Genomic DNA, 72089 nt, shown 5'->3' on the forward strand with positions numbered 1-72089 from the left:
GACCATATAAGCATGGGTTTATTTCTGGGCTGTCTATTTTGTTCCTTTCATCTATGTGTCTGTTTTTGTGCCAGTACCACACAAATTTTTTTTGATGACTGAGTTGTAGAATAGTTTGAAATCAGGGAATGTGATGCTTCCAACTTTGTTTTCTTTCCCAAGATTTTTTTGCTACTCAAAGTCTTTTGTGATTCCATACAAATTTTAGAGTTATCTGTTCTGGTTCTGTGAAAGATGCCTTGCTATTTTGATAGGGATTTCTGTATACTACCTTGTACAGTATGGTCATTTAAACAATATTCATTTTTCAAATCCAGGAGCATGGGTTATCTTTCCATTTGTTTGTGTCATTTCATTTCCAATTTCTTTCATTATTGAAATACATTCTCAAGTACAAGCCTTCTAACATCTTGGTTACATTGTTTCCTAGCTATTTTATTCTTTTTGATGCAATTGTAAATGAGATAGTTTTCTTAATTTCTCTTTCTGATTGTTTGCTGTTAGTGTATAAAAATGCAACCAATTTCTTTATATTTATTTTGTATCTTGCAACATTGATAAATTCATTTATTAGTTAGAATAGTATTTTGGTAGCATCTTTAAGGTTTTCTATATATAGTATCATGTAATCATGTAACTATTTGCTTTTCCTTTGTTGCTTGTAAGATTCTCTTCTTTTATTTTGCCACTTAAATTGTAAGGGGTCTTGGTGTGGATCCCTTTGAGTCCATTTTGTTTGGAACTCTTCGTGCTTCCTGGACATTAATGTCTGTTTTCTCTCTCAGGTTAGGGAAATTTTCAGCTATTATCTCCTCAGATAAGTTCTCTGCTCCATTTTCTCCCTCTTTTCCTTCTAAGATCCCTATTATGTGAATGTTAGTACACTTACATTGTCTCAGAGGTCTCAAAGGATCCTCATTAAAAAAAAAAAAAAAGCTTTTTCTTTTACCTTGCTTGAAAGAAAAATTTCCACAACTCTCTTTTCCTGTTTATTGATCTGTTCCTCTGAATCTTTTAATCTACTTTTAATTCCTTTTAGTGTCTTTTAAATATTTTAGTTATTATATTTTCAGCCCTCTTTGGTTCTTTATATTTTCTAACTCTTCTTTAAACTTCTCACTCTGTTCATCCATTCTTCTCCCAAGTTTGATGAGCATCTTTATGATCATTACCTTGAACTCTTCATCCAATAGATTGCTTATCTCTACTTTGCTTAGTTCTTCTACTGGAGTTTTATCTTTTTCTTGCATTTTGAATATACTCCTCTGACTCCTCATTTTGCCTAATTCCCTGTTATTATGTCTATGCACTATGTAGGTTTGTTATGCTTCCTAATCTTGGGAGAATGGCCTTACATCTATGGGGTCCAGCAGCATAATCTCTTTGGTCACTAGAACTATGGGCACCCCCTATGTGGGCTGTGTGGGCCTCTTGTGTTGGGGCCAACTACTGTGCCTGAGCTGGTAAGCAGAGATAGCGTCTGGCCTTGTTGCCTGGCAGGTCTTTCCTCATGTAGGGGCTGCCAGCTTTCTAGTGGTGGGTCTGGGCAACAGGGAAGCTGGCTTTATGTCCTGACAAATCTCAGAGCTGGTGTTGGCCCACTGTGTTTGGGGCTAATCCCCACATGGCTGGCTGCTTAGCCTGGAGAGTCCTGGGTCTGGTGCTGCTGGGCTGTTTGGAGGTAAGTCCCAGGCACTAATAGGCTAGAGGGAGGACCATAAAATGGTTCTTGCCAACACTAGCGTTCTCCTGGTAAAATAAGCTGCAAAAAATGGCCACTGCCAGCATCTATATCCCCAGGGGAAGTTCCAGTTGCCTCCTGCCTCTCAGGGATATTCTCAAAAATCAGCAAATGGAATTGACCTAGGCTCCTTTCAAATTATTGTCCCTGCATTGGGAGTCAGAGTACATGAAATTTTGTTTAGCCCTTTAAGAGAGGAGTCTCTGTTTTCTACAGCCCTCTCACTCTCCTGTACAAAAGTCCTGCTGGCTTTCAAAGGTAGATTTTCTGGGGGCTCGTCTTCCTGGCACATAACCCCCAGGATTGAGAGCTCAATGTGGGGCTTGTATCCCTTGCTCCTCACAGAGAACCTCTACATTTGTGGTTATTCTCCCATTTGTAGTTCACCTACCCAAGGGTGTAGGTCTTGACTATACTACTTCTCCACCCCTCCTACCCATCTCATCATGGTTACTTCTTTATATCTTTAGTTTGGAAAATATTTTCTGCTAGTTTTCAGATCATTCTCATCAATAGTTGCTTTGTAAATAATTGTAATTTTGGTGTACCCATGAGAGAAGGTGAGTTCAGGGTCTTCCTACTTTGCCATCTTGACCACCTCCTTGAAATGTTCTGTGTGTCTTTCTTTGTCTCTTATTACAATCCTTGTTTTAAAGTATAGATTGTCTGATATAAGTATTGCTACCCCAGCTTACCTTTCATTTCCATTTGCATGGGATATCTTTTCCATCCCTTCACTTTCTACCTGTGTGTCTTTAAATCTGTAATAATCATATATATGGGTGAGAACGTTATTAACTTTTGAGTATCTACATAAGGAGGTCATTAACTCTACTAAAAGTTAGTAATAAGCCCTAATACTGATAAGGAATCCACAGCAAGGGAGTACTTTGCCTATTTTTCCTGAAACATCACTAGGAGAAATCACAAGGAAGTATGGTTCAAAGGATTTGAACATTGCCTCCTCACAATTTGCCCTCTAAAAATAATTTAATAATCCAATTCTGAAAGGACTGAACAAATTGGCTTCCCAACAGTAAAGGGTACTTCATTTATTGTACATTGTGCCTCAAAAACAAACCTGGTGCATTTATTTAGTTAGACCCAAGTATTTTCCATTGTATGTAGAAAATTAAGAAATAAATTGTACATTTCAAGCAGCATGAGTTTTTCTTTTACCCTCACCTTGGGTTAATGTGCCCAATTTGTGTCTTGGAATCTATTATCATTTATCTTTCTCAGATTTTAGTTTTAACTACAGAGTTATTGAAGATCATGCAAAAGAAATAAGGAAAATTACTTTCATCCTTGTTTTCTTGAATGATCTCTTGTCTTTAAGATCCATCTGAGGTTTTTCTAGTTGCTTGATGACTTCAAAATATCCTGGCATAGAGAAAAAGTATATGCTCTAATAACAGAAAAAAATTATGTGAAAAATTCATTCAGGGAATTACTAAGACAGGGTAAATTCCTACAAAAGCTTTGTTGTATGTAGTGTACCCACTACGACACTTAAAAGTTTTTCCATCTTTTCCTTACAAAGCTCATGTTGCTTACTTCTTTAGATGGTTTTGCAAATAGTGTAGCTATTAAATTATTTATAGTTCCTGCAGGGAATAAGTAAAGAAAGTCAATATGACACAGTACTGAATTGAATCTAATCAATCAGATAAGCAAGATCAGGAAAAATCCCAAGAAAGTTAAAATAAAGGTGAGAAAAGTGAAGGGAAAGTAAAGTTTGGGTTGTGCATAAATTCTGTACTCAATGTCGGATGCTGTATGGCAAATATTGAGAGCTCTGAATGCTTGAAAGATGAAGAAGAAGAAAAAAAGAGAAAATGTAGAAAGTAAATAGACATATATTGAAGACAATTTTGTTTTTAAAAGTTTTTATACCAAAGACAACTCTTGAGTACAATTGCTGTCTTACACTGGTTATCTGGCAGAGAGATGTTGCTACAAAAACAGGGACCAGAGATAGAATTATCCCCAACACCCTTCTTCTCTTTGTCCTTCATTTTTAAAGAAATAAAAGGGGAAATTTTAAGAAAAGGTTTAGTAGAAAATAATATTATTAAAGTATCAAAATGCAAAACCAGTAGGAGAAGCTTACAGAATTAGATCCCTTCCTTCTCTGAGTCCAGATAGCACTTTTAGTCTAGAACAGGATAATAAAACTTGTTTATCCAATAGAGTATGAGTTTTTCAAGGACAAGGACCATCATTATGCTTCTGTTTTCTAAAATATACCTATGTCTATGTATATGCTCAATAGACACTGTTGATTATGTTTGTTAACTCCATAAACAGAGAAAAGAGGAGTCTAACAAGGGTTTACAATTTTAGAGATGAACTTGGATGATAAATTCATATGGGATGAATAGTCTGGCAAATAACCTAACCCAAACTAGAGATAGCCCCAATTGCTGCTACTAAAATCCTGAAGACCAGTTGGTGTAGTTTCATAATCTCTGGGCAGGGAAGGCATAATTCATGAATGACTGGGTTTGGAAGAGTGTTGGGAATAGCCTGAAATAAAATTCATGTACTCTTGTGAAGGATTTAGAGTAATATAAAGCTATTTTAGACTTCTTACTCTTTCACAGCATAAAATATTTTCAAATAATCAATAGGATAGACTGAGTAAATGAGCATGTCCTTTTATAGCACTTATCACACATTATTGTGATTCTTTGACGGTGTTTATAAGCTTATCTTCCTCACTGGAATGTACACTTCTGTAGTATAACTAAGATATTCTAATTCATCCTACAGTCTCTACAATGGTCCATTGGTAGAGATACTCAGTAAATCCTTATTGAATGTACAACTCAAACAAGTAAAAATATCCTGTTGGTGTTTAAGTTGTACCACAAAATTTCCAACGTTTTAACCATTACTATCCTATACAAACAGTAATAAACTCTAACTTCTGTACTCAATGAACCTATTTAAATCCTTTCTTTAGGGAAAGTATTTGTTGATACAGATTATATATATATATATATATATATATATATATATATATATATATATATACATACATACATATATATATGATCTGTACTGATACTTTTCTTTTGCTTTATCATGGCTAAACCAGAACAGTGATGAAAATTTACATTTGGTACTAATATTCTAAAATGACCTTTTTTTTCCTATAAGATAACCCATAAATTGGTGTCTTGTATTGGTTTATGTACCTCCTATGAAAAAATAATTAATAAACTTTTATTTTGGAATAACTTTAGATTTATATGCAGGTTGAAAATATAATACAGATGACATAAAATTTTATGCAGAAAATCCCAGAGAATAATAATATAAAACCCTCCTAGAACTAATAAGTGAGGTTTGTAAGGTTGTAGGATACAGGGTCAACACAGAAAACGTAATTGTATATTTGTCCATACAAATGATGGACAATTGGAAAACAAGATTTAAAACCACAACGTCATTTACAATAGCTCCAAAAAATGAAATACCTATACATAAATCTAAAAAAATATACACAGGATCTGTATGCTGAACACTAATATGTTGATAAAAGATGTCAAAGATGACTTAAGTAAATGGAGAGACTTACAAAGATCATGGTTTGCAAGACGCAACATAGTAAATATATCAGTTCTTCTCAAAGTGATCTATGAGTCTGATATAATGTCAGCCCAAATCCCAGCTAGAACTTTATAGATATACACAAGCTGATTCTAAAATTTATATGAAAGGGTAAAGAAACTACAACAGGTAAAGTAATTTGGAAAAAAGAACAGTGTTGGGAGAACTACACTACTAGAATTTAAAATTTAATATAAATTTACAGTAATAATGTGATATTGCCAAATATAGACATATATATATATATATTTCAATGGAACAGAATACAATCCAGCAATAGACCCATGCAAATATGATCATTTTATCTTGACAAAAATTGCAAAGCAATTCAAGGGAAAAATGAAGTCTTTTTTTTTTTTTTTAACAAATGGTGTTCATAAACTGTATGTAAACAAATGTGAAATTCAAACTAAACTTCATATCTTATTCAAAAATTAACTATAAGTGGATTATAGATCTCAATGAAAGCATAAAATTATAAAAAGCTTTTAAAAGAAACATTTCCTGACTGGGTTTGGAACAAGAGTTCTTAGAACTAACACCAATAACATGATCCATTAAAGAAACAAATGATAAATCATAGTTTTTCAAAATAAAAAAAAATGCTTTACCAGAGGCACTGGTTAGAGAAATCCAAAGACAAGCTGCAGATTGGTAGAAAATATTTGTAAATCACACAGGATATTCCACCAGAGTATACAAAGAAACCTCAAAACTCAGGAGTAACAAAATGAACAACACAGTTTTTAAAAACTGTAAAGTACTTGGACAGTGTTAATGTAATTAAATAAGGAGGCAAGACTGGGGCTCAAATTATTGGTAGCCTACATAAGCAAACTGAAACCTAAGGCAGAGCAAATGCACTAGAATTGGAGAAAGTAAAACTTAAGAACAACCAATCAAATAGCCAACTCAGCTATTGAGCTATAAGGCAACCACTTTTGTTATAACTAATCAAAAAAATTTCTCTGCTTTGCTTCCAAGTCTTTTCTATAAAAAACTTGCCACAGTTCCTGTTCGTGCAGCACTCCTAACTACTTTCATTTCAGTGATGCCCAATTAGAAATAATGTATGTCAAATAAGCTTAAAAAATTTTATTGTTCTGTAGTCTATCTTTTAACAACAGACATTCTACCAAAAAGGATATACAGATGTAAGCACATGAAAAAATATTCAGTGTTATTTATTAGCCACTAAAGAAATGCAAATTAAAACCAAAATGTATTATCTCTATACACACCTTGCACACCTGGTAGAAAGACTAAAATAGAAAATGCTGACAATACCAACTGTTGGTGAAGATGTAGAGCAATTAGAACACTCATGAATTACTGACAGAAATGCAAGACCCCTTTGGAAAATGGTTTTGCAGTTGTTGCTTTTTATTTTTAATAACTGGGTGAGGTTTTCTTTAATGTTTATTTATTTATTTGGTTTGCTGGGTCTTATTTGTGGCACACAGGATCTTTGTTGTCACAGGTGAAATCTTCATTGTGGCACACAGGACTTTTAGTTGTGGTATGTGGGATCTTCAGTTGCAGTATGCAGAATCTTCATTGCAGCATGCCTTTAGTTGCAGCATGCAGACTCTTAGTTGAGGCATGCAGGATCTGACCAGGGATCGAACCTGGGCCCTCTGCATTGGGAGCATGGACTCTTAACCACTGAACTACCAGGGAGGTTCCATGCAGTTTCTTATTAAATGAAACATAAACGTGCCACTAGACCCATTCAAGCAAATGGGTATTTACTCTAGAAAAATAATAACATATGTACACAAAATTCTGAACATGATTGTTTCTAGCAGTGTTCTTCATAATAGATAAAAACTGGAAACAGCCCAAATTTCCTTCATTGGGTTAATGATAAACGGTGGTTTATTCACAAAATTTAATACCACTTAGCAATAAAAAAATGAAACTAATAATACATGCAACAGCTTGAATAATTCTGAAAAGAAGTTATGCTGAGTACAAGAAAGTCATCATTCATACTGTATTATTCCATTTACATGGTTACAAAGTATCAATACATATGGTATGATTACATTTATATGATATTCTCAAAAAGACAAAACTATAGTGATGTAGAATATATTAGTTGCTAGAGTTTATACTTGATAGGTGGTAGAAAAATAAAGATATGCCACAAGGAAGTTTTGAGGGGTAATGGAAAAGTACCTTAGTTTTTGTAGTGGTTATACGAATCTATACATGTGTTAAAATTCATAGAACCATAGGAAAGAATCAATTTCTTGTATTACAATTTAAAATGTTGAATTAAAAAATAGCCATAAAGAAAACAAAGCTCAGCAGGTGGATCAAGATGACAGAGTAGAAAGACCCTGAGTTCACCTCCTCCCATGGGCACACAAAAATTACAACTATTTACAGAGCAACTAACTCTGAGAATTACATGAAGTTCAGCAGAAAATATTTTCCATAAATAAATATACAAAGAAAGAGCCACCATAAGATGGGTAAGAGAGGTGGAGACACTTTCTAGTAAGGACCACACCCTGGGTTGGTAATTCACAGCAGGAAGAATATCACAACTGCAGAGGTCATCCCTGAGAAGTGAGGGGTCTGAGCCCCACATCAGGCTCCCAGCCTAGGGTCCTGCACCAGGAAGTTGATATCCCCAAAAGGCTGGCTTTCCAAAACATCAGGACTGGGCTTCCCTCGTGGCACAGTGGTTGAGAGTCCACCTGCCGATGCAGGGGGCACGGGTTCGTGCCCTGGTCCGGGAAGATCCCACATGCCATGGAGTGGCTGGGCCCGTGAGCCATGGCTGCTGAGCCTGCACATCTGGAGTCTGTGCTCCGCAACAGGAGAGGCCACAACAGTGAGAGGCCCATGTACCACAAAAAAACCCAAAAAAACAAAAAACAAAAAAAACAGCAGGACTTATGTTTGGGAGAACTGGAGAGCTGTAGAAAACTGACATTCCACTCTTAAATGGTGTGAGCAAAATCTCTCATGCTTGTGAATCCCAGCACAGAAGCATCAGTGTAAACTTTGCCTGGGTCAGATCTCCTTTCTGAACTTAGAGAGCCTCCATGAGAGGAAGGGGGAAACTGGGGCTCCCCTGGGGAATGAGACAATGGAAGTGGCAATTTTTGTAATTTTGTTCTACTATACTGACACCAGTGCTGGCAAGAACTATTTGGAATCCTTCTTCTAGCCTATTACCACTAGAAGCCTGCCCTGCCCACCAGCATGCTTGCAGCACTTAGATGCTGCTAGGCCCCACAACACAGCTGTGCAGGAAAACTGCTTTGTTCACCTGCCCACCTGCAGGAGTCATGTGCTGTTGGGCCTTGCAACAAGCTGGTCAGCATCAGCCTTGCCTACCAGTCCATCAAAACTTTACTTCCCCCCACAAAAATAGAGTGTATGCACCACATATAGGGGACAGCTCTGGAGAATATAGTTCCTGTGGCCAAAGAGAAGCATGCTGCTAGGCCATAGAATGACTTACCTAAAGCCACTTCTCCAAAATTAGGAGAGATAACAGACCTACCTAATAAATGGAAATAATCACAGAGAATTAAGCAAAATGAGAAGAGAGAGGAATGTGTTCCAAACAAAGAATTCTTTTGTTTTAACAAAACCTTAGGAAAAAACTAAACAAAACGGAGATAAACAATCTACCCAAGGCAATGATTATAAAGAAGTTCATGGACCTAGGGAGGAGGATGGGTGAAACAACTGAGAGCTTCAACAAAGATTTAGAAAAAAATCAGAGCTTAAGAATATATCTAAAATGAAAAATACAGAAGAAATTCACCATAGGTTAGATGATGTAGAAGAATGGATCAGTGATTTGGGATGACAAAGTAGTGGAAATCACCCAAGCTGAAGAGAAAAAAGAAAAAAAAAGAATTTAAAAATTTTAGGGTAATTTTATGAACCTCTGGCACAACATCAAGGGTACTAACATTCACATTATAGGGGTCCCAGAGGGAGGAGAGAGAAAGGAGCATTGAAATTATTTGAGAAAAAAAAAAAAAACTTGCTGAAAACTTCTCTAAGCTAAGAAAGGAAAAAAATAGAAAATTTTTTATCCAGGTCCAAGAAGTACAGAGAGTCCTGAACAGATCCTCGTAGAGGTCTGCACCAAGACACATAAATAAAATGTCAAAAATTAATTATAAAGAGAAAATCTTAAAAGTAGCAAGAGTAAAGCAACAATTACCTTGTTATGTACAAGGAAACACACATAAGCTGACCTTTTAGCAGAAATTTTGCAAGCCAGAAAGGATTGACAAATGGATGAATAGATGATATATTCAAAGTGTTGAGAGGAAAAATACAACCAAGAATACACCACCTGGCAAGGTTATTATTCAGAATTTAAGGAGAGATAAAAAGTTTTACAGACAAGAAAAAGCTAAAAGTTGAGCATCACTAAATCAAGTTTACAAGAAATGTTAAAGGAAATTATCTAAATGGAAAAAAAAAGTCACAATTGAAATATGAAAATTATAAAAGAAAAAATATCTCACTGCTAAAGGAAACTATAGTAAAGGGAGTAAATCAACCACTTACACAGCTAGTAGAAAGGTTTTGGGACCCCTGAACCTAACTCTACTCACTAGTGGACAGGCACCAGCCCTTGGAATCCTTGGCCTGACTACCAGCAGTTGGAAACCAGATACAAGACCACAGCAGTATGACATGTCAGGACCCAGCTGACTCACCAACAGGCTGGCACCAGGCCTGAAATGCCCTGGATCCTGGCCCTGCCAGCTAGCAGGTCAATGCCAGTTCTAGGACACATTGTAAACCTCAGCCAGCCACTTCAGGATTGAGTCCCACCCACCAGCAAGCTGACAACAGCTTCAGGACCTCCAGGGACCTGCAGCCAGAGACTCCAGGATCTGGTTCCACACATCAGTATGCTGGCACTAGCCCAGGGAAATCCTGAGCCCTGGCAATGCCAACCAGCAGGCAAACACCAGCTCCAAGAACCACAAAGCCACAAAGCCAACCACCCTGGGATCCAGTTCCACTCACCAGTGGGCTTTGGGAACCCAAGACACTGCAGCCAGCTGTGTCAGCAGCAGTCCCATGCATCAACAGGCTGACACTAGATCCAAGGGCCCAGGCAACAACCACCCACCCTCGGACTCCGCTCTGCCTACCAGTGGGCCAGCACTAGTCCTGGAACCTCCAGGGATTCTGCAGCCAATTGCCTCCTGACCCTGTCCTACTCACCAGTGGATGGTGGCTTCTGTACAAGGTATGGCCTGGTAACAACTGAATCAGTAGACAACCACTACTACCTGACTGCTTACAGTAGTCAGCCTGCAAAATAGAAGAACCTCCACAGCCCACATAAGAATATAGCTTTGGTGACCAGAGAGGAGTGTACTGTTGGTATGCATAGGACATCTACAAAAATGTAAGTATAAGTTTGGGAAAAGTAGCCAATCTATGAAATACATATAAATAAAAACAACAAATTAGGCAAAATGAGGTGACAGAGAAATATGTTCCAAAAGAAGCAAAAAGATAAAACTCCAGAAGAAGAACTAAGTGAACTGGAGATAAGCAATCTATGTGATCATGGTCAAGAGATAGAGGTAATAATCATAAAGATACTCAAAGGACCAGAAAAATTGGATGAACAGTTAGAAGTTAAAAGTTTTAACAAAGAGTTAGAAAACATGAAGAAGAACCAAACAGGAAGAATACAGTAACTAAAATTAAAAATGCACTAGATGGAATCAAAAGTAGATTAGATGATACAGAGGGATGGTTCAGCAGGCTGGAAAACAGAATAGTGGAAATCACTGAAACTGAAAAGAAAAAGAAAAAAATAATTTAAAAAGTGAGGACTGTTTAAGAGAACTTGGTGACAACATCAAGCATAATAGTAGTCACATTAAAGGGGTTCAGAAGGAGAAGAGCTAGAGAAAGGAGAAGGGGACACATTTGAAGACAAGATATCTGAAAAGCTCCCTAAACTGGGAAAGGAAACAGACATCTAGGTCCAGTATATAAAATATTTATATAAATATAATTATATACTTAAATGATAATAATTGCCATATAAACTTCTCACCATGTTCAGAACAAGACACTCTTCCAAGAGCTTTATGTATTTTAACTCAATTTTTGCATCAACTATGTAAATTAGATACATTTTTAATGCTCCATTTTTTTCCAGTTGAGGAAACTGAGAAAGAGAGGTACCACAAAATTTCCATGAATACTTAGCAAGTAAGTGGCAGGCAGGATATAAAACCAGAGTGTCTCTGGAGACCATGCTCTATCCACTGCTATGTTGAACTCTCTCTGTGAATTACAAAGGTCTTTCAATTCAATTCAGCTCTCCCAGATGGCTTATGATCCATACTCAGAAATATGTTTTTTCTTCTAGACATACCCACAGAAAAATAGCCAGATGAATTTAGCACTCCATTATTTTACTCCATCAGCACTGTGTTTGATGTTTGGGGAGGAATAGGAAGCAAAACTGAGTACAATATAACCTCTGCCCTTAACAGACTTACAGTATCAGTGGATTCATACTAAATGAGCACATAAAATTTACATTAAATAGGTCTTTATTTTTCACAAATTGAAACATGCTCTTCAAAATAAATGTCATGCAAAAATGCACTATATATAAAATAAAAGTACAATAATTAAAAAAAAACATAATTTATGGGAAGCAGAATAAACAGTTCCAGAGGAAGGTTTATGGCTATGCAGGTGTACCTTGGGAAACAAGAAAAATCTCAAATAAACAATCTAACCTTACACCTAAAAGAACTAGTAAAACAAGCACAAACAAAACACAAAGTTAAGAGAAGAAAAGAAATAATAAATGATCAGGGCAGAAACAAATGGAATAGTGACAAAAAGATGATAGAAATAATCAATAAAACTAAGAGCTGGTTCTTTCAAAAGATAAATTAAATTAATTAACCTTTACACAAACTCATCAAGAAAAAAAAGGAGGGAGGGCTCAAATCAATAAAATCAGAAATGAAAGAGGAGAAATTACAACAAACACACAGAAATACAAGGAATCATAAGAGATTACTATGAGCAATTATATGCCAATAAAATGGACAGACAAGAAGAAATGGATGCATATCTAGAAACATACAATCTCTCAAGACTAAATCAGGTAGAAATAGAATATATGAATAGACTGATTACCAGTAAAAATTGAATTAGTAATTTTAAAAATCTCCTAGGGGCTTCCCCAGTTGCACAGTTGTTGAGAGTCCGCCTGCCGATGCAGGGGACACGGGTTCGTGCCTTGGTGCAGGAAGATCCCACATGCCATGGAGCAGCTAGGCCCGTGAGCCATGGCTGCTGAGCCTGCGTGTCTGGAGCCTGTGCTCCACAACGGGAGAGGACACAACAGTGAGAGGCCTGCGTACCACCAAAAAAAAAAAAAAAAAAAGAAAAGAAAAAAATCTCCCTAAAAACTAAAGTCCAGATGGCTTCACAGGGGAATTATAGTAAATATTTAAAGAGTTAATGTTTATCCTTATTAAACTATTCCAAAAAGTCGAATAGGGAAAAGTGCTTCTGAATTCATTCTTTGGGGCCATCACCCTGATACAAAAACCAGACAAAGACACTCTCTCCCCCAAAAAATTACAGGCTGGTATCCCTAATGAGCATAGATGCAAAAATCCTCAACAAAATATTAGCAAACCAAATCTAATAATACATTAAAAGGATCATATACCATGATCAAGTGTAAACACCTCAGGGATGCAAGGATGGCTCAGAAACACTAAATTAAACAAGGTAATAGAGTGCATCAAGGAGCTGAAGAATAAAAATCATAAGATCATCTCAATAGGTACAGAAAATAAAGTTATTAACAAAATTCAACATCAATTTATGATAAAAACTCTCCAGAAACTTGGTGTAGAAGGTAAACACCTGAACTTAATAAAGCGATATATGACAAACCCACAGCCAACCACATATCAAGAGTGAAAAGCTGAAAGCATTTCCTCCAAGATCAGAAACATGACAACGATGCACACTCTTGCCTCATTTATTTAACATTGTATAGGAAGTCCTAGCCATAGCAATCAGACAGTAAAAGGAAATAGAAAAAATCCAAATTTGGAAAGAAAGAAGTTAAACTGTCACTCTGCCAATGACATAATACTATATATAGAAAATATACATATTCCAATAAAAATATTATCAGAATTAATAAATGAATCTGCTAAAGTTGCAGGATACAAAATTAACATACAGAAATCTGTTCTTTCCTGTCTGGAAAATCTGTGTATAAGAATCTGCATTTCTATACATAACAGAAATTAAGAAAATCCTATTTACAATTGCATCAAAGAAAATAAAGTACCTAGGTATAAATTTAATTAAGGAAGTGAAATCTCTGTACTCTGGAAACTATAAGACATTGATGAAAGAAATTGTAAGTGACAAAAATAAGTGGAAAGATACCCTGTCTTCATAATTTGCAAGATTTAATACTGCTATAATATTCATACTACTCAAGGTAATCTACAGTTTCAATATTATCAAAATACCAATGACATTTTTCATAGAACTGAAACAAATAATCCCCAAAATTGTATGGAATCACAGAAGACCCCCCAAAATGAAAGCTATCTTGATAAAGAAGAAGAAACCTAGAGGTACCACTCTACCTGATTTCAAACCACACTAAAAAGCTATAATATTCAAATCAGTCTGGCACAAAAGCAGACACATAGATCAATGACACATAAGATCCTGAACATAGAATGCCTGGGAATAAAGCTATACATATATGGTCATTTAATTTACAAGAGGATGGGTAAGAATATTCAGTGGGGGAAAAGACAGACTCTTCAATAAATGGTATTGGGAAAACTGGACAGTTACATGCAAAAGAATCAAACTGGACTACTTTCTTACACCATATATAAAAATAAAGTCAAAATGGATTAAAGACTTAAATGTAAGACTTGAAACCATAAATATCCTAAAAGGAAACATATTCAGTATGCACCTTTACATTGATCTTAGCAATAATTTGGGAGATCTGTCTCCTCAGGCAATAGCAACAAAAACAAAACTAGACAAATGAGACTACATCAAATTAAAAAGCGTTTGCACAGAGAAGGAAACCATAAACAAAATATAAAGTAATCTACTAAATACAAGAAGATGTTAGCAAATTATATATCTAATAAAGGATTAATATCCAAAATTTATGAAGAACTTATAGAATTCAATATCTGAAAAAATAACCTGATTAAAAAAATGAGCAGAGAACCTGAACAGCCATTTTTCCAAAAAAAAAAAAACATACAGATGGACAAAAGATGCATGAAAAGATGATCAACATCACTAATCATCAGGGAAATGCAAATCAAAACCTCAGTGAGATAATACCTCACACCTGTCAGAGTGGCTATCATCAAAGGACAAAAATAACAAGTGTTGGTGAAGATGCAGAGAAAAAGGAACTTTCCTGCCCTGTTGGGCAGATTGTAAATTGGTGCAACCACTATGGAAAACAGTATGCCACTGCTTCAAGAAATTAAAAATAGAACTGTCATTTGATCCAGAAATTCCACTTCTGGGTGTTTACCCTATGAAAATAAAAGTATTAATTCAAAGATATATCAACCTTTTGTTCATTGCAGCATTATTTACAGTAGCCAAAATTTGGTCCCTGTATGTGTCCAAAGATAGATGAATGAATAAAGAAGATGTGGTATATATACAAAAGATTATGACTCAGCCATACAAAAATGAACTTGTCATTTGATACAACATAGACGGATCTAGATGGTATTATGCTAATTGAAATAAGTCAGACAGGGAAAGAAAAATATCCTATGATCTTACTTATATGTGGAATACAAAACCCAAAATAAACAACAAAGCAAAGCAAAAACAGACTCGTAGACATGGAGAGCTGACTGATGGTTTCCAGAGGGGAGTTATGTGGAGGATTGGGGAAAATAGGTGAAAGGGATTAAGTGGTACAAACCTCTAGTTATAAAATAAATAATTCATGGTTATACAGCATATATAATATGGTCAATAATACTTTAATAACATTGTATATGTTACTAGATATACCATAGTAATCATTTTGTAAAGTATTTAAATGTTGAATTGCTATGTTGTATATCTGAACCTAACCTAAAATTGTATGTTAACTATACTTCAACATAAAGAGAGAGAGAGTGAAATGAAAACAGAGCCCTCATTGCAGCTCTATTTACAATAGCCAGCACTTGGAAGTAACCTAAATGTCCATCATCACATGAATGGATAAAGAATATGTGGCACATATATACAATGGAATATTAGCCATAAAAAGAAAGGAAACTGAGTTATTTGTAGTGAGGTGGATGGACCTAGAGTCTGTCATACAGAGTGAAGTAAGTCAGGAAGAGAAAAAAAATACTGTATGCTAACACATATATATGGAATCTGAAAAAAAAAAAGGTTCTGAAGAACCTAGGGGAAGGACACAAATAAAGATGCAGACGTAGAGAATTGACGTGAGGACAAGGGGAGGGGGAAGGGTGAGCTGGGATGAAGTGAGAGAGTGTCATGGACTTATATATATTATCAAATGTAAAATAGATAGTTAGTGGGAAGCAGCTGCATAGCACAGGGAGATCAGCTCAGTGCTTTGTGACCACCTAGAGGGGTGGGTTAGGGAGGGTGGGAGGAAGATGCAAGAGGGAGGAGATATGGAGATATATGTATATGTATAGGGGATTCACTTTCTTATAAAGCAGAAATTAATGCACCATTGTAAAGCAATTATACTCCAATAAAGATGCTAAAAAAAAAAAGGAAAACAAAAAAGAAAACAAGGCCCAGGATAAGAAAAGTTCACAGACAAAAGGAGGAGATAGAGGGATAATATAATAGTAATAACAGCAAAAAGGGTCAAAAGGAAGCAAATTTCTGTGACTACTAACCTGCAATTTGCTAATAGACTACTAAATTATGTTTTAAAATTTTTCTATTCAAAAGAATTTATTTTTGCTTTCTCCTGTTCTCTGTCACCTCTCTTCTTTCCCTCCTTTCTCACTCATCTCTTCCTAACTTATTCCTTTCTCTATAGTCTTGTTATTCTTTTCCCAATTTTTCACCTCTTCACTCTGTTTTTTCATCTATGTTGTTTTCTTTTTTTCTTCTCTTATACTTTGGCTCTTTGGACATTAAACAAATATTTTGATAAAGTTCATAATTTTCTAGAACATCAGTTGGGCTCATCAGCAATTCTGGGAGCCATGACTATACATCAAATGGACTAAATGTGGTTTGGTGCCCAAAGTTAATTAGTAGGTTATATTGATACTTAAATTAAAAAAAAAATGATTCCTGTGAAAGATGGGGAGAAGGAAAATATGCAAACCAGACTAAATTAATTTCTAACTAATCTGTGTTATTGTGAACTGTTACCTAAAAAGATAACATTTTAATAGTGATGATTTGATGTAATAAACTACCATTGACTTTTTCTTTCTCCAGATTATGGATACCTTCTCAGGTATCAAATGGTAGTTATTAAGTTAAACTTTATAATTTCTTCTCTTTTTTCTTCCTTGCCACTATTAAATCAATACCATCAAAATCTGATCTTAATTTCCCCAATATTTCTCATCAGTATGTGTCTTGCTTTCCAAGGTGAGATACTGAGAAGAGAGACAAAACAGCATAGTCATTACATGATTTTAGAGGCTTAGGTAGGCAAACAGATGATTTTTCACTCTTTTATTAATTTCCTGTAGTAGATAAGGATCTTTGGTTATATTCACACATATAAGTATTTTAAAAAGCTATCTCCTCAAGAGAAGTCACAAAAGGATTTTATTTAAAAGTATGCTATGAGAAATTGTTATTAGTTTTTCACCCGAGAGAAAGTATGTGTTTGTGAAAGGGAGAGGGGAAAACAGATAAGCAGATGAATACTAAGTTTGTGAAGAACTGAGTACTGAAAGGTAAAAAAGGTTTGCATAAGGCAAGAATAAGTATGTCAAAGACACATTTCACCATCAATTTTTTTATTTTGCACATTTGTATTGCTATACTTGACTTTTGGCAGTGGAAATGGTACTCTATGCAGAATGAGTTCAATAAAATGGAGATTAGAGCTATTTCTGCTGTAGTAGTGAATTGTTCCTTAGCATGGAATAATTGGAAGGAAGCTTAAAGGTCATGGAGTTATAAACGTTCCCAACCTTACCCTTCCAATCTGATGTTAAATAATGGTTCCAGTCCCCTGAACTTCACTTCACCCTAACTGTATTATATAAGTATATATATATATATATATATATATATGAAGTTCAAGAAGTTCACATTTCACATACATTTTCCTTTTATAATCTTTATGCAGAGCCAATTCCTAATACTTTCAATTCTAATAATAATCATCTATTTTTATAGTATCTGTACCTGAGTAAAGAAATAGTTCAGAACTGGTGGCTTACTGTAAATCCAAGGTGGAAGTGCAACTCTTTGACTATGAGATAGAAGTGAAACTGACTAGATATTTGAAAAGTTAAAGGTCAAAGGAATACTCAATTTTTGGAAAACAATTTAAAACATAGATGCATAATAAATTATACACACTCTATCTCCAATTTAATATACTTTTCTGCTTTATGTCCAATTGCCAGTCATAGTTTCCTTCCTTACATGAATCTACTTTAATATCTACACTAATTTGTTTGTGTATATGTCCTTGAAAATATAATTGTCCTTGTAAAATATGCAGCAATGTTAAGTGCACACACACCCAGAGTTTTGGGTAAACTTTTTTTTGACACGTAACATATAAAGACTTAAACAAAAGACATGACACCATAAAACTCCTAGAAGAAAACATAGGCAAAACATTGTCTAAAATATATCATACCAATGTTTTCTTAGGTCAGTCTCCCAAGGCAATAGAAATAAAACAAAATTAAACAAATGGGACCTAATCAAACTGACATGCTTTTGCACAGCAAAGGAAACCATAAACAAGACAAAAAGACAACATACAAAAAGGGGGAAAATATTGCAAACAATGTGACTGACAAGGGATTAATTTCCAAAATATACAAACAGCTCATACAACTCAACAACAAAGAAAGAAGCAACCTAATTGAAAAATCAGCAGAAGACCTACATAGGCATTTCTCCAAAGAAGAAATACAAATGGCTAATAGCACATGAAAAGATGCTCAACATTGTTAATTATTAGAGAAATGCAAATCAAAACTACAATGAAGTACCACCTCACACTGATCAGAATGGCCATATTAAAACGTCTACAAATAAAATGCTGGAGAGGATGTGGAGAAAAGGGAACACTCCTACACTGTTTTGGGGGATGTAATTTGGTACAGTCACTATGGAAAACAGTATGAAGTTTCCTCAGAAAACTAAAAATAGAATTATGATCAGGCAATCCCATTCCTGGGCATACATCCGGACAAAACTCTAATTCAAAAAAATACATGCACCTCCATGTTCATAGCAGCACTATTCACAATATCCAAGACGTGGGAACAACATAAATGTCCATCAGCAGATGAACAGATAAAGAAAACATGATACATATATACAATGGAATATTACTCAGCCATAAAAAGTACAAAATAATGCCATTTGCAGCAGCATGGATGCAACTAGAGATGATCATACTATTTGAAGAAAGTCAGAAAGAGAAAGAAAAATAGCATATGGTATCACTTATATGTGAAATCTAAAATATGACACAAATGAACCTATGAAATAGAAACAGACTCACACAGAGAACAGACTTGTGGTTGCCAAGGTGGAAGGGCTTGGGGGAAGGATGGGGTGGGAGTTTGTGGTTAGCTGATATGAGGTATTATATATAGAATGGATAAACAACAAGGTCCTACTGTATAGCACAGAGAACTATATTCCATATCCTATGATAGGTCATAATGGAAAAGAATATATATATAAAAGAATGTATATATATGTATAACTGAATAACTTTGCTGTGCAGCAGAAATTAAAACAATTTTGTAAATCAACTATAATAAAAATTTTAAAAAATAGAACACAGGTTGTAACTGAGTAACTCAATGAGTTAAAAAAAAGATTCACCATCTACTGACCAGATCAAGACATAGAATATTAATGCCAAAGAAATCTGTCTGTGCTCCATCTCAGTTATTGCCTCCTTCATAGATAATCACCATATGACTTCTATTAACACTGAGTTTTTATTTTTTTGAAATTTAAATAAGTGGATCTTATAGTGTTTATACTTTTCTATCTGGTTTCTTTCATTCAACATAATGTTTATGAGATTCACCCTTGTTATATATAGTAGCATTTTGTTCCTTTTCATTTCTGTATAGTATTATAGTGTATAAAGTGTTTATTCAATTTAGTGTGGATAGGAAAGGTAAGATGTTGCCAATTTTTGGCTACTGCAAATAATGCTGTTATGAACATTTTTTGTACTTGGGTGTAGTAATTTCAGTTTAGAATTTAACCACAGGTGGAATTACAGGGCCATAGCACATGTCTGTGTTCTGCTTTAGTAAATATTGTCAAACAGTTTTCAAAATATTTGTAACAATATAAAAGCCAAAAAATCAGTGAATAAGATTTCATATTACCTCACATTCTTATCAACACTTTGTATCATCTTCCCCTACACTTTTAGGCCTTTTGGTGGGTGTATAGTACTATCTCTTGTGGGAGGTTTTAATTTGTATTTTTCTGATGACTGCTGCTGCAAAGCTCTTTTCATTGATCATTAGCCATTAAGACATATCTTTCTTAGTGAAGTGCCTATAATAGGGCTTTTGTCCATTTTTAATTGGGATGTTTGTCTTTTAAAACTGAGTTTTCTTTACATATTTCTGTATACAATACCTATGTCAGAAATATTCATTGCAAATATATTCTCTAAGTCCTGCTCTATGGCTTGTCTTTTTTGCTGTGTTTTTCATTTGTAATTTTTACTTTTCCCTCTTTTCTTTCTTGTAAATATTGCCAGGAATTATCAATAAGATTAATGTTCTCAAATAAATTATTTTAGATTTTTGAGCTCTCTTTATGTAGTATTTTAAAAATTGTATTAATTTATTTTATATCATTTTTTCCTTCTCAACATTTCTTGCATAGAATTGCTTTTGTTTCTATTTTTCCCAATAAAGAGTTAAATTATTGTTTTCCAGAATCTTTTCTATTCTAATATGTGCATTTAAGACCACATACTCTCGGTAGTGTATATATGTCCATGCCTCTCTCTCGCTTTGTCACAGCTCACCCTTCCACCTCCCCATATCCTCAAGTCTGTTCTCCAGTAGGTCTGTGTCTTTATTCCTGTCTTAACCCTAGGTTCTTCATGACATTTTTTTCTTAAATTCCATATATATGTTTTAGCATACAGTATTTGTCTTTCTCTTTCTGACTTACTTCACTCTGTATGACAGACTCTAGGTCTATCCTCCTCATTACAAATAGCTCAATTTCGTTTCTTTTTATGTCTGAGTAATATTCCATTATATATATGTGCCACATCTTCTTTATCCATTCATCCGATGATGGACACTTAGGTTGTTTCCATCCCTGGGCTATTGTAAATAGAGCTGCAATGAATATTTTGGTACATGACTCTTTTTGAATTATTGTTTTCTCAGGGATATGCCCAGTAGTGGGATTCCTGGGTCATATGGTAGTTCTATTTGTAGTTTTTTAAGGAACCTCCATACTGTTCTCCATAGTGGCTGTACCAATTCACATTCCCACTAGCAGTGCAGGAGTGTTCCCTTTTCTCCACACCCTCTCCAGCATTTATTGTTTCTAGATTTTTTGTTGATGGCCATTCTGACTGGTGTGAGATGATATCTCATTGTAGTTTTGATTTGCATTTCCCTAATGATTAATGATGTTGAGCATTCTTTCAGGTGTTTGTTGGCAGTCTGTATATCTTCTTTGGATAAATGTCTATTTAGGTCTTCCGCCCATTTTTGGATTGGGTTGTTTGTTTTTTTGTTATTGAGCTGCATGAGCTGCTTGTAAATTTTGGAAATTAATCCTTTGTCAGTTGCTTCATTTGCAAATATTTTCTCCCATTCCAAACCTAAGGTAGATAGCTAGTGGGAAGCAGCTGCATAGCACAGGGATATCAGCTCCGTGCTTTGTGACTGCCTGGAGGGATGGGATAGGGAGGGTGGGAGAGAGGGAGATGCAAGAGGGAAGAGATATGGGAACATATGTATATGTATAAATGATTCACTTTGTTATAAATCAGAAACTAACACACCATTGTAAAGAAACTATACCCCAATAAAGATGTTTAAAAAAAAGACCACATACTCTCTCATCATTTTTTAAGCTCTATTTCACATAATTTAATATATGTTGTAATTATCATTCATTTGAAACTTTTCCCCTAATTTCTACTGAGATTTCTTTGTGACCCATGGGTTATTTACATGTTTCATGCTTAGTTTTCAAACAATAAGTGGTTTTATAGATAGCTTACTGTACTATTTCCTGCTTAATATCTCTGTGAACAAACTGAATTATTTCAGTCTTTTGAGGTGTTTTGAAACATTTAATGGTTACCTCATGATCAATTTTACTAAATGTTCCATATTTACTTGTAAAAATTACTAGGTATTTTTAATTAGCTCAAATTTATTAATTTGTTTAGGTACTGTGTATCTGTACTGATTTTTGTCTGCTGCTATCAGTTATGAAAAAGTTTTGAAAAAATTTCCTCTATGATGTGGATTTGTCTATTTCTCATATTATGACAATTCAATCCCCCATCTTTTAATAGGAAAATTTAGTCCATTTCAGTTAATTTTTGTGTTATTATCCTCCAAATTTTCATTTGTATTCACTGGGCCACATGTTTCTTTCTTTTTTCTACCTTTTTTTTTCTTTTACTTTTTATTAGCTCTTTTGCACTTACTAACTTCTTACGTACATTTTTTCCCCTGATACTCATTTGGAGTTACCCTGGAGATTAAAAGTTAAATATAAATTATTACTATTACCATTTCCAAGATTTAAAACATGAGAACTCAACTTATTCCCTCTTAGTCTTTGAAACATTGTTAGCCATACATTACAATTCTACATATATTTTGTATATCACAATACATTTTTATTCTTTTAAACAGTTAATATTCATTTATACTTAGACACATATTAACCCTTTCTGTGTTCTTTGTTTTACTCTGCATTTCAGTGTTTTGGTCTGTGATCATTTTCCTTCACTTAGTTAACATTTGCTGGCAATAAATACTCTCGTCTTCTGCTTTTCTAGAAATGTCTTTCTTTCATCTTGATTTTTGCTAGGATAAATTTCTAGATAGATGGTTGTTTTCTTTTATCATTTTAGAGTTATTCAATTGTCTTCAGACTTCTTTCACATCTATTGAGATGTCAGATGAATGTTACTGCTCCTTTTTAAGGTAATATATATGTTTATTGTTGGAAGAAGGATAAGAGAAGTCTCACTTAGGAATAGATTGGAATAGGGATGATGGGTGTGTTGTGAGGAGCTAGCAAGAAATACCTTCAAAGTAAATGTAAACAGGGCAGACTTCTAGAATGGCTCCAGGTCAAATTCTTGTTGAAGAACCAATATCCAACAACTAGAGAAGTTGCTTCAAAGACCACAACCTAAAAACAGGCCTGGAATGTAAAAATAAAATGAAGCCAAGAGATATGAAAAAATTGGTGCCAAGATCATGAACAAATGTGAAACTTGTGGAATATTTGAGGGGAGAATTAGTGGAGGCCTCTGGTTTACCTTTTTGGAAATTCTTGGCATGTAACCAAGGATATGTCAAGCTGAATTAAAGGACTTCACTAGAGATAGTGTTATAAAAATTTTAATTAGAATAGATCCATGAGTGCTGGTAAGTCAGAAACTTCATAGTATAAATGAAACTCTCTTAAATGGGAAAAAAGATGTGGACAGTTCATAGGAGAAGGAAGAATGCAATCTGAGTGTATCATAATGAATCTACAGTTATGAAGAACAAGAACGGGATAGAGAATGATGGCTGTGGAATAGTGCTGACCAAGTTTGGTAGGAAGTACCAAGTAAAAGAAAAAGAAATATGATTACAATTATGATCTGAAAAGTTTCTGCCCAGTTCTAAAGGAAGGGCTATTTTCTCTATGGTCTTTAAGCTCCATGACAGCAAGGATCATTTTTATCATCTTGACCAGCATAAATCCCCTACTTAGGTAAAACCTAGGAGGTATTACATATTTCATAAGGATGTGTTGAAAGAAGAAAAGAAGAAAGGAAGAAAGTTTATTGGCTTTTTTTTTTTTTTTTTTGGTTTAAGCTAATGAGTTTTTCACTCATGAGCCATCAGAGCCCAATTTAGCTTGGTACATAGTAAGTGCTGAATAGTTTGAAGAAAAACAAATATAGAACTTGTGCATGTGAAGGGATTTCTGTAATACCAATTGGGAAAGGATTTGTCTTGTAGAATTTTGACTTGAGTATGCTTGTAATACAAATCTATTCCTTTAACATTAGAGCTAGCATTCTTAATAGAATGATATGGAACATTAAACCCATTATCCATTATCATATACTTCATTCTACTCTACCTGTAGACCAGTAAAATGCCTTTGTATTACTAATCTGGGTATTACTAAAGATTACTGAATACTGAAGATCATTGAAACATTTTCAAAACTTTTTGAAATTTTATTTTGCTTAGCAGGAAGTTCTAAACACATCCACCAATAATATTTTTAAGGAAAGAAATAGAGAAAATATAGACTAAATTATATAATTAATAAGCCATAAAAATAAAGTTTAAAAATTAAACTGTATATTAAATAGAAATAAGAAAAATAAGTAAAATTAATAAAAATGATCATGTAATTATTTAACAATAATCTTTAAAATCAACTGGATTTCTTAAGGCCAAATTGAATTCAAGTGTTCTGCTCATTGTTTCTCAAAATATCTATACATATTTGCAATCAGAAATAAAATAGGGTAAACGCTGAAGCACTTCAACAGTCAAAGAATCACTTTGAAGTAAACAATGCCACTTGTACAGATGCGTTTGTTTCCCAGGGCAGGAACTTGCTTGAGACTGTGTGTTTTGGGTGGCAATAAGGTGGTTACCTAGCAACTACCCCTCCTCCCAAATCAATGCTGCAAGAGTGGTATTGTTTACGTCAGCGAATTGATTACTTGTTTGCTGGATCTAAAGAGAATGTAATACAGTGGTAGGGTGTGAATCTCAATCACAAGAAACTTACAGGTTTTTCCTCTACGTTGGGTCAACTTCCCACTCCTCATCTGGTGCTGCTGGAAGTTTGTCTAAAGAGATTAGATAATGAGTAATATGCTATGCATCATATGAAAATGAGGGAAACATCTGACATTTTAATTAATAATATTTATTTTCAGTTTGCTTTTAAAGCAAACAATGAAAGGGTTACTATATCCATAATAACATTAGCTCTGGGCAAGAGGTAATTTTATCACAATGTGTCCTCAGAAATGAGACAGCCCAGGGTAAGGTGGGGTTCTGTAGAAACAGAGTTTAACCAATCTAGACAGGTTTTGGATGATAGCATTTTACCACCTGAAGGTAAAATTAATGAGATATTAATTTATATAGAACACATATATAAGGTACTTATGTTTACAAGTGAGTATAACCGTATGTAGAAATAGCTTAGTTGGAAAACATATTTTAGTAAACGTCACACCATATGTTTTGTTTACCTGCGATACATATCACAAAAAAATGCCACTCTCTCTTTCATCTGTCTAATGGATATTTATTCATAGGGACAATCTCACCAGTGCATGCAAAATCAAGAAAGCAAGTAATCTGAATGAAATGGAAAGATGAAGACAGAAAACACAAATTTTGCTTATGGAAAAATTGAATACAGTAAGTTAGTTTGTATGTTTTCATAGCAGGAAGATATAAGCTAAAGAAAAAAATCTGTTAGAAGAATGCTAAAATGCCAAGTATGTGGGAGTGAGTAGAAAGGGAAAGAAGAGGGACATAGGTTTATAAAATTTTCCATGATGTAAAAGACTGAAGCCAATTTCTCCCCAGACACAGTCCTGACATTCAGAGCAGCTGCTTTCCAGTATGCAGGAAACTGTCACTTGTACAGTAGCTTTATGGACTAACCCCATACCCATTCTTCCCCCATCCCAGCACACACTGAATGTCATTTGCTCACTGAGCCCCAGAGAAGAGGAATTCTTTGCGGACCAATAATTGAAAGTTGAAGTTACAGCCTCAGTTCTCTTCTGGAAAATTGCTAATGCTTGTTTTAAAAAGTCACACTCTTCAGACTAAAATTAATCAGAATCTGACACCGTATTTTCTGAGTTCCTCAACCCTGGGAATATCATCAGTTCAGAAAAAATATGTTTTCCTTTGAAAATAACCAATAATTATCAATGTCATTTTAGATTTTGGTATGATTCTTGTAACTATTTTCCACAAACATATTAGACTTTTAACCAGAAATGACATTCCAAAAACAATCTCATTATATGTAAAAGTCAAAACTGTGAGTTGGAATACAGAAGGGATTATTCCCATCTGTCCCTAAGTACTTTAAGTGGTCCAATGTCAAATATTAAAGGAAGAGAGCTAAGAGACAGATTGAGCAACAGAATCAACAAAATGTTTAGACTAATAATTTATTAGAAAATAAGTGATAATGATAGGAAAACTGTTATCTTATTTCAAATGGATCAATGTGCAGTGAGGTTTTTTTCTAATATAGGTATAATATGTCAAACAAAAATGTAAATAGCAAGAAAATATAGATTTGCATTTTACAGTGGATCACTGATGCAGAAATTTCTCTCTTTTTACTCTGTCCTCAAATCGCCTCTGTAAATTATATTATTCTGATAACACAGACACATTTTTACTGATCTAGATGATCAGATTTTATATCAGGAATTGACATCGATGAGTTTCGAGACATCTCTATGTACCTCTGAGCCCTCACAGAATAGAAAATGTAGTCCAACAGTTAAGATAATTGATGAATGTGTGTTGAATTCTCAGGAGGGAAGGGAAGAAGAAAGAATGAAGAGTAGAGGAGAGGCTTGGAGGAGGGAGGTGCTGATTTCAACCCTGTAGCGTCAGGATTGCGTCAATTCGGGTTTCAGCCACCTCTAGAGTCTCAGAGACAAGCGTCTCTGAAGAGCCAAAACAGGAAGAGGGGTGGCAAATCACTGTGCGAGGGCGAGTGGATCTCCCTCTTTGCCTCCTCCCTATTCCAGGCTTAGGTCCCCTGAGCTTTGCGCCGTTGTTTTCAGCATTAGGAAAAGCCCTGTCGCTTCACATCCAGGCAAGTGAACCAAGATAGGGAGTTTCCGTTCAGCACCTCGGACAGAATACGCAGCAAAAAATGGCTCCGATCGCTACCAGCCGGGAAGAATTTGGTAAGCAAGTTACTCCGCTTATAACTGTGGTTGTTCCTTAAATACTCTGGGGTGATGTGTTGTGTGTGTGTGTGTGTGTGTGTGTGCGCGCGCGCGCGCGTGTGTGTGTTTGTGTATGTGTGTGTTCGCGGGATGTTGAACATAGATTTCCCAGGTAGAAAAATGAGAACTGTAAAAGGGCAATAGTGGCTTATCTCTGTGGTTTCTCCCTTCCTTGATATCTTTCTCCTTAAAATTGCTTTCTGCCAGGGCGATTTTACATCCAAGAAGTTCCTAATCATTCAGGTAGCGCTGTAAATTGCAGCACGCGCTAAGTAAAGAGGTCTGTTTTCTTGTTGGTGTCATTAATTCTGCAGGTGATTTCTATTTGTACATAAACCTGTGTTTATCTTATTGGAGGAAGCCAGATGTTTCTGTGATTATATAAAGGTTTGATCTTGGTATAAAATAACTTGAACATTGGGCATTTAGAATGTATATTTTATTGCAGAGTGTACCATAAGGTATTTTTTTCTCTGCTATGTTTTTGTTGTATCCTTGAAATATTTTGCTAACGAAAGACAGAGAATCCTATGATACTAGGGTTAAAGGGATATTCAAAATTAACTAGCTGAGCCCATTCCATTTCACAGGAGAGGTAACTGGAGCCCAGAGAGATAAGGGAAATTTTGCAAGTCAGTTAGCTAAAAGCTACTGGAAACTATACTTAGGACTTATATTTTCCTGTTCAATTTCCCTTTTCCTATAACAGATTTTTAGCACCATTACTCTCCTCTTTTACAGTAAAAAAAGAAAAGGAAAAAAATCAGATTTACTTCTTCAAATAGAAAAGTAGTATTTTTAGGTCCCATTATATTCCAAAGGCAAGAGATTTGAGTTTTACTTTACATGTATTTGGAAATATCAGGGAATTTATAGAAGTTTGTTATGAAACTGAGTGAAATGACTGAGATCTTTGCTCTCAAAAGCTTAGGACCTTAACAGTAGAGAATACACAGGGAGTAGATGAGCCCTTCTATATTATATTGAATATTTTGCCATTTGACATGAATATTAAACACAGAAAATTTGTGATATTATATTCAGAAATGAATTTCTTTCACAGCTGTCTGTTTGAGTGATTGAGTTTATATTGTTGTGATATGATATGTATTCCCAATTTCTGATTTGAAAATCAGACAAATATTTGAATACTGAGGAATTTTCAGAGGCTATGCTAGTTAAAAATATGTTCTAGTGTTGGCATTGTTTATTTAGGAAAAAAATTTTTTTATATTCCTTTTTTAAAAATTATTTTTCCTGCATTGACTAAAGAATCAAGAATAGTTCATGACTTTGCTTTTGCTCCCTGGCCTTGGATTATTAGGTAGTCCAGGAGTGGTTTTTTTTTCTTCTCTCCACAAAGACTTAAATAGAAGGAAAAATTGAAAAGCTGGTACTAAGTTTAGCTGATGATTTTTAGCTCTCACCTCATTCTTCTTCTGTAGCATTCCCTGCTTTTTCTATCTGGAAAATTCAAAGTTCACCTTTATACAATTCAGTTATTTGATATAATTAAACTACAGAATTTTTTATTGTTGTATTTGCTTTTTTATTTTCTTAGACATTTTTGCTCTTGTCATTTCTTAATCTTATATTATTTGAGTTCAGTTTTGTGATTATGAAGTAGATAGGCAGAAGTTTGGGGGATTAGGGAGGGGAGAAACAAAAGATTGTTCTTTCAAGGTTAGTTAAACAAGCCTTAACCCTTTCCTGACTGGAACTTTTAACTTTATTATTCACTATTTGGGATTTAAAAATAGACTGGAATGGAGCTAAAGGCAGATATTATAACGTTAATTATATTAGTTTTGATTATATTAAACATTGACTCAACTGATACACTGTGTCCAGATATAGTAATACTGCTTTTACTTACACAGTGTTACTTATTATTTGTTGGAGAATATACTTACATATGTAACATGATGAACTTATTATTTGTTGGAGAATATACTTACATATGGAACATGGTGAGCTTCATGCATAATCAGTGTTACCTAATGTCAGTAATTTAATGTGTCCTCATTCAAGGAACAAATGCCAGTTTCAATTTGATTGCCATTTGCCATGTGGAAATGTGCTAGGAAAAAAATCAGTTATGGATAAAACTGAACTCTAAATTATCTCTACACACTCTTCTCATTACATGTTAAAGAATGATAATTCATTTATAACAATTGTTTGGGTTTTATCCTTTTTAGGTAATTAATTTGTACTTTGGATGATTCAGTGTTTGAAGAATTTTGGGTCAGCATATGAGTTTGTAGTCTTATAAGTTGTATACTATTAATAAACTGTTCATATTTTTGTTCTTTTTCCCTAATATGTGTACATTTCTTTTACCACTGTTCTATAATTTGGATGGAAATTATTAATGACTTTGTGACAATTGAAGATAATTTTCCATAATTTCTGTCAGTATTTGAAGAATATGCACTTAGAGCTACATAGTAAGACTTGATGCTTCTGGAAACCCTCAAAATGTCAATGAAAACATAATGAAATTAGTACTGACTCATCATGCTGTAGTTGACTCATGTTATCTGAGAAAACGAAGGTAGGTCAGGGTCATTTAGCATTCTCCCATCCCTGGCCCAGCCCCAGTTTCATCTTTTCATTTTATTTGTGAAAAATTACTACAATGAAGGATTTTCTGTCATACTGTATTTATTCTTTATGTGTTACAAATGTGTTTATTCCTGAAGGTGACATGAAATAGGTACATAATTCACCCAGAACAGTTGGAAAGCAATTCAATCTGTGCAACCTACAGCAACTGCCAGCTTTAGGATGCTTTTCAAATAGGGTGTCTCCAACTCTGCCCAATTAATGCATGTTATTGGTCATTTGATTTTTCAGATGAAATCCCCACAGTGGTGGGGATCTTCAGTGCATTTGGCCTGGTCTTCACAGTCTCTCTGTTTGCATGGATCTGCTGTCAGAGAAAATCATCCAAATCTAACAAGACTCCTCCATATAAGTTTGTGCATGTGCTAAAGGGAGTTGATATTTATCCTGAAAACCTAAACAGCAAAAAGAAGTTTGGAACAGATGAGAAAAATGAAGTAAAGAATAAACCAGCTGGGCCAAAGAATTCTTTGCATCTTGATCTTGAGAAGAGAGATCTAAATGGCAATTTTCCCAAAACAAACCTCAAAGCTGGCAGTCCTGACCTGGAGAATGTGACCCCAAAGCTTTTCTCAGAAGGGGAAAAAGAGGCAGTTTCCTCTGATAGCTTAAAGTCCAGCACTTCTCTTACTTCAGATGAGAAACAAGAGAAGCTGGGAACCCTCTTCTTCTCCTTAGAGTATAACTTTGAGAAGAAAACATTTGTGGTAAATATTAAAGAAGCCCGTGGCTTGCCAGCCATGGATGAGCAGTCGATGACCTCTGATCCATACATCAAAATGATGATTCTCCCAGAGAAGAAGCATAAAGTGAAAACCAGAGTTCTGAGAAAGACCTTGGACCCAGCTTTTGATGAGACCTTTACATTCTATGGAATACCCTACACTCAGATCCAAGAGTTGGCCTTGCACTTCACAATCTTGAGTTTTGATAGGTTTTCAAGAGATGATATAATTGGAGAAGTCCTTATTCCTCTCACAGGAATTGAATTAACTGATGGAAAAAAGTTAATGAACAGAGAGATTATCAAGAGAAATGTTAGGGTAATTCATTTTTAGTGCTTAACATATTTATAAACAATCTTTTCTGTAGCTTTTTTGTATCTAGGGGAGTTTTATTAAAATGATGTCTTATACATATCATCTTTACCATGTTTAACTATTATTAATCATAATCAAATGAGGAGCAGGGGGATAGAGTAGATGAAAGAAATTTTAACCCACAACTGAAATGCATAAAGTATCTTAATGATATAAAATAAAAAGGAATCCTTTATGGATTTATTTAAATATCATTTATATAAATATTTTTATTAATTTCTGTCACAAGTATTTTGACTAAGATTGTCACTAAAATGCAGACAAATATTTCTTACTCATAAGAAAGTTAAAAATATATTTCAATGTCAACATAACTGAATTTGAAATTGAAAATTAAGTCAGTTCATTTTGAGTATTTGAAGTTCTAATGACTTCATAGAATTGCTTTTTAAGGAAGAGATATCTCATTATATTGAATTACAAATATTCACCTTTATGTTGTATAACAGGAAGTGAGTTACTCGGCCTTTGCAGTTATGCTACTTTGGTAGTTCTGGAATTATTAGAAAATGATAAGACATCAATTAATCAAATCTAAATGTATTTTCCCTTTAAATATGGAGCTCATTTGATTCCAGTTGTGGTATTTCAGAATAACTGGTGTTTATAAGGCATAATTCTATAGAATAGCATAAAGTTTGTTTTGACCACATCCTCACCTTTTCTGTTGAAATTAATGGAAGTCAAGATCAAGAAATATTAAGTAGTTTGAGTCACCTAACTGTTTAGTGGCACAGTGGGAATAAAGAATTGTTCCCTACTCTTATTCTTCTTGGAGTGCTTATTCATACAGTTACCCCATGTCAGCTTTTATATAAATACATATTGAAGTTTTAGGAGCTCTGGGCAACCATCATTCTTAGTTATACCAAGTTTACTTTTTGTTACTTTCAGTTAGAACTTGTACTTTGAGTTCTTGGTCATCTTATCTAATGTTAAAGTAAAAATAAGATCTAAGTATTATGCAAAGAAAAACCCTATGATACTGTTCAGAGACAAAGCTTTAAATATTCTGAATCAATTCTCTCCAATATTTAATTCATTCCTTGGATTAAAGGAGGACTCTGGGTGTGGTGGGAGAAGAGAATTTTAACTCCATCAGTCCTCTGGGCTAAGAGAGTGGTGGGTGTCAGACTAAATTTCAGGTTTTCTGAATTCAAATTCTAATAATGTCTGTGCTAAAGAATTTGAAATCAAATCAAACTTGAGTCACTTTACCATATACAGATCCATTCAAATAATTAGATAATTTTCATTACCATTAATAACTTCAAAAAGTGGAGAGTTAATTAAAAAGCAAAAACTAAAAATACCTCTGTGTAAGATATATTTTAAATATCACCCTTTAAAACATTTCTAGTAATGGGTGTGGCTAACTCATTACGAATTTTAACATTCTGTAGTACCTAAAAAGACCACAAGATGGCAGTAGTTGTTTTAGAAGATGATGGTACTGCACAAAAGCTTTTAGTTACTCTTTGATTCTTTAGCATATTAAAGTAAAATAAGTAGGAAAATTACAGTTAAATAACAATGCTATTATAGTGCTTTAAAAATTAATATAAGTATAAATTTCAAAACTAAAGAATAATAAAAACATATTTATCTCATATCTCTCTTTGTTTAGAAGTCTTCAGGACGTGGTGAGTTACTGATCTCTCTCTGCTATCAGTCCATCACAAACACTCTCACTGTGGTTGTTTTAAAAGCTCGGCACCTGCCTAAATCTGATGTGTCTGGACTTTCAGGTAAGAATGTTTTTGAAAAACTCAGGCTCAGTGTAGAAATGAGCAATATATTGGGCAAAATAGTTAACAACTAACATTGGACTATGATTTAGATTCACCCTTTATTCACAATCACAAATTATGTGATTGTTTTTGTTTCTCATTTTATGGAATAAATGTGTGAGCCGAGGCCATTATCAAGAAGAAGAAAACTGCATAGTTCTAAGATCCAGTACAAAGTTAGTATGTCGTAGATGTCTGACTGAATGGAGTTGAAGCAGAAAGCAGTGATAAATGCAGAAGTGAGGCCATTGCCAAAAACACAGTGATGGAAATAAAATTAAGGTTTAGGAAAAGTTCTTAATTTTACTATTTTAAATGAGCCTGCCTACCCTTACATTTCTATTATTTTTATTATCTTTCCTTTAATTCCTTATGTGTCTGTTGTCTGCTTTAAGAATTAGCTTTTAGTTTTGTGACTAATTTTTACCAAAAAAAAAAAAATTGCTGTATAGTACAATGAGAAAGAGCATAAGACCTATCGTTTAAAATGATCTGAGTTCAAATCCTAACCCTTCCATTTCTTAGCATCGTAACATTGGGTATGTTTCTTAAACTCTACACAAACTGGATATAATAGTACTTACCTTGAAGGAAATTATGAGGTCTGGAAATATATATTTCATTAAATATCATCCAGTGCTATTATTAGTTGTAGTTTTATTATTAGATAATGGAGATTAAAAACATGGTCTCAAAGATTTAGGTTAGGAAGTTAAAATGACTCATGCAACCAGAAAAGGGCAAAATAATATAATTAAATGTGTGATAAAGTAGCATGATCTTAAAATTCACAGGATACAGGTGACACAGGAAATATCAATACTGGGTAACAGGAAACAAACACAGCAAGTGGATAAAGAACCACAAAAAAATTAAAGCCAAAAATGGCACTGTCATTGTGAATTCTAAATGCCCATTCCCCCATTCAAAAGAGAAAGCCCATGCTCAGAGAATTAGTGAGATTTATCCAAAGTCATACAACTCAGTAAAGATAGATGTGTAATATTTTTTCCTTCTATTCCATTCTCTGGAATGAATTATTAGTAATCAGAATGTGTCATTAGAACATTCTATTTTCTTCCACTTTATGTTATCTCTTCATCCTTCCATTACAGTTCTTTCCCGTCCTCCACTATCTCTTGTGTTGTACATTCTTACTTATTTTCAATTTATTGACAATACAGAAGCCAAGCTTTATCCATGTTTTCACTTTGTTCTGACTCATATTCGTTATAATCACATTTTATTAGCATCTCTAAGGCACCCTTATCTTGAGATCAGCTTTCCAGCCAAGTCTTGTCAGTACAATCTGTGTTGTTTCCCATTGCAGATCCCTATGTCAAAGTGAACCTGTACCATGCCAAAAAGAGAATCTCCAAAAAGAAGACTCATGTGAAGAAATGCACCCCCAATGCAGTGTTCAATGAACTGTTTGTCTTTGACATTCCCTGTGAGGGTCTTGAAGAGATAAGTGTTGAATTTCTGGTTTTGGATTCTGAAAGGGAATCCCAAAATGAGGTAATTGGGCGGTTGGTCCTGGGAGCAGCAGCAGAAGGAGCCAGTGGAGAGCACTGGAAGGAGATTTGTGACTATCCCAGGAGACAAATTGCCAAGTGGCATGTGCTCTGTGATGGTTAGCATCCTAGCCAAGATGAGTTGGAACTTAATGATTTTTACTAGGCAAGAAGAAATTTTCTTTCTTTTTTTTTTCTGATACATGATTGCAAGCTTGTGAAAGCTTTTTTGTTGTTGTTGTTAGAAATGTATTGAATTATCAGACCAGAAAGTAACTGTAAATGTGTATCATGATAATTTACTCTTTATTAGAGAAGTTGGATAAATTTTCATAAGATATTCAATTTCCCCTGAAGGTTACCAGTTATATAAATAAGAGTAGCCAAACATTTTAGGAATACTGCTCTGCAGGCCCGAGTTATGGCTGTGGTGATGATCTCATTGGAACATGTCACTGGAAGTCAATGTGGTTTTTAGGATTTAGAAATGAAAAGCATATCTTCTCTTATGAAAATTCATCCATTGTTCATCAACTGGGGAAATCAATTTTTCTTTAAACCCAAAGATATTAAAGAAATGTTCTCTAGATTATTTTATTAATTATGTCATGTGCAAATGGTTGTCCTGCATATAAAAGTATATGATTATTTCTTTTTGGTCTGTAATTATTTGACACAATTTTATCATAAGAAGGGTAACTTAGGTTTGTTGAAAAAAAAAAGTGAACAAAATGAGAAATCATTTTATCAAAGGGCTGAGTTTAGAATACTATAGCCGAAATATGCTTTCCCCTCGCTAAGTTTACATGTGAGTCAAAAATAAAATATAATCTCACATAAGAACCATGGCCTTGAGTTATTCACTGCTTGTGACAAATGTCAGTGTGGCCTAAGAAAGCCCTATATACTTTTGTGAAGTTGCTGAGTTAGCTAGTGGGTAAAGAAATAAACTTCAGTGAGAAATCCAGTTAGAAATGCTGTTTTCTTATAGGAAATATATATAGTATGCAAGTGTACATTCAAGGTTATCCCTTGAACACAGAAAGGGCATTGGTAACCAAGTCTTCATTCAGCTTGTTCTCTCCCAGAGAGGACTAAGCTACTATTTGAAAAGAAATGAAGACAAAAAAGTTGTGAAGTTGTAATCATCACTGGGTAGAAAGTGTTACTTAACCCAAAAAACTAATAAAAAATAGTTACATGGCAAGTCTAATATACTTTATATATGTTCATACATAATATATTTATCTGTCAAATTAGCACAAGTATGTTTCACTATCTTTTCTAGGCTAATTTGTCTTGAGCTGTTGCCTGTTGACCAGTTTATAAACCTGTATCTTATACATCTTTCCAGTGCCAGGGCTCTGAAATTCATTAAAAATCCATTAAACCCTGTGATTATTTGGAAAGAATTTACTTGAGGTAATGTCACTGTATTTGAGTTTTTAGAAAAGTATGAGTGAAACTCAGGTACAGTTGAATTTTAAATATGCAAGTTAGAAATGAAGTCTACTGAAAAATTTACATTTTGAGTCAGGTTTTGTGTCAGTGCTTTAGCAGTTTTTGAGAATGTGTTTGATATCACAGTGTTTGTAAAATCTATGATAAAGCATTTTCAAAACAACTTATACATGCTTTTTATGACTATTCCTAATGTAAAGAAAATGCTTTACACTCTATATACAAAGATTGAAATCAACCTCTCTTCTTGTGCTTTAAGATGATTTGGGGATTAAACAAGAATATTGTCCAATCATCATCTTCATGCCATCACAAAGTCAACTCATAGCATCTTGGTCCACTCAGTATTTCTGTGAAAGCAATGTGAAATGAATTTTAGTCAGTATATGGTTTGGGGGAGTCATATGGCCTTTTAATATTTGTATATTTGGTATCATGGGTCAAGGAATATAATATATTTTGGAGCTCTGAAACATTGTAAGAAGTCAACCCTAAGTATCCTTCAGAGCTGCCAGAAGTTAATGACGGTACCAAGAAAAGTATTGTTGTTGGAGGAGGGTGAACTTGTTTTTTTAGGGGAACAATGAAACCAAGAACAAATAATTACAAAATTACAATAACTAATTTGTAAATAGTTTTTAGTTCTTAAAATTTAAAGTGTTTCTCGGTGTGAAAAGTTGAGTAAAACTATTTGCAACTGCTGTTAAGAAAAGAAAGAAGAAAAACTAGAAAGGAATTGAAACAGGCAGGGGCATAGTGATCTCATCATTTTCTGAAAATTGTACTGTTTTATATTGTATTACAGTATCTGTGTGATTATCTTGAATTCTGTTACACATTCTGCCCTGTATTAAACATGTAAATTAATTGTTTGTCTGATTAGCGAATCTAACCACCCTAATGGAGAGGTATCCATATTTGAAGAACTGTGTAACTCAGTAACTGATTTTTTCTGATGTTGTAACTTAATAGAAGTGATTTGGAAGGAAGCATGGTATATGAGATGGTGTCTGTTCTTTCGTGCCAGCTTTGTATGATGTTTGTAAGATCATGTTATATGACATGAATAAATGGCTGCTTTTGACCAACCCATTTCAACTCAAAATTTTCTTTAATGGATTAATGGATTCTCTTATTTCTTTCTAAACTCTCGAGTTTCCTTAATAGATCATCTGGCATATATTAAGAAACATAAAGATTCAACACCAAGATCTTCCATATATCTTGTTGTAGTTTGCTTAATCCTCATAACACTCATCCAGGAAAGATATTATCCCTATTCAGAAGCAAACCTGAGACTCAAGGAGCTTTGGCAATTGACTCAAGTACACACGGATGATATGTGAATAGATTTCATTGCATACCTCACTCTTCTCTCTATGCCAGGCCACTCTCCTCCAGGGATCCTAATCAATTGGCTCTGCTAGATTCTTAAAATGTTTCATGCCCACATTCTTGGACTTCTCCTTTCTATATTGTGGTCACTTTTCCATATTTTATTTACCATTTTTAAAAAAACATCTTTATTGGAGTATAATTGCTTTACAATGGTGTGTTAGTTTACCATTTTCACCATTTTTCATCACAACTTTTAATTTATTCTTCCTTTTATTGTCTTTCATGATCTTCTTTCTCACTTTAGTCTCTTTCATTACCTATTTTATATTACTGTCTTTTCTTTTTCATTTTTCCTATATCCTTGCATTGGATAGATTTATTTAGTAAAATGGAGTTGAAATGGAAGTCTTTATTTCTTCTTAAAGATGTAGGAAAAACAGACCCAGAACATCTGCAATGTTTCCATCAGACACCAGCTAAGGTAAATGGGAACTATGGGATCCACCACCAGGAGGATCAGCCATTTTTTACAGCACTAATCTATATGGATGTGTTCTGTATTATCACACTTGGCAAAACAACCTTGCAAATGGTTGCAATCAAAATCTGCTGCCATTGTATTTTTGTTTTAAACCATATTAATTGTATTAAGACTGTGCACAGGTATGTTAAAAGAGTTGGTCATTACATTTAGGTGCTTAAATATATTTTAGACCTCCCTGTCAAAAGTAACCAGAGACACTGAAGAGATATTCTAAGGGAATTAGTCATTAGGGAAATGCTAATTAAAACCACAATGAGATACCACTGCACACCTTATTACAATGGCTAAAATCAAAAAGTTTGAACATGACAAGTGTTGGTGATTTGGAGGAATATTCCTACACTGATCTACACTACTGGTGGGAATATAAAATGTATAGCTGCTTTGAGAAACAAGTAGTCAGTTTCTTAAAAAGTTAAATATACAACTACCAAATGACCCAGTCATTCCACCTCTAGGTATTTACTTAAGAGAAAAGAAAGCATGCATTTGCACAAAGACTCATGCATTAATTTTCATAGAAGCTTTTTTCGTAGTAGCTAAACACTGGATTCAACCTAAATGTTCAACAACAGGTGAATGGATAAATAAATTGTGTTGTATACACAGAATAGAATACTACTTAACAATAAAAAATGAATAAACAATTGATACATGCAACAACATATATACTTACAATAATTATACTGAGTGAAGGAAGCTAGTTATTTTCCCCTGGAACCCCCAAAATGTAGAGTGTATAATGTATGATTTAATTTATCAGAAATGTTTGAAAATGCAAACTTGTCTGTAGTGATAGTAAGCAGATCAGTGTTTGCTTGCGATTAGAGTAGGGTGAGTGAACATGTGTGAGTGAGCGAGATTAAAAGGGAATTGTAGGAAATTGGAGGTGCAGGGGATGGATGTGTTCATTTTCTTGATTGTGATGATGTTTCCACGGGTATATTCATGTATCAAAATTTTTCAAATTGTGCACTTTAAGTGTGTACAGTTTATTATATGCAAATTATACCTCAATAAAGCTGTTAAGAAAAAAATGTATAAGATAGAAACTATTTATAACTTTTTTTAAGAAAAAGAAATAACAATACTAACATTATTACCAGAAATATTTTTCTGAAAATTAAAAAAAAAATTTACATGTGTTGGGAGCAGTTCTTTTTTTCTTAATGTACCTTTCCCCATGAATGTATAGTTGGATGACTGCTTTTTAAAGTCTTTTGTGATGGTTTCTGTGTAATTATACCACCAACTCATTCAAGTAAATTTTTTGATTGCTTCTATTTTTAAGAAATTGATTTTTGAATTTAATTTTGATTTATAGTTATATGAAATATTATATTTTATAAAAATAAATTTACAAAACAAAATATATTAACAGAAGCCCATCTATTTCTACACTCAACTATTCCCTCCTCTCCCATATATAATGACATTTAAGTTTTGGGTTAATTCTTCTCATTTTTAATATAAACATATGTAGATATATTCACATTTTTCTGTGTATCAGATGAACAAAACATGCTATACAATATATCATGGATATCATTCTCCAGCTGCATATATAAGCCTTATTGATTTTTACAGCTCTATAGTATTCCTTTGCAGCATTACTTTTAAAATGTTATTCAGGAAGAAGTATTTACTCTCCCATTGTAAGATAATGCCCTTATAAATAAGAAATGTGTGTTTTATTGATCATTTTCACTAGTAGCTAGGTTGTACATAGTAAACTCAATAAATATTTTTTTAACTAAATCAAACTTAATTGATGATTAGATGGGAAAGCATTGTGAAAACCACAATTGTTCAAGAATAGCAGTAGAAAAATTTGTTCCAAATATATAAAAGAATTTTTTGTTGTTGTTGTTATATTGATGTATAGTAGTCCCCCTTCCCCAGGGAATAATTTCCAAGACACTCAGTGGATGAAAAATCATATATATACTATGTTTTTTTCCTATACATACCTACCTATGATAAAGTTTAACTTATAAATTAGGCATAGTACAAGATTAATAACAATAATTAATAATAAAATAAAACAATTATAACAATAATTGTAATAAAATTTATCTGAATGTGGTCTCTCTCTCACTTGAATCATCTTATTTTACCATTCTCACCCTTATTCTTGTGAAGATGTGATAAAATACCTACATGATAAGATGAAGTGAGATGAATGACAGCTATTATTGACCTTCTGATGTTATGTCAGAAGGAGGATCACATGCTTTGAGTGATCCTGGATCACTGAGCTATGACAATGTCAATGATTGGATGTCAGGAACAGATGATGTCAAAAGTTGGGAATGCTGGGCAGGATGGAGCTTGATGGTGTGAGGTTTCATCACATTACTCAGAACAGGGCACAATTTAAAACTTATAAATTGTTTATTTCTTTAATTTTCCATTTAATATTTTCCGACTGTGGTTGACTGAGGGTAACTGAAACCAAGGAAAGTGAAACTGCAGATAAGGGGGCGCTATTGTAATTCATACTATATTAGAAACTATAGAAGTCCAATGTGCTATACATATAATAGACATCCCAAACTTTTTCAAATTAGTTTTGGTGTGAACTGTGTTTCACTGTTTGTTTCTTAAAATTGGATTTATACTCCAGCTTTTAGCATTAAGCTAGTACTAAAGTGATTCTGTGTTCCTTGACAGGATGTCATCTGAGGTTAAGGAAAGATCATTTAAAAACAACTAAATGCCTATTTAGGTCTTCTGTCCATTTTTGGATTGGGTTGTTTGTTTTGACATTATTCAGCTGAATGAGCTGTTTGTAAATTTTGGAGACTAATCCCTTGTTGGTCACATCATTTGGGAATATCTTCTCACATTCTGTGGGTTGTCTTTTTGTTTTGTTTATGATTTCCTTTGCTGTGCAAAAACTTCTGGGTTTAATTAGGTCCCATTTGTTTTTTTGTTTCTGTCTTTAGTTCCATTAGTCTGGAAGATGGATTGAAAAAGATCTTGCTGCGATTTCTGTCAGAGAGTGTTCTGCTTATGTTTTCCTCTAAGAGTTTTATAATATCTGGTCTTACATTTAGGTCTTTAATCCATTTTGAGCTTATTTTTGTGCATGGTGTTAAAGAATGTTCTAATTCATTTTTTTACATGTAGCTGTCCAGTTTTCCCAGCACCACTATTTGAAGAAACTCTCTTTCCACCACTGTATAGTATTGCCTCATTTGTCATAGATTACTTGACCATAGGTGTGTGGGTTTATTTCTGGGCTTTCTATCCTGTGCCATTGATCTATGTGTCTATTTTTGTGCCAGTATCTCATTGTTTCGATGACTACAGCTTTGTATTATAGTCTGAAGTCAGGGAGTATGATTCCTCCAGCTCTGTTTTTCCTCCTCAAGATTACTTTGGCTATTCAGGGTCTTTTTGTGTCTCCAAACAAATTTAAAAATTTTTTGTTCTAATTTTGTGATAAATGCCATTGGTAATTTGATAGGGATAGCACTAAATCTGTAGATTGCCTTGGGTAATATAGTCATTTTGACAATACTCATTCTTCCAATCCAAGATCATGGTATATCTTTCCATCTGTTTGTGTCATCTTCCATTTCTTTCATCATCATCTCATAGTTTTTGCAGTGCAGGTCTTTTTTCTCCTTAGGTAGGTGTTTTATTCTTTTTGATGTGATGGTAAATGAGATTGTTTCTTGAATTTCTCTTTCTGGCCTTTCAATGTTAAAGTGTAGAAATGCAACAGATTTCTGTGTATTGAGAAAGAAATATCGTATGATATCACTTGTATGTGAAATCTAAAAAGAAATGATACAAATGAAGTTTATTTACAAAATAGAAACACACTCACCAACTTAGAGAATTAACTTATGGTTACCAGGGGGTTGGTGGGGGGATGCGAATAGTTAGGGATTTGGGGATTGACATGTACACACTGTTATATTTAAAATAAATAACCAACAAGGACTTACTGTATAGCAGAGGGAACTCTGCTCAATAATATGTGACAACCTAAATAGGAAAATAATTTGAAAAAAAATAGATACATGTATATGTATAACTGAATCACTTTGTTGTACACCTTAAACTAATGCAACATTGTTAATCAACTATACTCCAATATAAAATAAAAAGTAAAAAAAATAAAAATAAAAGCAACTAAGATATGAATTTGACTTGAAAATTTACTGTGGATGACTTTAAATTTAACACTGAGGTCATATAACACACATGAAATATGACCCACTGAAATGCTGAAGTTCATCTAAGCAAAAGATTTTTAAGAACATAGAATTACCAAGGGATCTATTTAGATGGCTGGCACAAAGTCATGTAGAGAGCAATTGGGAAATCACAGCAAGCAAGTAGATGTCCAGGCCTACACCTCAAATGTCCACATGGCTCAGGAAGAGAAGGCAAGAGCACAATGAAAGTGTTGCTTCAGTCTCTGTTACATTCATAGGTCACTTATAATTTCAGCGGAAAATCCATAAAGACAAACGAAATAAGTTCTCAACCTCAAATTGATCCCCTGGCTTAGGTTGCTGATAATAGTGACGATGCTAGTGATGCTAGTGTTCTATTACCTTTAGTACTAACAATCATCACCTTGGAATTACTTGCCTAAAGTTTATATTCCCTCTTGATGGGGAAACCTCCTGTAATAGGCATTGCTGTATCCCCAGTGTCTGTTCATGGTAGAAGGTAACTCAAACATTTATTGGATTGAAATTTAAAATTTAATAATATAATGCATTTTCTAATTGATATCATCTCATTTAATGTGCAGCACAACCCAAATTATAAGAAATATTCCTCTAGTTCTATGGATGATAAAGATAAATTTCAGATTTTTATCTCACTTAAAACCACACAATTAAAGATGGAATGGAATTTAGGGCCTTCTGAATATAAAGTCCCTACTGTGTGTATAGCATCACACTGACCTGATTTAAGCTGGCAGAGAACCATGTGTTTTTCTTCTTTCACTCCCAGTTCTTATAATAAGTCAGACCTCTGACAAATACTGAAAATACTAGGAAATTATGGTTGAATTAACTCCTCAGGTTTGTTTTAGTTTTTTTTTTTTTTAACACAAATCATATAACAAGTGAATGGTAACAAAAATTTCCTCCTTGACCAAACTTTAATTAGGCTCCTATGAGCCCTCTTCTTTTTCTAGGCTACAACCTTGGCCTGCCAAGGCCAGTTTTAGCAAAGAACCCTGCTAAGCTGATTTATCAAGAATCCTCCCCCACTTTTGATATCTGATCAAGTTTCTTATCCCCCAACCCACCCTTGATATCTAAGTCCTTGACCTGCCTTTAAAAAAAATTCTGTTAAGCCAGTTAACCAAGAATCTCTCTACTCTTGATATCTAATGAAGTTCATTTTAGTAATATTCCATCCACTGACCCTTCCGTCTTCTGATTGATTATAAATCTCCAGTTGTCTTTGCCATATTGTGATTTTCTTTCTATCCCTCTCCCCTATTGTAATAGTTTTGAATAAAGTCTTTCTTGCTATTTTTAACAGTCATCAGATTGACTTTTAATAAATAATGTTAGAACCTGGAACTGAATATGTGTAAGTTTTCCACTAAAAGTTTTTAAGAACTACTGCCTACTTCTCTGAACCTTCATGTTTGAGAGTTTGATACAGAAATGCCAACTTGATGTCATCTTGAATACCAATCCAGTGGTCATGACTATATGGAAAATCATGTTGAGGTGGTTTATGAGGGTAAATCATGGCTTATGAGAAAACTGATGGACTTGATTATCTATGCACTGGGAACTATATTCCCTAGCTTAAGGGAAATATTTCTATTTAGTCTCTGGTAAGTAAAATTCCATACTTCTTGATTTTGTGTTGGTAAAATGTGAATTGATTAAATTGCTTTATTAAGTCAACTTCTCTCTCACATAAGATGATATTTTCATTATCCCTCTGTGTTAATGGATTTAAAAAACGTGAGTTTTATATTGTCTCCCTAGTTTGAATTTTGACTTCATCTCTTACCTAACCCTAACCCTAACCCTAACTTGTTTTGATGTATGAGGATTGTTTGTTATTAAATATTTCTGTATCAATTTCTTTCTCTAAAAAAAGGGCTGGTAATAATTCCTCCATAACGAAATGTCCAGATTGCATGGAAGGATAGTGGGGAGAGTGATCAATTTTGTGTGGTTATGTTTTTTCAGAAAATGTGTATTGAATTTTTTTGAATCCAAAAAAGCAAAAAAATAAAATTTCAGTAATTTAAACTTCAAGGTTTTAAAAATAGGTATTGATATCTCTTACTAATTTAACTGTTTCTAGAAAACAGAGAAAAAGTATTTTGAATCAGGAAAATTCCAAACCATTCATGATGGGGACATGGCATGAATGATGAGAAGATTAGATTGGGTACAGGGGACAAGTAGACAATACCAACTGTATGAAAAATGCTTTATTTAAAAATAAAATAAAATTAGGGACTTCCCTGGTGGTGCAGTGGTTAAGGATCTGCCTGCCAATGCTGGGGACACGGATTCGAGCCCTGGTCCAGGAAGATATAACATGCTGCAGAGCAACTAAGCCCATGCTTCACAACTACTAAGCCTGTGCTCTAGAGCCTATGAGCCACAACTACTGAGCTCGTGTGCCACAACTACTGAAGCCCACGTGCTTAGAGCCCATGCTCTGAAACAAGAGAAGCCACTGCAATGAGAAGCTCATGCACCACAACAAAGAGTAGCCCCCCTCGCTACAACTAGAGAAAGCCCGTGCACAGCAACGAAGACCCAACACAGTCAAAAATCAATCAATCAATCAATCTTAAAAAAAATAAAAATAAAAGATGAAATTAATTAAAAAATAAAATTAGAAAAACATTTTGTTTAGGAGCAATTGAAACTACAATTGTATTTGGTTAACCTATTTTATTGCTATGCTATGCAGCTCTGCCTTCATTCATGCATATTAATATACACATGCAAAATCCTGGGTGCTTTGCATACACCTAAGCATAAAACATGTTATTAAGGGCAAAAGTAAAATTTTCAACTTTATTAGGTTTCAAAAGCCATAAAAGGAATTATACTAAGGCTAGAATATTTATAAAGATGAACATTACTTAGTATCATTATTTTAACATATAATTTTATTAAAATAATTATAAATGAAACAAACAATGCAACTCATTATTTTAACATATAATTTTATTAAAATAATTATAAATGAAACAAACAATGCAACTTAAAGAATTATACAGTGACAATACATAGATTTGCACTCTGAGGAATATATTTAAAAAGATGGATGGTATATTAGTTTGTTAAGACTGCTGTAATACATCTCACAGCTTGGGTGCCTTAAACAAGAAATATTTATTTTTCCCATAATTTTGGAGGCTAGAGGTCCAAGATGAAGGTGTGTTCAGAGTTGGTTTCTTCTAAGGCCTCTCTCCTTGTCCTGTGAATGGCTGTCTTCTTCCAGTGTCCTCACTTGGTCTTCATTGTGTGCATTCTGCTTCCTCATCTCTTCTTGCAAGGACATTAGTCATATTGAATTATATAACCATATAAGCTCACTTACCTTAATCATCTCTCTAAAGGTCTTATCTCCAAATATGGTCATATTCTGAGGTACTGGGGATTAGGGCTTCAGCATATGCATTTTGGGGAGGGGAGGCACAATTTAGTCATAATAGGTGGAGAGAAAGTGAGAGAGAAAGAAATTTATTTCCCGAAATGCTTACTGAAAAGATATTTTATATTCAATAAAGAACTTTCAGATACCACATTAATACCAAGACATTTCTTACTCTATCTGTTCCTCCCTTTGATGTATGTGGGCAACAGTGTTTGTTTAGTTACTCCCAAAGCCAGACACAGCTACAGTCATGTTTGTCCAGAGAGAGAAAGTTGTAAACATCATAATCTCTTTCTGAAAATATATTTTGTGGGATGAAACTAGTAAGAAGTATTTCACTATTATCGGTATATATAATAAAAATTTTAGTAAAAGAAAAAGAAAATGCATATATCATGCTAGTTGGCTTTTTCACTACTGAAATAACAAGATATTCCAAGAACTATAGACCAGATTTTTGCTTGAAAGTGATAATGAATTTGTTATAAAATATGAAAAAATCATGTTCATAATTTGTTCATGTTAATTATCATAGAAATATGTGCACTGAAAAAATTATAAACAGGCAGTGTGAAACAGAGCTGCATTGTGATAGGGCTGGCAGTTAGGATATCAAGATTCCAATCTACGCTTTACTCTTAACATGGAGAAATCAACTTTCTTCTAATATTTTAAGGTTCTATAATTCTGTACAACCCAAGATAACTTAGTTTTATTGTGATCTCATTTAGTCATTTACCAACTCTGGTCAATTCAATTTATCCACATTTTTCAGGAAGGACTATCTGGATCTAAAAGAAAGTAGAGAAATTTCAAGCAACAATGTTAAAACAAAGACATAATTTGGTCAATATGGATCTTTTTTTTTCCTTCAGTACTAGTTCTTTCCCACATGCTTAATCATCACCCTCACACATGTCAGATGAGAAGTAGAAAAATCAGTTGACTTCTTCAGAGACTGACTTGGGGTCTCTGTGGCTGCCACATTCCCTCAGTAGCTTCTTGCAAACTGATTGAGATCTATCTTCCCTGCAGGTAAAAGAGATACTTTCTAAACACATTGGCATAACAAGTTCTACAGAAATAGTGCCTTTCATTAAAGAGCCATCCAGCTGTAAATTCTTCTGTCTGTACTATTCATTCTTTAGGTCTCAATATTACCTCTTTGAAATGTCCACTTTGGAATATGCTGAGATATTACTTAACATTACTTAAGATGTTTAAGAGGCATACTACATTAATCTGTTAAGAACTGAGGTGAATGAGTGTAAACCAATCTTGTAACTTGGACAAGACAACCGTGGTTCCTATATGTGAGTGTAAGATGGCAAATAAAAAGGAAGGGTCCTCAAGAGAATGGTTGATTCTAAAGATAAACTTGATATTCTTCAAAATTACCCTGTAGGTTTAGCATTAGAATAGTTATAGAGTTGTGTTATTTCATTGTTTTGTGCCACTCTCAGCCTATGGATAACAAATGTTGTGGCTGGACCAGCCCTGTAGTATTAAGAGATACAAACTACTATGTATAAAATAGATAACCAACAAAGATATGCTGTATAGCACAGGGAATTATAGTCATTATCTTGTAATAACTTTTATTTATTTATTTTTTTTTGCGGTACGCGGGCCTCTCACTGTTGTGGCCTCTCCCTTTGCGGAGCACAGGCTCCAGACGTGCAGGCTCAGTGGCCATGGCTCACGGGCCCAGCCGCTCCGCAGCATGTGGGATCTTCCCAGACCGGAGCATGAACCCATATCCCCTGCATCGGCAGGCGGACTCTTAACCACTGCACCACCAGGGAAGCCCTCTTGTAATAACTTTTAATGGAATATAATTTGTAAAAATACTGAATTACTGTACTATATATCTGAAACTAACATTATATTGTAAATCAACTATATTCAATTAATAAAAAACAAAAAACATAAGAGCAGGTATTTAAAGAACAGGAGGAGGAAAAAAAAAGTGGCCCAAAATGTCAGTTATCAAAATCAAACAAGATCTCTAAAACAAGGAGGAGGTGGTATTGGGTAGCCTAGCTCTTTATCTAGTTGTGTGGCTGGCAATGTGTTTATTGAAGTGGATGCCTCAGCATTTACATTACCAAAGAAAAAGCCAACTGCCAGGGCTTACACTACACCAATAGAACTACCAATTGGAAAATTTTGAACAAAACAAAGTTTTGTGTATCAAGTTATATTTGATACTGACTTGAATTCACAGAGCTGTTTATATAAAGGAATAAAAATTTTAAAATGTGCAATACTTATTTGATAGATTTGGAGCAAGAAGTCTTAAGATAGAACATCTTAAAGTAGAAACTGGGGACCTTGAGTTTTTGGAAAGATAGATTAACAAACTCTACTCCTGAAGTTTCTGTCTCAGTACACTTCTGGAAAGACCATACTATGTTTCAAAAACAAACATACAAATAAACAACAAACCCAAATCAAAATGAAACTTCAGCAGACAGTTCTTATTGTCAGCAACTTTTAGTCAACATTGATTTAGAGTTTATAAAGTACTTTGACATACTTTAACTCATCAAATCTTCAGGAAGGCCATTGAATTATTTAAGAAAGTTATTTTTGAGTCCATTTTACAGATAAGGACACTGAGGATCAGAGATATCATATAACTTGTTCAAAGATTTGAGCCTGTCTTTTATTTTTAAATTTCATATTCATTCCTCAATAGCATGCTATAGAAAATATATTTTAAAGTATATTCTTTTGAGATGTGAAGAATATTCTTTTCGTTTTCTGAAGATTAAAGGTTTTTGTTTTTTTCTTTTTTTTTTTCATTTGGCATTTCTTTCTGTCCATGTTACAAAGGAACTCCCCTTGTATGTTAAAGTGGCATCTCAAATTTAGCACACCCAAAACAGAATTAACAATGAAACAGATTGGTTCAAGATGGCGGAATAGAAGGACGGGCTCTCATTCCCTCTTGTGAGAGCACTGGAATCACAACTAACTGCTGAACAATCATTGACAGAAAGACACTGAAACTCACCAAAAAACATATTCCACATACAAAGACAAATGAGAAGCCACAATGAGATGGTAGGAGGGATGCAATCACAATAAAATCAAAGCCCATAACAGCTGGGTGGGTGACTCACAAACTGGAGAACACTTATACCACAGAAGTCCACCCACTGGAGTGAAGGTTCTGAGCCCCACGTCAGGCTTCCCAACCTGGGGGTCCAGCAACTGGAGAAGAAATTCCTAGAGATCAGACTTTGAAGGCTAGTGAGATTTGATTGCAGGACTTCAACAGGACTGGGGGAAACAGAGACTCCACTCTTCTAGGGCACACACAAAATAGTGTGTGCATCGGGACCCAGGGGAAGGAACAGTGACCCCATAGGAGACTGAACCAGACCTACCTGCTAGTGTTGGAGGGTCTCCTGCAGAGGCAGGGGGTTACTGTGTCTCACTGTGAGGACAAGGACACTGGCAGAAGAAATTCTTGGAAGTACCCCTTAGCATGAGCCCTCCCAGAGTCTGCCACTAACTCCACCAAAGAGCCCAGGTAGGCTCCAGTGTTGGGTCACCTCAGGCCATACAACCAAAAGAAAGGGGACCCAGCCCCACCTATCAGCAGACAAGTGAAATAAAGTTTTACTGAACTCTTCCCTCAAGAGCAACAGCCAGCTCTACCCACCATCAGTCCCTCCCATCAGGAAACTTGAACAAGCCTCTTAGATAGCCTCAACCATCAGAGGACAGTCAGCAGAAGCAAGAAGAATTACAATCCTGCAGCCTATGGAGCAAAAACCACATTCACAGAAAGATAGACAAGATGAAAAGGCAAAGGGCTATGTACCAGATGAAGGAATATTAAACAGCTTCATTAAACAGCTAAGTGAAGTGGAGATAGGCAATCTTCCAGAAAAAGAATTCAGAATAATGATAGTGAAGATGATCCAGGATCTAGGAAAAAGAATGGAGGCAAAGATCGAGAAGATGAAAGAAATGTTTAACAAAGATCTAGAAGAATTAAAGAACAAACAAACAGAGATGAACAATACAGTAACTGAAATGAAAGCTACACTAGAAGGAATCAATAGCTGAATAACTGAGGCAGAAGAACGGATAAGTGACCTGGAAGACAGAATGGTGGAATTCACTGCTGCAGAACAAAATAAAGAGAAAAGAATGAAAAGGAATGAAGACAGTCTAAGAGATCTCTGGGACAACATTAAACACAAGAACATTCACATTATAGGGGTCCCAGAAGAAGAAGAGAGAGATAAAAGACCCAAGAAAGTATTTGAAGAGATTATAGTCAAAAACTTCCCTAACATGGTAAAGGAAATAGCCACCCAAGTCCAGGAAGCACAGCGAGTCTATACAGGATAAACCCAAGGAGAAACACACTGAGATTTAGAGTAATCAACTTGGCAAAAATTAAAGACAAAGAAAAATTATTGAAAGCAGCAAGGGAAAAATGAAAAATAACATACAAGGGAACTCCCATGAGGTTAAGAGCCAGAAGGGAGAGGCAGGACGTATTTAAAGTGATGAAAGGGAAGAATCTACAACCAAGATTACTCTACCTGGCAAGGATCTTATTCAGATTCGATGGAGAAATCAAAAGCTTTATAGACAAGCAAAAGCTCAAAGAATTCAGCACCACCAAACCAGCTCGACAACAAATGCTAAAGGAACTTCCTTAAGTGGGAAAAACAAGAGAAGAAAAGGACCTACAAACACAAACCCAAAACAATTAAGAAAATGGTAATAGGAACATACATAGTGATAATGACCTTAAACGTGAATGGATTAAATGCTCCAACCAAAAGACACAGGCTCACTGAATAGATACAAAAAGAAGACCCATATATGTGCTGTCTAAAAGAGACCCGCTTCAGACCTAGGGACACACACAGACTGAAAGTGAGGGAATGCAAAAAGATATTCCATGCAAATGGAAATCAAAAGAAAGCTGTAGTAGCAATACTCATGTCAGAGAAAATAGACTTTAAAATAAAGACTGTTACAAGGAAGGACACTATATAAAGATCAAGGGATCAATCCAAGAAGTAGTTATAAGAATTGTAAATATATATGCACCCAACATAGTAGCACCTCGATATATAAGACAAATGTTAACAGCTATAAAAGGAGAAATTCACAGTAACACAATAATAGTGGGGGACCTTTACCACCCCACTTTCATCAATGGACAGATCATCCAGACAGAAAATCAATAAGGAAACACAGGCCTTAAATGACACATTAGACCAGATAGACTTAATGTATAATTATAGAGCATTCCAATCAAAAGCAGTAGAATACACATTCTTTTCAAGTACCTATGGAACGTTCTCCAAGATAGATCATGTGCAGGGACATAAAACAAGCCTTGATAAATTTAAGAAAATTGAAATCATATCAAGTATCTTTTCTGACTAAAATTTTATAAGATTAGAAATCAAATACAATAAAAATAATAACTGTAAAGAACATGGAGGCTAAACACAATGCTACTAGATAATCAATGGATCACTAAAGAAATCAAAGAAGAAATCCAAAAATACCTAGAGGCAAATAAAAACAAAAACACAATGATCCAAAACCTATAGGATGCAGAAAAAACAGTTCTAAGAGGAAAGGTTATAGTGATACCATCTTACTTCAGGAAAGAAGACAAATCTCAAATAAACAACTTAACTTTTAATAAACCAACAAGAGTTTAATCTCCAAAATATACAAACAGTTCATGCAGCTCAATATCAAAAATCAAACAACCCAGTCAAAAAATGGATAAGAGATCTAAGTTGATACTCTCCAAAGAAGACATCCAGATAACCAAGAGGCATATAAAAGATGCTTAATATTACTAATTATTAGAGAAATGAAAACTACAATGAGGTGTCACCTCACCCCAGTCAGAATGGCCATCATCAAAAACAAAAACAAAAAAAAAACACAAAAAACTACAAACAATAAATGCTGGAGAGTATAAAGTGAAAACCAACACTGTACACTATTGGTTGAACTATAAATTGGTACAGCCACTATCGAGAAAAGTATGGAGTTTCCTTAAAAATCAAAAAATAGAGAAAAATAGAGTTACCATATGATTCAGCAATCCGACTCCTGGTCATATATCCAGAGAAAACCATACATTGAAAAGATACATGCACCCCAATATTTATTGCAGCTCTATTTGCAAGCCAAGCCATGGAAACAACCTAAATGTCCCTAGACAGATTAATGCATAAAGAAGATGTGGTGTATATATATATACAGTGGAATATTACTCAGCCATTAAAAAGAATGAAATAATGTCATTTCCAGTGACATGGATGGACCTGGAGATTATCATACTAAATCAGACAAAGAAAGACAAATATCATATGATATCACTTATATATGGAATCTAAAAAATGATACAAATGAAGTTATTTACAAAACAGAAGCAGACTTACAGACTTAGAAAACAAATATATGGTTCCAAAGGAGAAAGGTGAGGGGGAGAGATAAATTGGGAGATTGGGATTGACATATACACACGACTATATATAAAATAGATAGCTAACAAGAACCTACTGTATAGCACAGGGAACTCTACTCAATACTCTGTAATAATCTATATGGGAAAATAATCTAAAAAAGAATAGATATATGTATAACTAAACAACTTTGCTGTACACCTGAAACTAACACAACATTGTAAATCAACTATACTCCAATATAAAATAAAAGTTAAAAAATTTACATAGGAAAAAAAGAGAAATAATAGCTGAAAACATCCCTAACCTGGGAAAGGAAGCAGATACCTGGTCCACAAAGCACATAGAGTAGTAAACAAGATGAACCCAAAGAGTTAAACACCAACGTATATAATTCAAATAGCAAAAATTAAAATAGAGGATATTAAGAGCAGCAGGATAACAGCCACTAGATATGTTCAAGGGAATTCCAACAAGATTATGAGCTGACAAACTGTTAATTTGCAGGATACAAAATTAATACACAGGGGGACTTCCCTGGTGGTCCTGTGGTAAAGAATCCGTTCCAATGCAGGGGACACGGGTTCGATCCCTGGTCAGGGAACTAAGATCCTACATGCTGCAGGGCAGCTAAACTCACACACTGCAAATACTGAGCTTGCACACCTCAACAAGAGAGCCCATGTGCCGCAAACTACATAGCCCATGCACCCTGGAGCCTGTGCGCCACAAATAGAAGCCCACACACCACAACGAAAGATACCTCAAGCCTCAACAAAGATCCTGTGTGCTGTAACTAAGACCCAATGCAGCCAAGAAAAAGAAAGAAAGAAAGGAAATAAATAAATAAAATAAAAAATAATATATACAGAAATCAGTTGCATTTGTATACACCAACAATGAACTATTATAAAGATAAATTAAGAAAATAATCCCAGCTAAAATTTTATCTAAAATGAATCAATATATGTAAGGAGGTAAAAGACCTGTACTGAAAAAACTGTTAGATGTTGATAAAAGGAATGAAGTTGAAGGGGGAGTGACCAAGATGGTAGAGTAGGAAGACATGAGCTCACCTCCCCTGTGGGCACACCAAAATGTAATTATTTACAGAGCAACTGCCCATGAAAGATACTTGAAGACTAGCAGAGAAATCTACAGCTAAGATATAAAGAAGTAATCACAACAAGACAGAGAGGAGAGGTGGAGATGTGGTATTAGGGTTAGGAGACCCCTAACCCTAGCCCCAGGTAGGTGGCCCACAAATGAGAGGATGATTACAATTGCAGAGTCCACCCAAACAAGCAAGGGATCCAGGTCCCAAGTTGGTTTCCCCAGCTCAGGGGTCCTATACCAGGAAGACAAATCTCCAGAATGTTTGGCTTTGAACACCAGCAGGTCTTACTTTTAGGATAGCAAGAGGGCTGTGGAAAATAGAGACTCACTCTTAAAGGGCAAACACAATATATCAACACTGAGACAGAGGGCAGGAGCAGTAATTTGAATTAAGCCTGGGCCAGACCCACTTGCTGATCTTTGAGAGCCTTTGGGAGAAGCAGGAGGCAATTGAGACACAACCTGGGGACATTGGCACTGGCATCAGTATTTGGGGGAACATGACCCAACACAAAGACACTGGTAGTGGTAAGTACCATTTTCATCCTCTCTATAGTGTCAGGACCTAGCTCTAGCCACAAGCAGGCCATCTGCCTTGGACCCACAGAGCCCCTGACTGCCCTGGGACACAGTCTCACCCATCAGCAGGTGTAGGACTTGGCCCTGCCCAGCAGTGCACCAGCACCAGCTCCAGTACCCACAGCGATCCTGCAACTAGCTGCCAGATACAGCCCTACCTGCCAACAGACTGACACTAGCCCTGGGACTTAACCTCACCCACCATTAGGTGGGCACCCTTCTTGGGATCCATTAGGTCCTAGCCCTACCCACATTTGGGCAGACATTAATTGTGGGAACCCTAGGGCCATGCAGCCAGAGACCCCAGGATCAGGGTCTGTCAACCAGAAGGCTAGTACTAGACCTTGTACCCACAGGGTACCAGCCTTGCCCACCAATGAGGCAGCAACAGTCCCAGGACAAGCAGGGCCCCACAGCCAGCTCTGTAAACACCTGACCCATTCACCAGCAGGTCGGCAAGGCCTTGGGGATGCACTGTATCCTGGCCTTTCCCAAAAGTGGGCCTACATCAGCTCCAGAAAATACTTGGCCCCTCAGATAGCCATGTCAGGATCCAGCCTCACAAACAAGCAGGCTGTCATCAGATCTAGGTTACCCCAGACATAGTAGCCAGCTGTGTCAAGAATTGGTCTTACCTACCAGGACACTAACACCAGCCTTAGGACCACTTGGGGCATATAACCAGTTGCCTCATAACCTGGTCCTGCCACCTGTGGGCAAGCACCAGGACCAGGACTCCCCTTCCATGAAACCAGCCATGCATGACTTGGTCTCACCCGCCAATAGCCAGAAACATCCACAAAAAGCAAGGCCTGGCAACCAACCATACCAGCAGCCTCACAGCCTACCAGCATGCCCACAGTAGTCAGTCTGCCACACTGGAAGGACCCACATAGCTACATAGAGGGCACCCTTAAAGCATATAGCTCTGTTGACCAGTGGGGAGTGTGCTGCTGGGTCCCATAGGACATTTCCTACATAAGGCCACTTCTTCAAGATCAGGAAAAGTAACCAACCTACAAAACACATAGAATAAAAAAAGAAAATTAGGAAAAGTGAAGTGACAGAGAAATATGTTCCAAATAAAGAAAAAAATAAAACCCAAGAAAAACTATGTGAAGTGGATATAAGCATGCTAGCAGTTAATGAGTTGAAGGTAATGATCATAAAGTTGTTGAAAATACTTGGGAGAAGACTGGATGAACAGAGTAAGAAATTAGAAAATTTAACAAGGAGTAAGAAAATATAAAGTAGAACTAAGCAGAGATGAAGTATACAATAACTGATGTAAAAAATACTCTAGAAGAAATAAACAGTAGATTAGATGATATACAGGAATGGATCACTGGAAGACAGAGTGGTGGAAATCACTCAATCTGAACAGGAAAAAAAAAAAGGACAAAGGAAAATGAGACGTTTAAAGATCTCTGGGACAACTTCAAGTATACTAACATTTACAGTATAGGGTTCTCAGAAGAAGAGAGAGAAAAGGGGTAAAAACCATATTTGAAGACATAAAAGATGTAAACTTAACTAACCTGGGAGAGGAAACAGACCTGCAGGTCCAGAGGATCCCAAAAAGGAACAACCCAAACAGGACCACACCAAGACATGCTACATATTATAATTAAAATGGCAAAGATAAAAAGAGACTTTCTCAGGAAGATGGCGGAAGAGTAAGAAGCAGAGATCACCTTCCTCCCCACAGATACACCAGAAATACATCTACACGTGGAACAACTCCTACAGAACACCTACTGAACGCTGGCAGAAGATCTCAGACCTCCCAAAAGGCAAGAAACTCCCCACATACCTGGGTAAGGCAAAAGAAAAAAGAATAAACAGAGACAAAACAATGGGGACGGGACCTGCACCAGTGGGAGGGAACTGTAAAGGAGGAAAGGTTTCCACACACTAGGAAGCCCCTTCATGGGTGGAGACTGCGGGTGGCGGAGGGGTAAAGCTTCAGAGCCGCGGAGGAGAGCACAGCAACAGGGGTGTGGAGGGCAAAGTGGAGAGATTCTCGCACAGAGGATCGGTGCCTATAGGGACTCACCAGCCTGAGAGGCTAGGCTGCTCACCCGTCGGGGTGGGCGGGACTGGGAGCTGAGGCTCGGGCTTCGGTCGGAGCACAGGGAGAGGACCGGGGTTGGCGGGGTAAACACAGCCTGCAGGGAATTAGTGCACCACGGCTAGCCGGGAGGGAGTCCGGGGAAAAGTCTGTACCTGCCAAAGGGGCAAGAGACTTTTTCTTCCCTCTTTGTTTCCTGGTGCACGAGGAGAGGGGATTAAGAGCACTGCTTACAGGAGCTCCAGAGACAGGCGCAAACCGCGGCTAAAAGCGCGGACACCAGAGATGGGCATGAGATGCTAAGGCTGCTGCTGCCACCACCAAGAAGCCTGTGTGTGAGCACACGTCACTATCCACACCTCCCTTCCAGGGAGGCTGTGCAGCCCGCCACTGCCAGGGTCCCGGGATCCGGGCACAACTCCCCTGGGAGAACGCACAGCGTGCCTCAGGCTAGTGCAATGTCCCGCTGCCCTCTGCCGCTGCAGGCTCGTCCTGCAACGGCAACCCTCCCTTCCCCTGGCCTGAGTGAGCCAGAGTTCCCGAAGCAGCTGTGCCTTTAACCCCGTCCTGTCTGAGCAAAGAACAGACACCCTCCGACGACCTACAGGCAGAGGCAGGGCCAAATCCAAAGCTGGGCCCCGGGAGCTGTGAGAACAAAAAAAGAGAAAGGGAAATCTCTCCCAGCAGCCTCAGAAGCAGCAGATTAAAGCTCCACAATAAACTTGATGTACCCTGCATCTGTGAAATACATGAGTAGACAACGAATCATCCCAAATTGAGGAGGTGGACTTTGAGAGCAAGATTTATTATTTTGTCCTCCTTTTGTGAGTGTGTATGTGTATGCTTCTGTGTGAGATTTTGTCTGTATAGCTTTGCTTCCACCATTTGTCCTAGGGACTTATCTGTCTGTTTGTTTGTTTTCTTTAAAAAAATTTTTTTCTTAATAATTATTTTTTATTTTAATAACTATATTTTATTTTGTCTTACTTTTTTATTTTATTTTATATTCTTTCTTTCATTCTTTCATTCCTTCCTTCCCTCCTAACTTCCTTCCTTCTTTCTTTCTTTCCTTTCTCCTTCCTTCCTTCCTTCCTTCCTTCCTCCCTCCCTCCCTCCCTCCCTCCCTCCCTCCCTCCCTTTCTTTCTTTCTTTCTTTCTTTCTTTCTTTCTTTCTTTCTTTCTTTCTTTCTACATTTTCTCCCTTTTTTTCTGAGCTGTGTGGATGAAAGGCTCTTGGTGCTGCAGCCAGGAGTCAGTGCTCTGCCTCTGAGGTGGGAGAGCCAACTTCAGGACACTGGTCCACAAGAGACCTCCCAGCTCCACATAATATCAAATGGCAAAAATCTCCCAGAGATCTCCATCTCAACACCAGCATCCAGCTTCACTTAAGGACCAGCAAGCTACACTGATGGACACACTATGCCAAAAAACTAGCAAGACAAGAACACAACCCCACCCATTAGCAGAGAGGCTGCTTAAAAATCATAATAGGTCAACAGACACCCCAAAACACACCACAAGATGTGGACCTGCCCACCAGAAAGACAAGATGCAGCCTCATCCACCAGAACACAGGCACTATTCCCCTCCACCAGGAAGCCTACACAACCCACTGAACCAACGTTAGCCACTGGGCACAGACCCCAAAAACAACGGGAACTATGAACCTGCAGCCTGCAAAAAGGAGATCTCGAAAAACACAGTAAGAGAAGCAAAATGAGAAGACAGAAAAACACACAGCAAATGAAGGAGCAAGATAAAAACCCACCAGCCCTAACAAATAAAGAGGAAATAGGCAGTCTACCTGAAAAAGAATTCAGAATAATGATAGTAAAGATTATCCAAAATCTTGGAAATAGAATAGAGAAAATGCAAGAAACACTTAACAAGGACCTAGAAGAACTAAAGATGAAACAATCAATGATGAACAACACAATAAATGAAATTAAAAATACTGTAGATGGATCAATAGCAGAATAATTGAGGCAGAAAAATGGATAAGTGACCTGTAAGATAAAATACTGGAAATAGCTACAGCAGAGCAGAATAAAGAAACAAGAATGAAAAGAACTGAGGACAGTCTCAGAGACCTCTGGGACAACATTAAATGCACCAACATTCGAATTATAGGGGTTCCAGAAGAAGGAGAGAAAAATAAAGGGACTGAGAAAATATTTGAAGATATTATAGTTAAAAACTTCCCTAATATGGGAAAGGAAATAGTTAATCAAGTCCAGGAAGCACAGAGAGTCCCATACAGGATAAATCCAAGGAGAAACACGCCAAGACACATAGTAATCCAACTGTCAAAAATTAAATACAGAGAAAACATATTAAAAGCAGCAAGGGAAAAACAACAAGTAACACACAGGGAACCCCCATAAGGTTAACCGCTGATCTTTCAACAGAAACTCTGCAAGACATAAGGGAGTGGCAGGACATATTTAAAGTGATGAAGGAGAAAATCCTGCAACCAAGATTACTCTACCCAGGAAGGACCTCATTCAGATATGATGGAGAAACTAAAACATTTACAGACAAGCAAAAGCTAAGAGTTCAGCACCACCAAACCAGCTTTACAACAAATGCTAAAGGAACTTCTCTAGGCAAGAAATACAAGTGAAGGAAAAGAATTACAATAACAAACCCAAAACAATTAAGAAAATGGGAATAGGAACATACATATTGATAATTACCTTAAATGTAAATGGATTAACTGCTCCCACCAAAAGACACAGAGTGGTTGAATGGATATAAAAGCAAGACCCATATATATGCTGTCTACAAAAGACCCATTTCAGACCTGGCAACACATACAGACTGAAAGTGAGGGGATGGAAAAAGATATTCCATGCAAATGGATCTCAGAAGAACGTTGGAGTAGCAATTCTCATATAAGACAAAATAGACTTTAAAATAAAGACTATTAGAAGAGCCAAAGAAGGACACTACATAATGATCAAGGGATTGATCCAAGAAAATGATATAACAATTGTAAATAATTATGCACCCAACATAGGAGCACCTCAATACATAAGGCAAATACTAACAGACATAAAAGGGGAAAACCAATGTAGGGGACTTTAACACTGCACTTTCCCCAATGGACACATCATCCAAAATGAAAATAAATAAGGAAACACAAGCCTTAAATGATACATTAAACAAGATGGACTTAATTGATATTTATAGGACACTCCATCCAAAAACAAAGGAATACACATTTTTCTCAAGTGCTCATGGATCATTCTCCAGGATGTATCATATCTTGGGTCACTAATCAAGCCTCGGTAAATTTAAGAATCTTGAAATTGTATCAAATATCTTTTCCAACAACAATGCTACGAGACTAGATATCAATTACAGGAAAAGATCTGTAAAAAATACAAACACATGGAGGCTATACAATACACTACCTAATAACGAAATGATCACTGAAGAAATCAAAGAGGAAATAAAAAAATACCTAGACAAATGACAATGGAGACACAACGACCCACAACCTATGGGATGCAGCAAAAGCAGTTCTAAGAGGAAAATTTATAGCAATACAAGCCCACCTTAAGAAACAGGAAACATCTCGAATAAACAACCTAACCTTGCACCTAAAGCAATTAGAGAAAGAAGAACAAAAAAAACCCCAAGGCTAGCAGAAGGAGAGAAATAATAAAGATCAGATCAGAAATAAATGAAAAAGAAATGAAGGAAACAATAGCAAAGATCAATAAAACTAAAAGATGGTTCTTTGAGAACATAAACAAAATTGATAAACTATTAGCCAGACACACCAAGAAAAAAAGGGAGAAGACTCAAATCAATAGAATTAGAAATGAAAAAGGAGAAGTAACAACAGATGTTGCAGAAATACAAAAGATAATGAGAGATTACTACAAGCAACTCTATGACAATAAAATGGACAACCTGGAAGAAATGGACAAATTCTTAAAAATGCACAACCTGCCAAGACTGAATCAGAAAGAAATAGAAAATATGAACAGACCAATCACAAGCATTGAAATTGAAACTGTGATTAAAAATCTTCCAACAAACAAAAACCCAGGCCCAGATGGCTTCACAGGTGAATTGTATGAAACATTTAGAGAAGAGCTAACACCTATCCTTCTCAAACTCTTCCAAAATATATCAGAGGGAGGAATACTCCCAAATTCATTCTACGAAGCCACCATCACCTTGATACCAAAACCACAGAAGGATGTCACAAAGAAAGAAAACTACAGGCCAATATCACTGATGAACACAGATGCAAAAATCCTCAACAAAATACTAGCAAGCAGAATCCAACAGCACATTAAAAGGATCATACACAATGATCAAGTGGGGTTTATTCCAGGAATGCAAGGAATCGTCAATATATGCAAATCAATCAATGTGATAAACCATATTAGCAAATTGAAGTAGAAAACCATATGATCATCTCAATAGATGCAGAGAAAGCTTTCGACAAAATTCAACACCCGTTTATGATAAAAACGCTGCAGAGAGTAGGCATAGAGGGAATGCTTCTCAACATAATAAAGGCCATATATGCAAACCCAGAGCCAACATCAACCTCAATGGTGAAAAACTGAAAGCATTTCCACTAAGATCAGGAATAAGACAAGGCTACCCACTCTCACCACTCTTATTCAACATAGTTTTGGAAGTTTTAGCCACAGCAATCAGAGACGAAAAGGAAATGAAAGGAATCAAAATCGGAAAAGGAGTAAAGCTGTCACTGTTTGCAGGTGACATGATACTATACATAGAGCATCCTAAAGGTGTTACCAGAAAACTACTAGAGCTAATCAATGAATTTGGTAAAGTAGCAGGATACAAAATTAATGCACAGAAATCTCTGCATTCCTATACACTAATGATGAAAAATCTGAAAGTGAAATCAAGAAAACACTCCCATTTACCATTGCAACTTAAAGAATAAAATATCTAGGAATAAACCTACCTAAGGAGACAAAAGACCTGTATGCAGAAAATTATAAGACACTGATGAAAGAAACTAAAGATGATACAAATAGATGGAGAGATATACCATGTTCTTGGATTGGAAGAATCAACATTGTGAAAATGACTCTACTACCCAAAGCAATCTACAGATTCACTGCAACCCCTATTAAACTACTACTGGTATTTTTCACAGAACCAGAACAAAACATTTCACAATTTGTATGTTAACACAAAAGACCCCGAATAGCCAAAGCAATCGTGAGAACGAAAAATGGAGCTGGAGGAATCAGGCTTCCTGACTTCAGACTATACTACAAAGCTACAGTAATCAAGACAGTATGGTACTGGCACTAAAAGAGAAAGATAGATCAATGGAACAGGATAGAAAGCCCAGAGATAAACCCACACACATATGGTCACCTTATCTTTGATAAAGGAGACAGGAATGTACAGTGAAGAAAGGACAGCCTCTTCAATAAGTGGTGCTGGGAAAACTGGACAGGTACATGTAAAAGTATGAGATTAGATCACTCACTACCACCATACACAAATATAAGCTCAAAATGCATTAAGGAGCTAAATGTAAGGCCAGAAACTATCAAACTCTTAGAGGAAAACATAAGCAGAACACTCTATGACATAAATCACAGCAAGATCCTTTTTGATCCACCTCCTAGAGCAATGGAAATAAAAACAAAAATAAACAAATGGGACCTAATGAAACTTCAAAGCTTTGCACAGCAAAGGAAACAATAACAAGACCAAAAGACAACTCTCAGAATGGGAGAAAATATTTGCAAATGAAGAAACTGGCAAAGGATTAATCTCCAAAATTTATAAGCAGCTCATGAAGCTCAAGAAGAAAAAAACAAACAACCCAATCCCAAAATAGGCAGAAGACCTAAATAGACGTTTCTCCAAAGAAGATATACAGACTGCCAACAAACACATGAAAGAATGCTCAACATCATTAAACATTAGAGAAATGTAAATCAAATCTAAAATGAGATATCATCTCACACCACTCAGAATGGCCATCATCAAAAAATCTAGAAACAATAAATGCTGGAGAGGGTGTGGAGAAAAGAGAACACTGTTGCACTGCTGGTGGGAATGTGAATTGGTACAGCCACTATGGAATTTCCTTAAAAATGTACAAATATAACTACCATATGATGCAGCAATCACACTACTGGGCATATATCCTGAGAAAACCATAATTCAAAAAGGGTCATGTACCAAAATATTCATTGCAGCTCTATTTACAATAGCCCAAGATGGAAAAAACCTAAGTGTCCATTATTGGATGAATGGATAAATAAGATGTGGCACATATATACAATGGAATAACTCAGCCATAAAAAGAAACAAAATTGAGCTATGTTTAATGAGGTGGATAGACCTAGAGTCTGTCATACAGAGTGAAGTAAGCCAGAAAGAGAAAGACAAATACTGTATGCTAGCACATATATATGGAATTTAAGAAAAAAGGTGTCATGAAGAACCTAGGGGTAAGACAGGAATAAAGACACAGACCTACTAGAGAACAGACTTGAGGATATGGGGAGGGGGAAGGGTGAGCTGTGACAAAGTGAGAGAGAGGCATGGACACATATACACTACCAAATGTAAGGTAGATAGCTAGTGGGAAGCAGCCGCATAGCACAGGGAGATCAGCTCGGTGCTTTGTGACCACCTAGAGGGGTGGGATAGGGAGGGTGGGAGGGAGGGAGATGCAAGATGGAAGAGATATGGGAACATATGTATATGTTTACCTGATTCACTTTGTTATTAAGCAGAAAATAACACACCATTGTAAAGCAATTATACGCCAATAAAGATGTTAAAAAATAAAGTGATGAAGCAGAAAAATCTTCAACCAAGATTAATGTACACAGCAAGCATCTCATTCAGATTTGATATAGAAATTAAAACATTTACAGACAAGCAAAAGCTGAGAGAGTTCAGCACCACCAAGCCAGCTTTACAACAAATGCTAAAAGAACTTCTCTAGGCACGAAGCACAAGAGAAGGAAAAGACCTACAAAAGCAAACCCAAAACAATTAAGAAAATAGGAATAGGAACATACATATCAATAATTACATTAAATATAAATGGACTAAATGCTCCCACCAAAATACACAGACTGGCTGAATGGATACAAAAATAAGACCCATAAATATGTTGCCTACAAGAGACCTACTTCGGACCTAGAGACCCATACAGACTGAAAGTAAGGGGATGAAGAACGATATTCCATGCAAATGGAAACCAAAAGAAAGCTAGAGTAGCAATTCTCATATCAGACAAATATATTTTAAAATAAAGACTATTAGAAGAGACAAAGAAGGACACTACATAATGATCAAGGGATCGATCCAAGAAGAATATATAACAATTGTAAATATTTATGCACCCAACATAGGAGCACCTCAATACATAAGGCAAAAGCTAACTGCCATAAAAGGGGAAATTGACAGTAACACATTATAGTCGGGGAATTTAACACTCCAGTTTCACCAATTGCCAGATCATCCAAAGTGAAAATAAACAAGGAAACACAGCTTTAAATGATACATTAAACAAGATGGACATAATTGATATTTATAGGACATTCCATCCAAAAACAACAGAATGCACATTTTTCTCAAGTGCTCATGGAACATTATGCAGGATAAATCATATCTTGGGTCACTAATTAAGCCTTCATAAATTTAAGAAAATTGAAATTGTATCAAGTATCCTTTCTGACCACAACGCTAGAGACTAGATATAAATTACAGGAAAAGATCTGTAAAAAATACAAACACATGGAGGCTAAACAATACACTACTTAATAACGAAGTGATCACTGAAGAAATCGAAGTGGAAATCAAAATATACCTAGAAACAAATGACAATGGAGACACGATGACATGAAACCTATTGGATGCATCAAAAGCAGTTCTAAGAGGGAAGTTTATAACAATACAATCCTACCTTAAGAAACAGGAAACATCTTGAATAAACAATCTAACCTTGTATCTAAAGCAAATAGAGAAAGAAGAACAAAAAAACCCCAAGGTTAGGAGAAGGAAAGAAATCATAAAGATCAGATCAGAAATAAATGAAAAAGAAATGAAGGAAACAATAGGAAACATCAATAAAACTAAAATCAGATTCTTTGAGAAGATAAAACATATTGATAAACCATTAGCCAGACTCTTCAAGAAAGAAAGGGAGAAGACTCAAATCAATAGAATTAGAAATGAAACAGGAGAAATAACCACTGACACTGCAGAGATATAAAAGATCATGAGAGATTACTACAAGCAACTCTATGCCAATAAAATGGACAACCTGGAAGAAATGGACAAATTCTTAGAAATGCACAACCTGCCAAGACTGAATCAGGAATAAATAGAAAATATGAGCAGATCAATCACAGCATTGAGATTGAAACTGTGATTAAATATCTTCCAACAAACAAAAGCCCAGGACCAGGTGGCTTCACAGGCGAATTCTATCAAACATTTAGAGAAGAGATAACACCTGTCCTTCTCAAACTCTTCCAAAATATAGCAGAAGGAGGAACACTCCTAAACTCATTCTACGAGGTTGACCATCACCCTGATACCAAAACCAGACAAGGATGTCACAATGAAAGAAAACTACAGGCCAATATCACTGATGGATATAGATGCAAATATCCTCAACAAAATACTAGCAAACAGAATCCAACAGCACATTAAAAGGATCATACTCCATGATCAAGTGGGTTTTATTCCAGGAATGCAAGGATTCTTCAATATACGCAAATTAATCAACATGATACACCATATTAACAAATTGAAGGAGAAAAACCGTATGATCATCTCAATAGACGCAGAGAAATCTTTCGAAAAAATTCAACACCCATGGGCTTCCTTGTTGGTGCAGTGGTTGAGAGTCCGCCTGCCAATGCAGGGGACACGGGTTCATGCCCCAATCTGGGAAGATCCCACATGTCGCGGAGCGGCTGGGCCTATGAATCATGGCCTTGAGCCTGCGTGTCTGGAGGCTGTGCTTCACAATGGGAGAGGTCACAGCAGTGAGAGGTCCACGTACAGCAAAAAAAAAAAAAAAAAAAAAAAAAATTCAACACCCATTTATGATAAAAACCCTGCAGACCATAGGCATAGAGGGAAATTTCCTCAATATAATAAAGGCCATATATGACAAACCCACAGCAAACATCGTCCTCAATGGTGAAAAACTGAAAGCATTTCCACTAAGATCAGGAACAAGACAGGGTCCCCCACTCTCACCATGGTTATTCAACATAGTTTTGGAAGTTTCAGCCACTGTAATCAGAGAAGAAAAGGAAATAAAAGAAATCCAAATCTGAAAAGAAGAAGTAAAGCTGTCACTGTTTGCAGATGACATGATACTATACACAGAGAATCCTAAAGATGCTACCAGAAAACTACTAGAGCTAATCAATGATTTTGGTAAAGTAGCAGGATACAAAATTAATGCACAGAAACCTCTGGCATTCCTATACACTAATGATGGAAAGTCTGAAAGTGAAATCAAGAAAACACTCCCATTTACCAGTGCAACAAAAAGAATAATATATCTAGGAATAACCTTCCTAAGGAGACAAAAGACCTGTATGAAGAAAATTATAAGACACTGATGAAAGAAATTAAAGATGATGCAAATAGATGGAGAGATATACCATGTTCTTGGATTGGAAGAATCAACATTGTGAAAATGGCTCTACTACCCAAATTAGTAGAGTTTTTCCAGCATTACTTATTGAAGAGACTTTCTTTTCTCCATTGTATATTTTTGCATCCATTGTCATAGATTAGGTGACCATAGGTGCATGGGTTTACCTTGGAACTTTCTATCCTGATCCATTCTTCTATATTTTTGTTTTTGTTCCAGTATGATACTGTTTTGAAGACTGTAGCTTTGTACTACAGTCTGAAGTCAGGGAGCCTGATTCCTCCATCTCCATTTTTCTTTCTCAAGATTGCTTTAGCTATTTACAGTCTTTTGTGTTTCCATACAAAGTGTAAAATTTTTGTTCTAATTCTGTGAAAATTGCCATTTGTAATTTGATAGGGATTGCATTGAGTCTTGGGTAATATAGTCATTTTCACAATACTGATTCTTCCAATCCAAGAGCATGATACATCTCTCCATCATATTTTCTGTCATCTTTTATTTATTTCATCATATCTTATAGTTTTCTGAGTATAGATCTTTTGCTTCCTTAGGTAGGTTTATTCCTAGGTATTTTATTTTTTTGATGCAATGGTAAATTGGATTTTTTCCCCTATTTCTCTTTCTGACATTTTGTTGTTAGTGTATTGGAATGCAAGATATTTCTGTGTATCAATTTTTTATCCTGCATCTTTACCAAATTTATTACTGAGTCTAACATTTTTCTGGTAGCATCTTTAGGATATTCTATGTATAGTGTCATGCCATCTGCAAACAGTGACTGTTTTAGTTCTTTTCCCATTTGGATTCCTTTTATTTCTTTTTCTTCTCTGATTGCCATGGCTAGACCTTCCAAATCTATGTTCAAAAAAAGTGGTAAGAGTGGACATCCTTGTCTTGTTCCTGATCTTAGAGGAAATTCTTTCAGTTTTTCACCACTGGGAATGAAGTTTGCTGTGGGTTTGTCATGTATGGACTTTGTTATGTTGAGGTAAGTTAAGTTCCCTCTTTCTGGAGAGTTTTTATAATAACTTGGTGTTGGATTTTGTCAAAAGCTTTTTCTGCATCTATTGAGATGATCATATGGTTTTTATTCTTCAATTTCTTGATGGGGGTTTATCACACAATATATGTCAATATACTGTGTGATATATATATCAATATATACTGTGTGATATATATATATACAGGCTCTCAACCACTGCACCAACAAGGAAGCCCATGGGTGTTGAATTTTTTCGAAAGCTTTCTCTGCATCTATTGAGATGATCATACAGTTTTTCTCCTTCAATTTGTTAATATGGTGTATCACGTTGATTAATTTGCGTATATTGAAGAATCCTTACATTCCTGGAATAAACCCCACTTGATCATGGAGTATGATCCTTTTAATGTGCTGTTGGATTCTGTTTGCTAATATTTTGTTGAGGATATTTGCATCTATGTCCATCAGTGATATTGGCCTGTATATATATATATATCTCACACAGTATATATAAGTCAATATATGATTGACCAATATATGATTGACTTGCATATGTTGAAAAATCCTTGCATCCCTGGGATAAATCCTACTTGATCATAAGGTATGAACCTTTTAAAGTGTTGTTGGATTTGGTTTGCTCATATTTTATTGAGGATTTTTGCATCTTTGTTCACCAGTGATATTGGTCAGTAATTTTCTTTTTTAGTGATATCTTTGTCAGGTTTTAGTGTCAGGGTTATGATGGCCACATAGAATGAACTTAGGAGTCTCCCTTCCTCTGCAATTTTTTTTTTTTTTTTTTTGCGGTATGCAGGCCTCTCACTGTTGTGGCCTCTCCCATTGAGGAGCACAGGCAGCGGACACACAGGCTCAGCAGCCATGGCTCATGGGCCTAGCTGGTCCACGACATGTGGGATCTTCCCGGACCGGGGCACTAACCTGTGTCCCCTGTATCAGCAGGCAGACTCTCAACCACTGCACCACCAGGGAAGCACCCTCTGCAATTTTTTAGAAGAGTTTGAAAAGGGTGGGTGTTAACTCTTCTCTAAATGTTTGATAGAATTCGCCTGTGAAGCCATCTGGTCCTGGGCTTTTGTTTGTGGAAGGTTTATAATTAGTTTTAATTTCAGTACTTGTGATTAGTCTGTTCATATTTTCTATTTCTTCCTGGTTCAGTCTTGGAAAGTTGTATCTTTCCAAGAATTTGTTCATTTCTTCTAGGTTGTCCATTTTATTGGTTTATAGTTGCTTGTAGTAATCTCTTATGGTCATTTGCATTTCTGTGGTGCCCATTGTAACTTCTTTTTCATTTCTGATTTTATTGATTTGAGCCCTCTCCCTTTTTTTCTTGATAAGTCTGGCTAAAGATTTATCAATTTTGTTTATCTTTTCAAGGAGCCAGCTTTTAGTTGCATTGATCTTTGCTATTGTTTTCTTTGTCTCTATTTCATTTATTTCTGCTCTGATCTTTATGATTTCTTTCCTTCTACTAACTTTGGGTTTTGTTTGTTCTTTCTACTGCTTTAGGTGTAAGGATAGGTTTTGTATTTGAGATTTTTTCTTTTTTCTTGGGGTAGGACTTGGGGTAGTATTTATATAAACTTTCCATTTAGAACTGCTTTTGCTGCATCCCATAGGTTTTGGATCATCATGTTTTCATTTGTCTTTAGATATATTTTGATTTTCTCTTTGATTTCTTCAGTGATCCATTTATTATTTAGTAACATATTGTTTAGCCTTCATGTGTTTGTGTTTTTTACAGTATTTTCCCTACAATTGATTTCTAATGTCATAGTGTTGTCATCAGAAAAGATGCTTGACATGATTTCAATTTTCTTCAATTTACCAGGACTTGATTTGTGACCCAAGATGTGATCTATCCAGGAGAATGTTCCCTGTGCACTTGAGACGAAAGTGTATTCTGCTGCTTTCGGGTGTAATATCCTATTAATATCAGTTAAGTCCATCTGGTCTAATGTGTCATTTAAGGCTTGTGTTTCCTTATTAATTTTCTCTCTGAATGATCTGTCCATTGGTGTAAATGGGGTGTTAAAGTCCCCCACTATTCTTATGTTGCTGTTGATTTCCCCTTTTATTTCTGTTAACGTTTGCCTTACATACTGAAGTGCTCGTACGTTAGGTGCATATATTTACAATTGTTATATCTTCTTCTTGGATTGATCCCTTGATCATTATGTAGTTTCCTTCCTTGTCTCTTGTAAGAGTATTTATTTTAAAGTCTATTTTGTCTGATATGAGTATTCCTACTCCAGCTGTCTTTTGGTTTCCATCTCCTCACTTTCAGTTTGTATGTGCCCCTAGGTCTTAAGTGGGTCTCTTGTAGATAGCATATATATGGGTCTTGGGTTTATATCCATTCAGGCAGGCTGTGTCTTTTTGTTGGAACATTTAACTTAATTATCAATATGTATGTTCTTATTGCCATTTTCTTAATTATTTTGTGTTTTGGTTTTTTTTCTTCCCTTCTTCTTTGTTCTCTTCTCTTATGCTTCCTGCCTAGAGAAGTTGCTTCAGCATTTATTGTAAAGCTGGTTTGGTGGTACTGATTTCTCTTAGCTTTCACTTGTCTGTAAATCTTTTGATTTCTTTGTCAAATCTGAATGAGAGCCTTCCTGTGTAGATTATTCATGGTTGTAAGATTTTACCTCTCATCACTTAAAATATATCATGTGTATATCATGCCACTCCTTTCTGGCCTGTGGGGTTTCTGCTGAAAAATCAACTGATAACCTTTTGCGAGTTCCCTTGTATTTTAATTGTTGCTTTTCACTTACTGCTTATAATATTTTTCTTTGTGTTTAATTTTTGTTATTTTGATTAATATGTGTCTCAGCTTGTTTCTCCTTGGGTATATCCTGCATGGGAATCTCTGTTTTTCCTGGCCTTGGGTGACTATTTCCTTTACCATGTTAGGGAAAATTTTGACTAAAATCTCTTCAAAGATTTTCCCTGTCTCTTTCTCTTTCTCTTCTTCTTCTGGGACCCCTATAATGGGAATGTTGGTGTGTTTAATGTTGTTCCATAGGTCTCTGAGACTGTCATCATTTATTTTCATTTTTTTTCTTTATTCTCTTCTGTGACAGAGATTTCCACCATTCTATCTTCTAGCTCATTTATCTGTTCTTCTGCCTCAGTTATTCTGCTATTGATTTCTTCTAGTGTATTTTAAAATTTCAGTTACTGTATTGTTCATCACTGTTTGTTCTTTAGTTCTTCTAGGTCCTGTTAAGCATTTCTTGTATCTTCTTGATCCATGCCTCCATTCTTTTTTTGAGAGCTTGAACCATCTTTACTGTCATTACTCTGAATTTTTCTTCAGGTAGATTTTCCTCTTCATTTAGTTGTTCTTGTAGGTTTTTACCTTGCTCCTTCTTCTGCCACATATTTGTCTTTTATCTCATTTTGTCTAACTTATTGTGTTTATGGTCTCCTCTCTGCAGGCTGAAGTGTTGTAGTTCCTCATGCTTCTGTTTTCTGCTCCCTGGTGGGTAAGTTTGGTCCAGGGACTTGTGTAGGCTTTCTGATGGGAGGGACTGGTTTCTGCCCTCTGGTGGCTGGAGCTGGGTCTTGTCCCTCTGGTGGGCAGGTCTGTGTCAATGAGTGTGTTTTGGTTTATGTGTGCTTAGTATGACTTTAGCCAGCCTGTATGCTGATGGGTGGGGCTGTGTTCATGTCTTGCTAGTTGTTTGTCCTGAGGTGTTTGAACACTGGAGCTTGCAGGCTGTTGGGTAGAGCCAGGTCTTAGTGCTGAGCTAGGGACCTCAGGGAGGGCTCATGTCAATTAATATTCCCTGAGGCTTGGAATTCCCTGGTAGCCCAAGGGCTAGAATGTGACACTTCCACTGTGGGCCCTCAGGTTCAACCCCTGGCCAGGGAACCAAGACCTCACAAGCCTGCAAGCCAGATGGTCTGGCCAAAAAAAGTAAAAAAATAAGAAAACAAACAAACAAAACCAAAACAAACAATAAAAACAAAACCAAAAAAAAAAAAAAGGAAACAACCAAACAAAAAACCCAAGAACCAACACAAAAATAAAAACAAAACTAAAAAACAAAAACCAAAAAAAAAAAAAACCCACAAAAAACAAAAAAAAGCAAAGAAATACAAACGACAATAAAAATACAAAAAAAAGAGATCAAAATGACAAAACAAACAAAATTACATAGAGAGAAGTAAAAAATATATTAAAAAATAAAATAAAACTAAATAAAATAAATAAATAGAACAATGACAAAAAGAACAACAACAAAATTCTCTGGGGTCTCCACTATCAGTGTCTTTGAGCCCATGGTGAGCCACACCCAACCCCCGTTTCCCCAGAAGGCCCTCCAAGACTTCTAGGTAGGTCTCTGGACCCACTGTGGGGGTGGCTCAGATTCTGACCTGGCCCAAATCCCATGTGTACATGCCCACAAAGTCCACAGCTGCTTAAGCTAGACACTTCTGGGTTGTGAGAGCATCATTGTCCATTCAGATATTCCTCAGGTGCTGAATTTCATGGGGATTTAATCAGTGGCTTGTGCAGCTGCATGGAGAGATTTCAGTTCTTTGTCCTTAGTCACACAGCCCCTGGGGCTCAGCTTTGGTTTTGGCCCCAATGATGCATGTGGGCCATCCTCAGGCATCTGCTCCCCACCCAAGTGAGAGGGGACAAAGGCAGCAACTGAGTGGGCCATGCTTGCTTAGTTAGGTGGGAGAGAGATAAGGTTGCAATGACTGGGCAGTACACACTTTCTCCAGTGGGAGCCCCCTCTAGAGCTCACAGAGGCAGGGGCTGGCAGGAAGTGGTGACCAACAAGAGGACACATATTCATCCAAGCTGAGGGGGACAAGGCAGCAACTGGGGCATGCACACACTTTCTCAGGCAGGAGTCCCACCCAGTGTCTGAAGAGGCAGGGACTGGTGTGTGGGGAGAGAGGTCATAATGTCCTCCCCACCATTCACATTCTACTCAACAATCATGCCTCACTTCCATGGTAGTCTGTGCTTTCTCCAGGAGAATTCCTGGCTATGGAGCTACTCACTCCCATTCCCTCAGGCTGTCTCTGTACAGCCAATAGCACTCCTCCCCTTGGGTCTGCTCTCCAAACCCCATGCTTCAGCACCCTGCCCCTGCCATCACTGGTAGACACCGGTCTCAGGTTGGGGTGCACAGAGCTGTGGCACATACCATCTGTATAAGTCTCACTCTGTCTTGCCTGCCACAGACCAGCTGCTGCACTTTCCTCTGATAGCCCCCAGAGCTCCCCTTCTATTCCTGTTGATCTTGCCACCAGTAAGTGGGCTTCCCTGGGTGCAGTAACCTCTCCTTTCCTTCAGCTCCCCCCCAGGGTTGTGGGTCCCATCTCGTTTCCTCTTTTCTTTTTCTTCCTTTTCTCTCTTTTGTCCTATCCAGTTATGCAAGCATCTTTTCTTATCCTTTTAAGTATCTGAGGTCCTCTGCTAGTGTCAGAAGGTGTGGTGTAAAAATTGTTCCACTTGTAGATGTATTCTTGATGTACTTGTGGGGAGAGGTGAACCCCAGGTCCTCCTATTCCTCCGTTTGACCCAAACTCTACATTTGTTCTTGAACTATGGCATTATGACAATTCAATCAGAAAAATAATACATTCATTAAAAAAAGAAACTGAATATTCATATTAAAATATGAAAATTGACCCTTAGCACATACCATAAACAAAAATTAACTCAAAATGGATAATAGATCTAAATATAAAAAATGCTGGAAGAAAACAAAAGCAAAAAGAAATGATAAGTTGAAATTCATTAAAATAAAATTTGCTCATTAAAACACACTGTTATAAATATAAATACATGTCACAGAGTAGAAAAATATTCATAATACATATATCTGTCAAAATACTTGAAACCAGGCTATATAAGTATATTGAGAACTCAATAATGAGAAAATGAACAACCAATTCAAAAAATGGGCTGAAGTATTGGAGGGATACTTAACAAATGAGACATATGGAAATCATGACTAAGTGCTTTATATCATTACTCATTTGGTTATTTCAAATTAAAGTGCAATGAAACACCATTATAGTGGCTAACATTAAAAAAAAAAAGCTTGGCATGACAAATGTCGGTGAGAAATTGGAGCAACTAGAATTTTTATATATTGCTGTATTTATAAAATTGTAAAATTAACCAATTTAGAAAACAGTTTGGCAGTTTCATATGGAGTTAAACATGCATTTACCACATAAGTCGGCAATTCTTCTCCTACATATTTACCCCCAAATGAAAATATTTGTCCACCAAAAAGACTTGTTTGTAAATTTTCTTAGTAAATTTATTCATAATATCAAACCTAGTAACAAAAACAAATGTCCATTTATAAGTGAATGGATAAAAAA

The 72089-nt window shown here is 35.8% G+C and overlaps 1 protein-coding gene across 1 annotated transcript; it reads left to right on the forward strand.

Annotated features, from left to right (window-relative positions):
• The first annotated feature begins 26486 nt into the window (after positions 1 to 26486).
• SYT4 (synaptotagmin 4) lies at positions 26487 to 36416 on the forward strand. Its single transcript, XM_004285506.3, has 4 exons — positions 26487 to 26789; positions 29691 to 30502; positions 32187 to 32307; positions 33680 to 36416. The coding sequence occupies exons 1-4, from the start codon at positions 26756 to 26758 to the stop codon at positions 33985 to 33987; spliced, it is 1275 nt and encodes a 424-aa protein (XP_004285554.1). The 5' UTR covers positions 26487 to 26755; the 3' UTR covers positions 33988 to 36416.
• The last annotated feature ends 35673 nt before the right edge of the window (positions 36417 to 72089 follow it).

This window comes from Orcinus orca, chromosome 15, assembly GCF_937001465.1.
Source record: "Orcinus orca chromosome 15, mOrcOrc1.1, whole genome shotgun sequence".
Classification (NCBI taxonomy): Eukaryota; Metazoa; Chordata; class Mammalia; order Artiodactyla; family Delphinidae; genus Orcinus; species Orcinus orca.

What these genes read in the sequence shown, in the direction of transcription:
- SYT4 (XM_004285506.3), top strand. Translation starts at nt 26,756, where the DNA reads ATGGCTCCGATCGCTACCAGCCGGGAAGAATTTG. An exon ending in TACCAGCCGGGAAGAATTTG is followed by an intron (nt 26,790 to 29,690) that starts GTAAGCAAGTTA and finishes TTGATTTTTCAG; the next exon opens with ATGAAATCCCCACAGTGGTG. An exon ending in TGATGTGTCTGGACTTTCAG is followed by an intron (nt 32,308 to 33,679) that starts GTAAGAATGTTT and finishes TTCCCATTGCAG; the next exon opens with ATCCCTATGTCAAAGTGAAC.